Here is a 72,089-nt window from a genome sequence, read left to right on the forward strand (position 1 = left end):
TTAGTCTGTGGGTATCTGTGTGATGAGTCTGTGTGTCTCTACGTGATGAGTATATGAGTATCTATGTTATGAGTCTATGAATCTGTGGGTCTTCGAGTGATTATGTGATTCTCCGAGTGAGTCAATGGGTCTCTGTGTGAGTCTCATGTTCTTTGTGTGAGTCTCTGGTTACACGAGTCTATGAGGCTCTGTTTGAGTCTATGGATCTCTATGTAAGGCTATTGGTCTGTGTGAGTATATGTGTGAGTCTATGGGTCTATGTGCGAGTCTCTGGTTTTCTGTGCGAGTCTGTGGCTCTCCGAGTGAGGCTGTGGGTCTCTTTGTGAGTCATACGTTATCATTTCTGTCGGCAGACGAAGTCTGCATTGGCGAGATAAGGAATTATTTCCTGCCCAGAGTTTCCACACTCGGAGGTCATAGGGGCTGAACACCATTGGGACCTGGGTTCGAGCCCTCGGTCAGGGTGTTTCTCTTTCTCTCTGTGGGTTGGTTCAAAATGGCCATGTCGGAGACACTGAACTGACTCACTAACACAGAGACCCATAGACTCACTCACACAGAGGCCCATAGACTCACTCACACAAAGACCCATAGACTGACTCACACAGAGACCCAGTTAATCACTCACACAGAGAACCATAGACTCACTCCCACAGAGACCCACAGCCTCATCACACAGAGACCCATAGACTCATCACATAGAAACCCATAGACTCACTCACACAGAGACCCATAAACACACTCACACAGAGACCCATAAACTCACTAAGACAAAGAACCATAGACTCACTCACACAGAGACCCATAGACTCACTAACACAGAGACCCATAGACTGACTCACATAGAGACCCATAAACTCACTCACACAGAGACCCATAGACTCATCACATAAAAACCATAGACTCAATCCCACAGAGACCCACAGCCTCATCACACAGAGACACATAGACTCATCAAACAGAGACCCATAGACAAACTCACACAGAGACCCATAGCATCATCACATAGAAACCCATAGACTCACTCACACAGAGACCCATAAACACACACAGAGACCCATAGACTCACTAACGCAGAGACCCATAGAATCACTCACACAGAAACCCATAGACTCACTCACACAGAGACCCATAGACTCACTCATATAGAGACCCATAGACTCACTCACATAGAGACCCATAGAATCAGTTACACAGAGCCCCATAAACTCACTCATACAGATCCCCATAGACTCACTTACACAGAGATTCATAGACTCACTCACACAGAGACCCATAGAGTGCCCGTAAACTCATCACACAGAAACCCATGATGGTGGGCAGGCCCAGGTAAAACTACGTGGCCGGTAGTTGGAGCCATTCCCTGTTCACCTTGGAGTGCGTCAGGGATATCCTTTGGCTCCTTCATTATTTAACATCTATTTCAAGCGAGTAGTTTGTGAAGCCTTCGATGGCTGTATCGGAGGAATTTTCAACTGGTACAGATACAGTGCCGGGCTGATAAATGCCTGGGTGCTGTCGAGGGATGGCTCCCTATTGGTCAACCAGGTTATGTATGGCGATGATCTGGTGATTGTGCTCACTCAGAGGAGTTGGAGGCGCTGCTACTGAACCTGGAGCCTGCCACTAAGAGGTGGGGCCTTATCATTAGCCCCACCATAACAAAGCATCTGCCTGGGTAATTTGTGCCATCTCTCAATTCGTGATGTGGCCAGCTGTGGACAGAGTGGAGAGTTTTCTATACTTGGGCAGTGTGCTCATGGCCTGCTCTGGTTTGACAGCAGAGGTTTCACTCCGAATTAGTTGGGCGATATCTTTTCATCGGCTGTATTATGCCACAGAAAGCTTTAGGTCTTCTAGGCCACGGTCATGCCCTCCCGTATTTGTGCTTGCTAAACATGGAACCCCCTAATGGAACATCTTCAGTGGTTAGAAAACATTTAGGCTGGCCTGCCTACGATCCCTCCTGGGTTTAACCAGGCTGGATTGTGTTAGGAGCTCACAAACCCTGGAAAGATCTGGACAAAGTCCCATCGGAGAGCTCCTCCGGCAGGCAAGGCTGCGTGACCCCCATGTACAGCCACCGCGTGCCTAAACAGTGTGGCATGGGCTAGAGAAGAGATGGAGTGACGTGATATAGGAGGACGTGGAGCTGAGTGGACTTGTCGATGACTGGTACCAGCGGTGTCAAGATCGGCCTCTGTGGAGGAGGCTCGTAAAGGACGCTGCTGGGTAGTTGGAGGCAGTCGCCCATCCAGTCACAACGAAAGGCGGAGGAGCGACACTCACAACAACGAGTGGCGTTTCGGGTAGCTAAAACACAGCAAGTTGGCAAAGTAGAGGGCACGGGTGGTACATCGGCCAGTCATCTCAGTCAACTCATGGCACCTGGGTCTGTCCCATGACCTCTTGTCAGCGGGCGTGCGACACTTCAGGTGGCCTTAACGTGCATTGGTATGTATGTAGTGAGTCCAACTGAGTCGTAGACGTTCTTCTTCAGAGGCAACACATTTATTGCACAACACGTATATACACAAGAGGTAGCTGCCCCTTTACCAGATACAACCTAGGGTGGTGACCACCCAGCTAACTACACTACCACACAGGAGTTATGGCTATGATGGACCAGAAATGTACTCGGGTCCCGGGCCACGTGTTGGTCCAGATGTAGGACGTGGAGCTTCCAGTTTGCAGAACGTAGCAACTCCGGTCCCTCCCAGGGACCCACCTTGTATCCTCCCGGGACAGGGCCGGCTCCGCGATTGGCCCCGCCCACCTTCGCGAACGTTCCAGCTCTCTCTCGATCCCTCTCGAGAGCTCTCCCCGGTCACGTGATCACCCCCTAGCCCCCCCCCCCCCCCACCTGGGGGCCTCCCTATGGACACTCCGGATCACGTGTCTACGGGGTCAACCAGCGTGCCATGGCCCGGGGCAACCCTGTCCCTGGGCGGACACTCTCCCACTCCCTCTAGTGGGAGCCTCCACCACACGCTCTGCGTGGTGCCCGCGCTATCCCAGTGCCCACCAAGCCCCGCTAGGGCTGGTACTACACCCACCTACGGGGTGTACGCGATGACGGTGCATCACACGCCGCGCTCTGCTAGAGCCGACATCACTCTGCAACACACACGATGCTGTCCGCGATGCAAGTACACTGCACGCCATGGCCCTCTAGGGCCGGCACCACACAGTGACATCCCCAATGTCACTCCATGTACATTGCACTTCCAGACTGTTGATTTCGGTTTCAGACCGGTGGCGACACATTCATCCATTCTTTGCTTGTTCACTCGGTACAGAGGGGAAGAGCACTTCGTTGTTGGTGACTACAACCCCGGGGTTTACTTGCGCAGACAACTGCAGGCTCTGGACCCGCACGGGCACCACGCTTCTCCTGGTGCCGGTGCTGCCGGTGATGGTGCTGCCAGGCCCACTAGCGCTGCCGCTTCCACTCCTGCTGCTGTTGCTGGTACCGGCACTGCCGGTGCTGCCGGCGCTGTCAATGCTGCTGCTGCTGCTTGTGCTGATCGTGCCCTTCGCCGGGTGCCTAAAACAGAGCAAGTTGGCACGGTAGGGGGGCACAGGTGGTGGTGCGTCGGCCAGCAGTCATCTCAGTGAGTCGCCTGGGTCTGCCCCGTGACCTCCTCCTGCCGGCGGGGCGTTCCACACTACCACGTGATAGCCTCAACGTGCACCTAGCCTGGCACAAGCGCCGTGGTAACGTTACCGCCACTTTGTGGCAAATGGCGGTTGTTGTTGTTTGTTGTTGTTGCACGCGCTGCTTCTGTGTAGTCACTTTAAGATGTTTCTTGTTCATGTTTTTGTTTGTTGCGGGTGCATCCGAGTCAAGAGCCCCATGGCTCACAGGGTTATTTAAATATATAAAAGAGAAATTTGTGAATATGCGTGTCTGTTCAGAATGTTTAGCATACTTCTCGACATGCAACAAACTTGAAATTTGGCATGTGGGTAGCTTACAGACTGTACACCATGCACAAAGTATAAAAATAGACTTTTGTATGTTTTTTGGGGTGGGGGGCGCAATAATGGATATATTTTGCACGGCAAGTGAGCGGTGACGTCACATCTGTGATGTCACCCGCATGCGGCAGCGTCACGCAGTGTGCCTGCTGACGTCACGCACCCTCCCCACCCTCCGCGTAGGCCGTGTGTTAATCCAAGACAATAATCCAAGTCCCAGACGAAGCCGGGTAATCAAGCTCGTAACCTAATCAATTAAACTGGAACTGCTCCTCCTGCCGCGCCCCGAGGCGTTCACCTGAGCTGCCTCAATAGGGGGCGGCCTTTGTCGTGGCCAGGATCGGTCTCAACACCCGAATCTCTGCCCGTGAAGGCTCTTGAGCAGAGTGAACCCCCCCGCCCACACCTACAGACTTTACCGGACTGTCGCACACCAATTCAAAAAGGCGCATGGAGCACTAATGATCACAATCCATTATGCTAAATATACCCAGTATACATGCAGACTGAGTATATGTATATATGTATGTAGACTGTGCATACGTGTGTGCATATATACATAGACATGCATAGATATACATACACACAGTATATGTGTCCTGTATATATACACACACATCCTCTTTGGTTCTTTCGGTAAAGTCACCTACGTGATTTTCTGCAGTCACGAAAGCTTCAAATCAAGATTACACACATACAGTAAACACACAGGAAATACACACACACATAGTATAGAAACTGTGTGTGTTTATATATACAGGACATATATACACTGTGTGTATATACACACTGTGTATGTGTATACAGAGCATGTGTGTGTACACTGTGTGTATGTGTATACATAGTGTGTGTGTACAGTGTGTATGTGTAAGTATATAAACACACAGTATGTGTGTGTGTTTATAGAAATACACACAGTATGTGTATGTTTATATATACACATTGTGTGTGTGTGTGTACCCTGTGTATATATATACTAGCAGGAAGTACCCAGCTTTGCCTGGGAGAAAAATATATTTAAAAAGTTGTCTTCTCTTGAAAAAAACGTGTAGCCATTTATACCTACAACACCGTACATGCAATAGAGTCAGTAGTATCTAGTAACTATAGTGGTACCTACTGACTCTATTATAATATCGAGTGACTCTACAGTAGTATCTACTGACTCTACAGTAGTATCTGGCTCTACAGTAGTATCCACTGACTCTACAGTAGTATCCACTGACTCTACAGTAGTATCTACTGACTCTACAGTAATATATACTGACTCTACAGTAGTATCTACTGAATGCAGTAGTAGTATGAACTGACTGAAGTAGCATTTACTGACTGTAGTAGTGTTCACTGACTCTATAGTACTATCTACTGACTACAGTAGTATCTACTGACTCTACAGTAGTATCTACTGCCTCCGTAGTATTATCTGGCTCTACAGAGTTAGCTACTTATTAAAGTAGTATCTGCTGACTGTAATAGTATCTACTGACTCTATAGTAGTATCTACCGACTCTATAGTAATATCTACCGACTCTATAGTAGTATCTACCGACTCTATAGTAGTATCTACTGCCTCGGCCTCGCTGTGCGCTGCGTTGCACCGCTAGCTGAGTAGTTAGCCTTGCGTCCAATAAACCCTCAGAGCCAGGATGAACGTCCGACTCCAAACGTCATTTATTGATTTTAACGAGCACAATGAATGAACACCACAGCATCATAACATTGTCTTAGATAACGTGTCTCTAAACAATAGATCCTGGATGGACCAGGCCCCTACATTGCCACTGAATAACTATACAAGAGCATAAGCTACTGTGTTACATAAAGGCACATCGTGTATTCATCACACTGCACCCCAAATGTACAGTATTACACATAACACTAAATTGTGGATGAGATATTTCGTCATCCTTCCTCTCAGGATCGCAATATAGTTACTTGGGTACAAGTTCGACTCGACTTATTAAATTACAAGTAACATTAACAATAAGAAAAGTAGCAGGCTTCGTTGTTAACTAGGCCTCGTATTTATCATAACAATTTAACAGCATTATAAAGACATTTGCATCATTATAACGGTCATTCTAACATTATAACAGCATTGTCAATATTATAAAAACATAAACGAATTTACAGACAATGCTTCTTAAAGTCCCACAATGGACAGTTGCGGCTGGCTTCACTGGGACGCGATGTGTGCCGCCATCTTGAATTATGTGTGTAATGGCCGATGCCCGCGTGGTTGAGCGGGAATCTTAAATCGCAACATCCTGGTCACGTGACCAAAATTTGCATCAAAAACAGGAAATTCCTGTGTACATACGCCCCCCCATCTGCCGTGAGGCAAAACCCCTGCCGTGAGGCAGAACATCTACTGACTACAGTAGTATATCCTGACTCTACAGTAGGATCTAGGTAAAGTCTTAACTGACTGTGATGTTTACATCCTACCTGCCTATGTCAGCTGTTATTTCCGACTCTCTGTGTCTCTCTCTATGCCTCTCTCTTAGATGTATCATGCTCACATGCCCTTTGGATTGCACTCTCATGCTCACATGCCCTTTGGATTGCACCCGTTGGGTTGCACTCATGCCTTTGGATTGCACCACTCTTCGATTTTACATTAACATGCTAATCTGTCACATTAACATAGCCATTTCCGTGCCCTCGTCGAGGAGACGGCTCTCCTCTTATCTTACAGTTACAGTAGATGCTAATTTCTCACATTAACATCACTAGCCCCGGCCACTTCTTTATGACCCTTTTCAAACCTTTTAAAACAGTCTGCCTCAGCAGCAGGCCACGCTTTCCCACCTGACTGCGGACGCTTGTGTTGCGCCCGAAACGTCGTGATTTATTTTATTTTCTACCTACCTGACTTTATCGAAAGAACTAAAGAGTATGGCTTCCTACAATCACGAAAGCTTCATAGATATATACACTGTGTGTATATTTGTTTATATATATACACAGTGTGTGTATGTATGTATATACACATTGTGTGTGTGTGTATATAGTGTGTGTATGCATGTATATACACAGTGTGTGTATGTATATATAGTGTGTGTATGTGTAATATAGTAATTACGGCGGGAGACCACTTGACGGGTAGCACACTTTTATTAACATTCACTTAGCCACAACGACACGTGTAGCCAACTACAGCCTACGCTACGCATTCCACTCGGCTACACACACACGGGCTCTCCAGCCCCGTAGCTTCCAGGGGAACTCCCAGACCCACCCCGGCTGGGGTATGGGTCCCGACCACTGGGTCCCACGGCCGGCCCTCACACGGACGTCCGGCCCCGGGTCCCACGGTCCCGCCTCTGAACCACACAGGTTCCCGGCCCTTACAAGGACGTCGGGGCTAGGGGTCTCAGGGCCCTATCTCTTCCTCCTCCGTCTTCTGTCTTCACTGGTTATCAACTCCCCGAGTGCTGCTGTGCATCGCCCTAAATAGACCTCCGCTCCAGGGGGCGGGGCCTATGCGGACCTCGGTGTGGACATCTGCCTGCGGACCGCGATGTAGCCACATCCGACCCGCTCTCACACGATCCCCCCCCTTGTCAGCACGTACCGCCACTACATATGCATGTATATACACATTGTGTGTGTGTATATGTAGTGGGTTCGAATTAGGTGCACACACACGCTGCTTGGAGGCAACACTATTTATTAACGGTAAGTAATATAACACTGTACATGAGGTGGTGACCACCTTCCTCAACTCACTAACACTCTGGAACACGACACAGACTGGACCAGGCAGGCAACGGCCTGCCTGGCCCAGGACGACGACTCGGGACTTGACGACCAATGATGTCTTCACTTTGGAGTACAGTACAACAGCCTCGCTCTGCGTTCACACCACGCTTATATCTGCTTTGGCGTGGCCGGCTCTGCCCAGGCCAAGCCTCCCTTCCCTCCACCACGTGACCCCCCAGGCACCCTCTTGGGGCCCCCAGCCCTCGTACGGGCCGACACAGTAGTGACGTCTTATGTCACTACATATATATAAACTTGATTTGGAGCTTTCGTGACTGCAGGAATTACTCTTTGGTTATTTCGGTAAAGTCACGTAGGAAGAGAAAATAATAAATTAAATACTAGCATACGACGTTTTGATTGCAACACAAGCAATCATTATCAGGTACAAATTAAAGAGAAAACAAAACCTAGTAAACTTAGAAATAAAATGCAATACAACAACAGATAGTCGGCGAACATAGCAGTCAACACCCGACCTGGTTGATTACGTTCTTCCAAAGATTGCTAAATTTAAGAGAGAGATTAAAACACAGAACAGGAGACACATAGACAGACACGTAAGCAGAGAGAGATGTGTGTGTATATAGACAGTGTGTGTATGTATTACAGTGTGTATGTATGTGTAGTGCTTGAGACACGCGTCACGTGCTGGGTTGGTATGCGTGCACGTGGCGGACAGTGAGGGCAAACAAGGACACAGGGTGCTCATTGGCTAACCATTGTTGTTGTACAAATTAAGGTGGCGTGATAGTTAAGGGGGCTGCAGGTGGCTGGGGTTAATTGAGGATGCAGGGTGTTGATTGGACGAAAGGGGCTGTTGTCTGAGATTGGCGCCGGCGTGTCTGGAATAACAACGCCACGTGGCACCGGGGGCTGGGGTGAGTGGCGTCGTGGGGGATGACCTAATTAATTAGGGGTAATTGGTTCAGGGATAAAGTGTGAGATGGTGGAGTGAAACGGGAGTTGGTGCCTGGGACGAGAGACGAACGGATAGAGACGGAGCAGTGGATATAGTGAGTGCAGCATAGGGTAGCAGTGGGTATAGTGAGTACAGTGTAGAGTAGCAGTGGGTAGAGTGAGTACAGTATAGGGTAGCAGTGGGTATAGTGAGTACAGCTTAGAGTAGCAGCGGAGTAATGGAAGCATCAGTGGAGAGAGAGAGAGACGACTGAGTGGGACGACAGAGTTGATAAAGAGCAGCCGAGCTGGAGCGAGAGAGCAGAGAGGAGAGTCGCCGGGGGAGCAGAGGGGAGCGAGCGAGGCAGGCGCAGAGAGCGGAGGGACATTGAGTGACGTTGACGGGGAGTTGTGGGTTGGAGTGTACGGATGGACATTGAGTGATGTTTCTAGATTTGAAGCTTTCGTGACTGTAAGGATTCATATTCTCATGGTTTTCGGTAAAGTCACGTAGGTAAAAAATTAACATTAATAAAAGTAAAATAAAAATATAAAAATTCAATTTTATTTTACTTTTATTAATTTTATTTTTTTACCTACGTGACTTTACCGAAAAAAAACCTAAGAATACTGAGTGATGTTGACGGAGAGTTGTGGGTTGTAGTGTACGGGGGAACATTGAGCGGTGTTGACGGGAGAAATGTGGAACTATATGATTGAATAAAATAACCGAGGAAAGACAAGAAGCTGTCGTGTCGGGACGAGCACTACATATGTACAGTATAAGTATATCTGACCAGGTTGGGTCATGGGCAGAGCAAGCGGCTCGCAAGGAGAAGGTCGCAAGTTCAACCCCAGGTTTTAGGGGTTGCGTTGACTCAGCCAATCATCCTCCCATCACTTAATCCGGGGATCGATAAAAATCACTACCGCTTTGTGGGGGAAAAGCCACTAAGTCACTCACCCACTCATTCAATCACCCGCAACTACTCACCAACTCACCTACTCACTCAGCCACCGACTCGCCTACTTACTCAGCCACCCACTCACTCAGCCACCCACTCACCTACTCAATCAACTACTAACCAAGTCCCTCACCACCGACTCACCCCTCACTCATCCTCCTACTCACCAACTCAGCCACCCACTGACTCGGCAACCCACCCACCTACTCACCCAGCCACCCACTCACTCAGCCACCCATTCGCCTACCCACCGAATCAACAACTCACCCACCCACTCACTCACCTACTCACCACACTGCAAGTCACAAAACACACACACCAAGTCGCTCAGCTACCCACTAACCTACCCATGAATCCACTCGCCCACAAACTCACCCACTCACCACACACACACACACCACACACTTTACATACCTACACACATGTTACATAGTACACACGTTATACATGCAGACACACGCACACATTACATATATACACACACGTACACACACACCTACACAGACAAAGATCCCCCGTATAGACATAACAGGTTGCTGGGGCAAGTGCTATTAGCGAGCAGCACCTATGAAGGCCGGCACTTGGACACACGGGGGGGGTTGTGGCCAGCACCATTCACGGCCGCCTTTGTCTCCCCAGTGGCGATGTTTACTACACACCGACACCAGATACTCGTTTGAGTTTGAGTCGACCTAGGGGAGGCCCACGACAAGTTCAGATACTCATCACTGGGTGTGGGCCGTGAGTGGGAATCGAACTTGGGTCGCCGGATTCATAGCACGCCGCTGCACGACCGCTCCCCGCACACACACAAGACTGTTGGGGCAAGTGCTGTTAGCGAGCACACACAGACACACGCACACCACACTGTGTACAACAACCACCACCACCACACTGTGATCAACAACCACCACCACCACACTGTATACAACAACCACCACCACACTGTGTACAACAACCACCACCACACTGATCAACATCAACCACCACACTGATCAACAACAACCACCACCACACTGATCAACAACCACCACCACACTGATCATCAACAACCACCACCACACTGTGATCAACAACAACCACCACCACACTGTGTACAACAACCACCACCACTGTAATCAACAACCACCACCACACTGTGTACAACAACCACCACCACACTGTGTACAACAACCACCACCACACTGTGTTCAGTTTAGCACCGAGGCTTTCGCGACCAATATCATCCATAATGCTTTTTGGGTTAGATCGCGTGGATCTAAATGTGTCAATCTTGATTTGAAGCTTTCGTGACTGCAGGAATCCATACTCTTTGGTTCTTTCGGTAACGTCACGTAGTTAGAAACTAATTTATTTTATTTCTAAATTTGTCGTTAAACCCGCCACCACCCGACACAGCCAATTCGTGAAGTTTCTCACGTAAACAGAAGCCAATTCATTACTAGTGTAGTGATGTAGACTGGATCACTACGGCGCGTCGCGCTAAATGCAGTAGAATGAGGAACTATGGGTTTAGAGGCAGGACCCACACGGTGCGTGTGACTGGGAGCTCGCAGAGAGCGGCTGACGAGCCCTACCGGCAGAGTCGGGGGTAGCAGCCAGTCCGCCAGCACGGCGAGTGAATGCCACGTGGTTGGTCACGAGGGAGCGTGGTGCGGGCTGCTGGCGGAAGGGGGCATACAGTGAGGGAAACAAGTAAACCCGTAAAAACAAAGTTTTTCACTATAAATCCTTTATATGCGCGGCGGCTAGAGTCCTCTCGTCCTCTGGCTTGAGATGGCTGCCACCTATGGGTCAGATGATTGCCTGCCACCATTAAGCAATTGGTAATTAAATATTTTTAAAAAATCCTAAAAAGTGGAAAATTCTGGAAAAAAATGTTCACGAAAATAAATTGTCACGCACAACGAGTCTGTGTGCAAAATGTCAGCTCGATTGGATCACGGGAAGTGGGTTAAAAAACGACCGAAAGATTTGCACGGTCGTAAGCGCGCAAGCAAGCAAGTGAACTTAATATAAAGGATTTAAAAAGTATTTGATCCCCTGCTAATTTTGTACGTTTGCCCACTGACAAAGAAATGATCAGTCTATAATTTTAATGGTGGGTTTGTTTGAACAGTGAGAGACAGAATAACAACAAAAAATTCAGAAAAACGCATGTCAAAAATGTTATCAATTGATTTGCATTTTAATGAGGGAAATAAGTATTTGACCCCCTCTCAATCAGAAAGATTTCTGGCTCCCATGTGTCTTTTATACAGGTAACGAGCTGAGTTTAGGAGCACACTCTTAAAGGGAGTGCTCCTAATCTCAGCTTGTCACCTGTGTAGTAGGTTCCAGGAGACTTGGACGACGTAGTTGGAGGCACACTTATTTATTACTCATAACGTACATAACAGGCCGAGATGTACAACACTCGAAGGGGTATCGGCCCCTTCACCCGTCTAACTGGGAGATCACACGATCTATGTCCCGGCTAGCCTACTCCTAGGTCCTCCAGTACAGGGCTAGGGGAGGCTAGCTAACCCAGCCCTGGTTAAGCTGGGATTACGGCATCTTGAGTCCCCAGACCGGCTCTTACAAGAGCATCGGCTCTGGGCTCTTGGGGGCACGCCACTGGCTTGCCCTGGTCGGTCCTGAGAAGGACAGCGATCCAGGGGAGTCCCAGGGCCTATCTAGCCGGTCTTCTTGCTTCACTGGTTAAGGCTGAACACTGAACCCCGAGCCCTCCGGCTCACCGCCTTATATAGCAACTCCCCCACTGAGGGGTGGGACCGTGGGGGGATCCCAGCGCCGTGTTAGCCCCCCAGGCTGAACGGTGCGGACGTGGATGTAAGCACCTCTCGGCGTACGGGCATAACCACGCCCGGTGTGTTTGTTTGCCCTCCGTAACACCTCTACACCTGTATAAAAGACACCTGTTCACGAGCCGTGGCCGAGGGCGGAGCTAAGGTGCGCCGAGAGAGATCAAAGGGAAGCCCCGATCTGTGTCTGCAGGTGAAGTGAACCCGAGGTGCTTCGTCTACGACATCATGGGTCAGACAGCACGTTGGCTGATCTGACCCGTTTATAGTTATCCCGTGTGTAACGGTGTCTAAGAGACAGACATATTGTAGTGACGTGTGTAACGGTGTGTAAGAGACAGACATATTGTAGTGACGTGTGTAACGGTGTGTAAGAGACAGACATATTGTAGTGACGTGTGTAACGGTGTCTAAGAGACAGACATATTGTAGTGACGTGTGTAACGGTGTGTAAGAGACAGACAAATTGTAGTGACGTGTGTAACGGTGTGTAAGAGACAGGCATATTGTAGTGACGTGTGTAACGGTGTGTAAGAGACAGGCATATTGTAGTGACGTGTGTAACGGTGTGTAAGAGACAGACAAATTGTAGTGACGTGTGTAACGGTGTGTAAGAGACAGACATATTGTAGTGACGTGTGTAACGGTGTGTAAGAGACAGACATATTGTAGTGACGTGTGTAACGGTGTGTAAGAGACAGACATATTGTAGTGACGTGTGTAACGGTGTGTAAGAGACAGACAAATTGTAGTGACGTGTGTAACGGTGTGTAAGAGACAGACATATTGTAGTGACGTGTGTAACGGTGTGTAAGAGACAGACATATTGTAGTGACGTGTGTAACGGTGTGTAAGAGACAGACATATTGTAGTGACGTGTGTAACGGTGTGCAAGAGACAGACATATTGTAGTGACGTGTGTAACGGTGTGTAAGAGACAGACATATTGTAGTGACGTGTGTAACGGTGTGTAAGAGACAGACATATTGTAGTGACGTGTGTAACGGTGTGTAAGAGACAGGCATATTGTAGTGACGTGTGTAACGGTGTGTAAGAGACAGACATATTGTAGTGACGTGTGTAACGGTGTGTAAGAGACAGACATATTGTAGTGACGTGTGTAACGGTGTGTAAGAGACAGACATATTGTAGTGACGTGTGTAACGGTGTGTAAGAGACAGACATATTGTAGTGACGTGTGTAACGGTGTGTAAGAGACAGGCATATTGTAGTGACGTGTGTAACGGTGTGTAAGAGACAGACATATTGTAGTCTGTGTGTAACGGTGTGTAAGAGACAGACATATTGTAGTGACGTGTGTAACGGTGTGTAAGTGACAGACATATTGTAGTGTCGTGTGTAACGGTGTGTAAGTGACAGACATATTGTAGTGACGTGTGTAACGGTGTGTAAGAGACAGACATATTGTAGTGACGTGTGTAACGGTGTGTAAGTGACAGACATATTGTAGTGTCGTGTGTAACGGTGTGTAAGTGACAGACATATTGTAGTGTCGTGTGTAACGGTGTGTAAGTGACAGACATATTGTAGTGACGTGTGTAACGGCGTGTAAGAGACAGACATATTGCAGTGACGTGTGTAACGGTGTGTAAGAGACAGACATATTGTAGTGACGTGTGTAACGGTGTGTAAGGGACAGACATATTGTAGTGACGTGTGTAACGGTGTGTAAGAGACAGACATATTGTAGTGACGTGTGTAACGGTGTGTAAGAGACAGACATATTGTAGTGACGTGTGTAACGGTGTGTTAGAGACAGACATATTGTAGTCTGTGTGTAACGGTGTGTAAGAGACAGACATATTGTAGTGACGTGTCTAACGGTGTGTAAGAGACAGGCATATTGTAGTCTGTGTGTAACGGTGTGTAAGAGACAGACATATTGTAGTGACGTGTGTAACGGTGTGTAAGAGACAGGCATATTGTAGTGTCGTGTGTAATGGTGTGTAAGAGACAGGCATATTGTAGTGACTTGTGTAATGGTGTGTAAGTGACAGACATATTGTAGTGACGTGTGTAATGGTGTGTAAGAGACAGGCATATTGTAGTGACGTGTGTAACGGTGTGTAAGTGACAGACATATTGCAGTGACTTGTGTAATGGTGTGTAAGAGATAGGCATATTGTAGTGACGTGTGTAACGGTGTGTAAGTGACAGACATATTGCAGTGACTTGTGTAATGGTGTGTAAGAGACAGGCATATTGTAGTGACGTGTGTAACGGTGTGTAAGAGACAGGCATATTGTAGTGACGTGTGTAATGGTGTGTAAGAGACAGGCATATTGTAGTGACGTGTGTAACGGTGTGTAAGTGACAGACATATTGTAGTGTCGTGTGTAACGGTGTGTAAGTGACAGACATATTGTAGTGACGTGTGTAACGGTGTGTAAGAGACAGACATATTGTAGTGACGTGTGTGACGGTGTGTAAGAGACAGGCATATTGTAGTGACGTGTGTAATGGTGTGTAAGAGACAGGCATATTGTAGTGACGTGTGTAACGGTGTGTAAGTGACAGACATATTGTAGTGTCGTGTGTAACGGTGTGTAAGTGACAGACATATTGTAGTGACGTGTGTAACGGTGTGTAAGAGACAGACATATTGTAGTGACGTGTGTGACGGTGTGTAAGAGACAGACATATTGTAGTGACGTGTGTAACGGTGTGTAAGAGACAGACATATTGTAGTGACGTGTGTAACGGTGTGTTAGAGACAGACATATTGTAGTCTGTGTGTAACGGTGTGTAAGAGACAGACATATTGTAGTGACTTGTGTAATGGTGTGTAAGAGACAGACATATTGTAGTGACGTGTGTAATGGTGTGTAAGAGACAGGCATATTGTAGTGACGTGTGTAACGGTGTGTAAGAGACAGGCATATTGTAGTTTGTGTGTAACGGTGTGTAAGAGACAGACATATTGTAGTGACGTGTGTAATGGTGTGTAAGAGACAGGCATATTGTAGTGACGTGTGTAATGGTGTGTAAGAGACAGGCATATTGTAGTGACGTGTGTAACGGTGTGTAAGAGACAGGCATATTGTAGTTTGTGTGTAACGGTGTGTAAGAGACAGACATATTGTAGTGACGTGTGTAACGGTGTGTAAGAGACAGACATATTGTAGTGACGTGTGTAACGGTGTGTAAGAGACAGACATATTGTAGTGACGTGTGTAACGGTGTGTAAGAGACAGACATATTGTAGTGACGTGTGTAACGGTGTGTAAGAGACAGACATATTGTAGTGTCGGGTGTAACGGTGTGTAAGAGACAGACATTCTGTAGTGACGTGTGTAACGGTGTGTAAGAGACAGACATATTGTAGTGACGTGTGTAACGGTGTGTAAGAGACAGACATATTGTAGTGACGTGTGTAACGGTGTGTAAGAGACAGACATATTGTAGTGACGTGTGTAACGGTGTGTAAGAGACAGACATATTGTAGTGATGTGTGTGACGGTGTGTAAGAGACAGACATATTGTAGTGACGTGTGTAACGGTGTGTAAGAGACAGACATATTGTAGTGATGTGTGTGACGGTGTGTAAGAGACAGACATATTGTAGTGACGTGTGTAACGGTGTGTAAGAGACAGACATATTGTAGTGACGTGTGTAACGGTGTGTAAGAGACAGACATATTGTAGTGACGTGTGTAACGGTGTGTAAGAGACAGACATATTGTAGTGACGTGTGTAACGGTGTGTAAGAGACAGACATATTGTAGTGATGTGTGTGACGGTGTGTAAGAGACAGACATATTGTAGTGACGTGTGTGACGGTGTGTAAGAGACAGACATATTGTAGTGACGTGTGTAACGGTGTGTAAGAGACAGACATATTGTAGTGACGTGTGTAACGGTGTGTAAGAGACAGACATATTGTAGTGATGTGTGTGACGGTGTGTAAGAGACAGACATATTGTAGTGACGTGTGTAACGGTGTGTAAGAGACAGACATATTGTAGTGACGTGTGTGACGGTGTGTAAGAGACAGGCATATTGTAGTGACGTGTGTAACGGTGTGTAAGACACAGACATATTGTAGTGATGTGTGTGACGGTGTGTAAGAGACAGACATATTGTAGTGACGTGTGTAACGGTGTGTAAGAGACAGACATATTGTTGTGACGTGTGTAACGGTGTGTAAGAGACAGACATATTGTAGTGACGTGTGTAACGGTGTGTAAGAGACAGACATATTGTAGTGACGTGTGTAACGGTGTGTAAGAGACAGGCATATTGTTGTGACGTGTGTAACGGTGTGTAAGAGACAGGCATATTGTTGTGACGTGTGTAACGGTGTGTAAGAGACAGACATATTGTTGTGACGTGTGTAACGGTGTGTAAGAGACAGGCATATTGTAGTGACGTGTGTAACGGTGTGTAAGAGACAGACATATTGTAGTGACGTGTGTAACGGTGTGTAAGAGACAGACATATTGTAGTGACGTGTGTAACGGTGTGTAAGAGACAGGCATATTGTAGTGACGTGTGTAACGGTGTGTAAGAGACAGACATATTGTAGTGACGTGTGTAACGGTGTGTAAGAGACAGACATATTGTAGTGACGTGTGTAACGGTGTGTAAGAGACAGGCATATTGTAGTGACGTGTGTAACGGTGTGTAAGAGACAGACATATTGTAGTGACGTGTGTAACGGTGTGTAAGAGACAGGCATATTGTAGTGACGTGTGTAACGGTGTGTAAGAGACAGACATATTGTAGTGACGTGTGTAACGGTGTGTAAGAGACAGACATATTGTAGTGACGTGTGTCACGGTGTGTAAGAGACAGACTTATTGTAGTGACGTGTGTAACGGTGTGTAAGAGACAGGCATATTGTAGTGACGTGTGTAACGGTGTGTAAGAGACAGACATATTGTAGTGACGTGTGTAACGGTGTGTAAGAGACAGACATATTGTAGTGACGTGTGTAACGGTGTGTAAGAGACAGACATATTGTTGTGACGTGTGTAACGGTGTGTAAGAGACAGGCATATTGTAGTGACGTGTGTAACGGTGTGTAAGAGACAGACATATTGTAGTGACGTGTGTAACGGTGTGTAAGAGACAGACATATTGTAGTGACGTGTGTAACGGTGTGTAAGAGACAGGCATATTGTAGTGACGTGTGTAACGGTGTGTAAGAGACAGACATATTGTAGTGACGTGTGTAACGGTGTGTAAGAGACAGACATATTGTAGTGACGTGTGTCACGGTGTGTAAGAGACATACTTATTGTAGTGACGTGTGTAACGGTGTGTAAGAGACAGGCATATTGTAGTGACGTGTGTAACGGTGTGTAAGAGACAGACATATTGTAGTGACGTGTGTAACGGTGTGTAAGAGACAGGCATATTGTAGTGACGTGTGTAACGGTGTGTAAGAGACAGACTTATTGTTGTGACGTGTGTAACGGTGTGTAAGAGTCAGACATATTGTAGTGACGTGTGTAACGGTGTGTAAGAGACAGACATATTGTAGGGACGTGTGTAACGGTGTGTAAGAGACAGACATATTGTAGTGACGTGTGTAACGGTGTGTAAGAGACAGACATATTGTAGTCTGTGTGTAACGGTGTGTAAGAGACAGACATATTGTAGTGACGTGTGTAACGGTGTGTAAGAGACAGGCATATTGTAGTGACGTGTGTAACGGTGTGTAAGAGACAGGCATATTGTAGTGACGTGTGTAACGGTGTGTAAGAGACAGACATATTGTAGTGACGTGTGTAACGGTGTGTAAGAGACAGGCATATTGTAGTGACGTGTGTAACGGTGTGTAAGAGACAGACATATTGTAGTGATGTGTGTAACGGTGTGTAAGAGACAGACATATTGTAGTGATGTGTGTAACGGTGTGTAAGAGACAGACATATTGTAGTGACGTGTGTAACGGTGTGTAAGAGACAGACATATTGTAGTGACGTGTGTAACGGTGTGTAAGAGACAGACATATTGTAGTGACGTGTGTAACGGTGTGTAAGAGACAGGCATATTGTAGTGATGTGTGTAACGGTGTGTAAGAGACAGGCATATTGTAGTGACGTGTGTAACGGTGTGTAAGAGACAGACATATTGTAGTGACGTGTGTAACGGTGTGTAAGAGACAGACATATTGTAGTGACGTGTGTAACGGTGTGTAAGAGACAGACATATTGTAGTGACGTGTGTAACGGTGTGTAAGAGACAGACATATTGTAGTGACGTGTGTAACGGTGTGTAAGAGACAGGCATATTGTAGTGATGTGTGTAACGGTGTGTAAGAGACAGACATATTGTAGTGACGTGTGTAACGGTGTGTAAGAGACAGACATATTGTAGTGACGTGTGTAACGGTGTGTAAGAGACAGGCATATTGTAGTGACGTGTGTAACGGTGTGTAAGAGACAGACTTATTGTAGTGACGTGTGTAACGGTGTGTAAGAGACAGACATATTGTAGTGTCGTGTGTGACGGTGTGTAAGAGACAGGCATATTGTAGTGACGTGTGTAACGGTGTGTAAGAGACAGACTTATTGTAGTGACGTGTGTAACGGTGTGTAAGAGACAGACATATTGTAGTGACGTGTGTAACGGTGTGTAAGAGACAGACATATTGTAGTGACGTGTGTAACGGTGTGTAAGAGACAGACATATTGTAGTGACGTGTGTAACGGTGTGTAAGAGACAGACAAATTGTAGTGACGTGTGTAACGGTGTGTAAGAGACAGACAAATTGTAGTGACGTGTGTAACGGTGTATAAGTGACAGACATATTGTAGTGATGTGTGTAACGGTGTGTAAGAGACAGACATATTGTAGTGATGTGTGTAACGGTGTGTAAGTGACAGACATATTGTAGTGACGTGTGTAACGGTGTGTAAGAGACAGACATAATGTAGTGACGTGTGTAACGGTGTGTAAGAGACAGACATATTGTAGTGACGTGTGTAACGGTGTCTAAGTGACAGACATATTGTAGTGACGTGTGTGACGGTGTGTAAGAGACAGACATATTGTAGTGACGTGTGTAACGGTGTGTAAGAGACAGACATATTGTAGTGACGTGTGTAACGGTGTGTAAGAGACAGGCATATTGTAGTGACGTGTGTAACGGTGTGTAAGAGACAGACATATTGTAGTGACGTGTGTAACGGTGTGTAAGAGACAGACATATTGTAGTGACGTGTGTAACGGTGTGTAAGAGACAGGCATATCGTAGTGGCGTGTGTAACGGTGTGTAAGAGACAGACATATTGTAGTGACGTGTGTAACGGTGTGTAAGAGACAGACATATTGTAGTGACGTGTGTAACGGTGTGTAAGAGACAGACATATTGTAGTGACGTGTGTAACGGTGTGTAAGAGACAGACATATTGTAGTGACGTGTGTAACGGCGTGTAAGAGACAGACATATTGTAGTGACGTGTGTAACGGTGTGTAAGAGACAGACATATTGTAGTGACGTGTGTAACGGTGTGCAAGAGACAGACATATTGTAGTGACGTGTGTAACGGTGTGTAAGAGGCAGACATATTGTAGTGACGTGTGTAACGGTGTGTAAGAGACAGACATATTGTAGTGACGTGTGTAACGGTGTGTAAGAGACAGACATATTGTAGTGACGTGTGTAACGGTGTGTAAGAGACAGACATATTGTAGTGACGTGTGTAACGGTGTGTAAGAGACAGACATATTGCAGTGACGTGTGTAACGGTGTCTAAGAGACAGACATATTGTAGTGACGTGTGTAACGGTGTCTAAGAGACAGACATATTGTAGTGACGTGTGTAACGGTGTGTAAGAGACAGACATATTGCAGTGACGTGTGTAACGGTGTCTAAGAGACAGGCATATTGTAGTGACGTGTGTAACGGTGTGTAAGAGACAGGCATATTGTAGTGACGTGTGTAACGGTGTGTAAGAGACAGACATATTGCAGTGACGTGTGTAACGGTGTCTAAGAGACAGACATATTGTAGTGACGTGTGTAACGGTGTTATGTTGTGTATAGAATAAACGTCTCCTAACTCGTGTCTCCGAGTGACTCACTGCACTAGTACAGCACACACGTGTGTTGGAGCAAATCCACAACATTTACAATCATAGTCCGACGTTTCGCCAGTAATGACAACTGCCATCATCAGGGGAAGAGCCAGATTTGTGGAGAAATCCTCCTGTTTCGTTCCTGAAATAGAAGCGTAGATGTGATGACGTCAGCTGTGAGCCCGTCACGTGTGAAGGAGGGGGCGTTAATCTTCTTGGTTTTTTCGGTAAAGTCACGTAGAAGGGAAGTAATAAAATAATAAAAATAAAACATAATAAAATAATATAATATTTTATTATGTTTTATTTTATATTATTTTATTATGTTTTATTTTTATTATTTTATTACTTCCCTTCTACGTGACTTTACCGAAAAAACCAAGAAGATGAATCCCTGCAGTCACGAAAGCTTTAAATCGAAATTTGAGGGGGCGTTAGTGAATGCATATAAATCACAATGGATTGTATGCGCACAGGTAAGGGGACGTGCACAAATGACGTCACGTGATTTTGGACGATTTTTGCCCCCCCCTCCTTGTCACATGGCGTCACAAAAAGTCAGACCCTCCCCCCTCAAATATGACGTCACAAAGCTCTGCCCCCCCCCCCAAAAAAACATGCTTCAAATCGCTTTAAACTATTGTCATTGTAGTGCTTATTGAATGTGGCGCTGCACTCTGATGTAGGAGAAAACATTTATTAAAAAGTCTATTTAATTAAGTAGAACGTGTTGTCTATATTCATTTAAAGTTGCGCATTTTGATGTGACGTCACATTTCTCAACCCCCACCCCCTTGTCATACATCGTCACAAATGTCTCACCCCCCCCCCCCCCAGGTGCGTGACGTCATTTATTGACGGCCCCTAATCTCCAGTGATGCATGGTGACCTGTATCGGTATGCGTTTAGACGATGTTTTACTTGACGATTAACTTCCAAGCAGCACTTTACCCGTGGCCATCCGAACGGTTAAAGATTATTAAATCCTTTATATTAAGTTCACTTGCTTGCTTGCTTGCGTGCTTACGACCGTGCAAAATCTTTCGGTCGTTGTTTAACCCTCTTCCCGTGATCCAATCGAGCTAACATTTTGCACACAGACTCCTTGTACGTGACTATTTATTTTCGTGAAAATTTTTTTCCAAAATTTTCCACTTTTTAGGAAAAAAAAAATTTCATATTTACTTTAAAATACCAATGTGATAAAAATGAAACTCTTACTCAAGAAAAAACAGAAATGAATAATAAAATAAAACCGATGCCACGCATATAAAGGATTTATAGTGAAAAACTTTGTTTTTACGGGTTAATTTTGTTTTATTTCTCTCAATTTCCGATAGATTCTCTGATTAGCCTTGGCCACTAGTTTTGCACAGAACTTCAGGGTTATCAAAATCAATTGAGTGTCCTGGTTGGCCCGGGTGTTCTGCCTTTGCCGACAGTTGTATTTAGGGAGTATTTCATATTTATTTGCTGTTCTTTTCGTCTCGTGCTGAGCATTCGTCCTGTTTGCCCAACACAGCGCTTGCCACAAGAACAAATGGATCCGGTAACACACCTTCTTCTGATAGCTTTGATAATAATACATCTTTCGTACCCGATATTAGTTTCTGTATTTTATGTACCGTGCCAAATCTGACTCGGATGTTTAGATTTCCCCAAGAATCTGGCAAGATTGTCGGTTACTCCTGCAACGTATGATATTCTAATAGCTACATTTACTTGTCTTCTTGGTTCTTTCGGTAAAGTCACGTAGAAGGGAAGTAATAAAATTATAAAAATAAAACACAATAAAATAATTCTCACGACGTTTCGGCTACAACGCAAGCAGCCGTCTGCAGGTGAAGACGGCTGCTTGCCGAAACGTCGTGATTATTATTTTATTGTGTTTTATTTGTATTATTTTATTACTTCCCTTCTACGTGACTTTACCGAAAGAACCAAGAAGATGAATCCCTGCAGTCACGAAAGCTTTAAATCGATACATTTACTTGGTCAGTTTCAACGCTCGTGTTATTTGATTTGGTTTTGGCATTCAATGTTCTGTTGATTTGTGCATCATTGTAACCAATCAATTGCAGCACTTCTTTAACATGTTTAATTTCACTTCTCAAACGATCACCATCTGACACTTTCTTAACCCGATTTATGAGAGAGGATGTCTGTGCAGGGTGATGGTAGTGTGACTGCATTCAGAGTAGGCGTCAGTTGTGCATTTTACTTTGGTAAAGTTAATTCACCATTTTGGCCACCATGATGAACTGGATGGATGGGTTTTATGAGTTGAGACGATTTATAGATGTGTTAAGTGTATCTTTGCCGTGTGGCCAGACCACCAATGTGTCATCCACATATCTAAACCAAGCAGAGGGGGTTAGTGTGCTTGAAGCTTTTGCTTCAAAATCTTCCATGGACAAATTCGCAATCACAGGAGACAAAGGAGAGCCCATTGCTGCTGCTATCAAGTAATTTCATTGACTAGTTGACCAGAACCCTTGTGAACAGAGAAGTCACAACACAACGGTGTTCAACAACCACCACAACCACCTCCACACTGTTCAACCACCACAGCCACCACCACCACAGGCAGGCACACACGCACAGGCACGCACAGGCACACACACACACACATGCAGGCACGCACAGGCATACACACAGGCACACACACACAGGCACACACAAACACGTACACACAGGCACACGCACGTTAAGGGAAGCGATGTAGGTTTTTATTATTATTGGGCGTTACAAATACACAGAAGCGAGTTGGTGTAAAAACACACGCAGACGACGCCAACTCGGTGATAGGAACATCATCATAGTCGTCGTCGTCAACATCGCAACCCGATCAGTTGCGTGCAACTAAATCCGGTTGCGTGCAAGTAAAATCGGTTGCGTCCAACCAAAATCGGCTCGCGTGGAAAACTAAATCAGTTGCTTGCAACTCAGTCGCCCGCAACCAAATTGGTTGACTCTCGTTGCGCGCAAAAAACGATCCGTTGCGTGCAACTAAATCGGTCGCCTGCAACCGAAGCGGTTATTTGTCTCTGTTGGGCGCAAGAAGATCGGTTGCGTGCAACCAAATCAGTTGCGTGCAACCAAATCGGTTGCAGAACCCGGTCGCCTGCAACCGCATAATCGTCGTTGCAATGGCAGCATGGAGGCACGGGGCTGGGGAAGGACAACAAACTATGCAACAACAAGAAGCAGTTCTAGAGAACTTAGTTTGTCAATCTGGATGATAATTTAAAAGTGCATTGCAGCTCCCAGTAGCTTCCTAATATCAGAAGGAAGAGACCCACAGAGACCCAGAGAGACCCACAGACTCACACATAACCTTAGAAACCCACAGAGACCCAGAGAGACCCATACTCATATGTATGTTGAACTTTTTTGCACAGTGAGTAGCCAGCCGTTGCTAATCGAAGGTGCGTGGGGAGGGGGGGGATAACAAACCAAACACAAACAGCAGCTCTAAAAGAAAGTAGTTTTTAATCTAAATGACAATTTAAAAAGTGCATTGTAGCTCCCAGTGGGCTGCCTCATATAGGAAGAGAGCGTTCCAGACGGCCGCAGAAGCGCCTTCGAAAGCGCCGCGCGATGCCGATCCGCCGACCACCACCTTCGTTCGACGCTTTATCCAAAAGCCGCCGCCGCTGCTGCTGCTGCTGCTGCCGTACAGCGGCGCAGAGAGACCATGGTGATGATTGCACTGAGAGGCAGTTGGGGGGGGGATGTGGGATACACCGTGGGATAGAGACATCGTCATCATAAAGGTGATCATCAGTGTGGTGATGTCCCTGCCACGTGGTGATGACGATGTCCCTGCCACCTGATGATGATGGTGATGTTTCTACCACGTGGTGATGATGTTTCTACCACGTGGTGATGATATTGATGATGATGTTTCTACCACGTGGTGATGATGTTGGTGATGATGTTCCTACCCAACATACCCCAACATGTTCCTCTCTCCGTCTCTCGGCGTGAACCATCACCATCACCATCACCACGGGGTACACACGCCACACACCGCGGGGGTAGACACAGCAGGGGTACACGGGGGGTGGCTACGTCACCATCACCACGGGGTAGACACAGCGGTGGTACACGAGGGGTGAAGAGGCGATGAGGGTGGTGGATGGCGGTGATGGAGCGACGAGGGAAGGGCAGCAGGTCGCGACCTCTTGACCACGGTGACCTTCAGGTGGCAGAGGTCACCTGGGGGAGCTCGCTGGTGGAAAAACTGCGGACAGAAAAAGTGAGTGAGTTAGTGGGTGTGTGTGAGTGAGTGTGTGAGTGAGTGAGTGTGTGTTAATGTGTGTATAAGTGAGTGTGTATGTTAATGTGTGTATGAGAGTGTGTGTGAATGTGTGTATGAGTGAGTGTGTGTGTGTGTGAATGTGTGTATGAGTGAGTGTGTGTGTATGAGAGAGTGTGTATATGAGTGAGTGTGTGTGTATGAGTGTGTGTGTGTGTATGAGTGAGTGTGTGAGTGTGTGTGTATGAGAGAGTGTGTATATGAGAGTGTGTATATGAGTGTGTGTGTATGAGTGAGTGTGTGAGTGTGTGTGTATGAGTGAGTGTATGAGAAAGTGTGTATATGAATGAGTGTGTGTGAGTGTGTGTGTATGAGTGTGTGTGTGAGTGTGAGTGTGTGTGTATGAGAGAGTGTGTATATGAGTGAGTGTGTGAGTGTGTGTGTATGAGAGAGTGTGTATATGAGTGAGTGTGTGAGTAAGTGTGTGAGTGAGTGTGTGTGTATGAGGGAGTGTGTGTGTATGAGTGAGTGTATGAGAGAGTGTGTATATGAGTGAGTGTGTATGTATGAGTGAGTGTGTGTGTGTGTGTATGAGAGTGTGTGTGAGTGTGTGTGTGTATATGAGTGAGTGTGTATGTATGAGTGAGTGTGTGTGTGTGTATGAGAGTGTGTGTGAGTGTGTGTGTGTATGAGTGCGTGTGTATGTATGAGTGAGTGAGTGTGTGTGTATGAGAGTGTGTGTGAGTGTGTGTGTGTGTATATGAGTGAGTGTGTGTGTATGAGTGAGTGTGTATGTATGAGTGAGTGAGTGTGTGTGTATGAGAGTGTGTGTGAGTGTGTGTGTGTGTATATGAGTGAGTGTGTGTGTATGAGTGAGTGAGTGTGTGTGTATGAGAGTGTGTGTGAATGTGTGTGTGTGTATATGAGTGAGTGTGTGTGTGTATGAGTGAGTGTGTATGTATGAGTGAGTGAGTGTGTGTGTATGAGAGTGTGTGTGAGTGTGTGTGTGTGTATATGAGTGAGTGTGTGTGTGTATGAGTGTGTGTGTATGTATGAGTGAGTGAGTGTGTGTATATGAGTGAGTGTGTGAGTGAGTGTGTGAGTGAGTGTGTGTGTATGAGGGAGTGTGTGTGTATGAGTGAGTGTATGAGAGAGTGTGTATGTATGAGTGAGTGAGTGTGTGTATATGAGTGAGTGTGTGAGTGTGTATGAGTGAGTGTGTGTGTGAGTGTGTGTGTGTATATGAGAGAGTGAGTGTGTGTCGACTCAGCCTCAAATGAGTAGCTGGTGTAGCGGTGTGTAGTAAACATGGCCACTGGGGAGACAAAGGTGGCCGGGCGTGGTGCTGGCCACCCACCCCCTCGTGTACCGTGCCGGCCTTCATAGGTGCTCGCTAACAGCACTTGCCCCTACAGTCTGTTAAGGCTACACGGGGGATCTTTGTCTTTTATCTTTGTGTATGAGTGTGTGTGTGAGTGAGTGTGTGTATGAGTGTGTGTGTGTATGGCCTGGCACAAGCGTCGTGGTGACGTCACCGCCACATAGTGGCGAATGGCGGTTGTTGTGTGTATGAGTGAGTGTATGTGTGTGAGTGTGTGTATGAGTGAGTGTGTGTATGAGTGTGTGTGTATGAGTGTGTGTGTATGAGTGTGTGTGTGTATGTGTGTGAGAGTGCTCGCTAACATAACTTGTTGTGTGTGTAGGAGTGAGTGTGCCTACACACACACACACCTACAAAGACAAAGATCCCCCGTATAGCCTGTAGGGGCAAGTGCTGTTAGCGAGTAGCACCTATGAAGGCCGGCACGGCACACGAGGGGGTGGGTGGCCAGCACCACGCCCGGCCACCTTTGTCTCCCCAGTGGCGATGTTTACTACACACCGCATCAGGTACTAATGTGAGGCTGAGTCGACCTAGAGGAAGCCCAGGACCGGTTCAGATAATCGTCAGTGGTGTTGGCGATGAGTGGGAATCGAACCGAGGTCGCCAGGTTCATAGCGCAGCGTGGTGCTAACCACTACACTACCACTCCACTCACACAACAACCGCCATCCCTCTCTCAGGGGCGGTAACATCACCACGGCGCTTGTGCCAGGCTAGGTGCACATTAAGGCCACGTGAAGTGTCGAACGCCCGCTGGCAGGAGGTCACGGGGCAGACCCAGCAGGTGCCACGGGTCGACTGACTGAGATGACTGACTGATGCACCACCTGTGCCCCCTACTGTGCCAACACACACATACATGTGTACACGCGTGCGTGTGTACGTGCGTTTGTCCGTGCGTACGTGTGCACGTGTACATGTGTATGTGTACATGCGTGCGTCCATGCATATGTGTACGTATATGTGTGTGCACGTATATTGGTGTGTGTTTACGTGTGTCCCTGCATGCGTGTGTGCGTGTACACTTGGACGTGTGTACGTGCATATGTGTATATCCGTGCGTGTGTACGTGTGTCTGTGCGTGTGTGTCTGTGCGTGCGTGTCTGTGCGTGCGTGTACATGTGAACGTGTGTGTCCGTGTGTGTGTGTACCTGTGTGTGTGTGTACCTGTGTGTGTGTGTGTATCTGTGTGTGTACCTGTGTGTGTGTACCTGTGTGTGTGTGTGTACCTGTGTGTGTGTGTGTGTGTACCTGTGTGTGTGTGTGTACCTGTGTGTGTACCTGTGTGTGTGTACCTGTGTGTGTGTGTACCTGTGTGTGTGTGTGTACCTGTGTGTGTGTGTGTGTGTACCTGTGTGTGTGTGTGTGTGTACCTGTGTGTGTGTACCTGTGTGTGTGTACCTGTGTGTGTGTACCTGTGTGTGTGTGTGTACCTGTGTGTGTGTGTGTGTACCTGTGTGTGTGTGTACCTGTGTGTGTGTACCTGTGTGTGTGTACCTGTGTGTGTGTGTACGTGTGTGTGTGTGTACGTGTGTGTGTGTGTACGTGTGTACGTGTGTGTGTGTACCTGTGTGTGTGTGTGTGTACGTGTGTGTGTGTGTACGTGTGTGTGTGTACGTGTGTTTGTGTGTGTACGTGTGTGTGTGTGTACCTGTGTGTGTGTGTGTACGTGTGTGTGTGTACCTGTGTGTGTGTGTGCCTGTGTGTGTGTGTACCTGTGTGTGTGTGTATGTGTGTGTAGTGTACGTGTGTGTGTGTACCTGTGTGTGTGTGTGTACGTGTGTGTGTGTGTACGTGTGTGTGTACCTGTGTGTGTGTGTGTACGTGTGTGTGTGTGTACGTGTGTGTGTACCTGTGTGTGTGTACCTGTGCACGCGGGACACGATGGCCGACACGAGGCGGTCGGCGATCCCGGGGGACGCCTCCTCGGCGAGGGAGAACGCCACGAGGAGCTCCTCCAGGGCCCCCACAGCCTCGCCCGTGCGCGCCCTCCGGTCTCTCAGCTACACACACACACCACACAGACATTACACACACACCACACACACATTAAACACACGCACACACGCACCAGACACACTACACACATTACACACACACACGCACCAGACACACATTAAACACACACACCAGACACACATTACACACACACACGCACCAGACACACTACACACATTACACACACACACATCACACACACATTAAACACACGCACACACGCACCACACACACTACACACACACACATTAAACACACGCACACACGCACCACACACACTACACACATTACACACACACGCCACACATTACACACACGCACACACACACACGTTACACACACACACCACACACACACATTACATACGTACACATGCACCACACACACGTTCCACATACGCACACACACACACACCACACACACATTACGCACTTACACACGCACGCACACACACACGCACCACACACGCACACACACGCACCACACACACGCACACACGCACCTACAAAAACAAATATCCCCCATATAGCCTTATTAACAGACTGTAGAGGCAAGTGCTGTTAGCGAGCACCTATGAAGGCCGGCACGGCACACGAGGGAGTAGGTGGCCAGCACCACGCCCGGCCGCCTTTGTCTCCCCAGGGGCGATGTTTACTGCACATCGCTACACCAGCTACTCATTTGAGTCGACCTAGGGGAGGCCCAGAACCGGTTCAGATAATCCTCGCTGATGTTGGTCATGAGCGGGTATCGAACTCGGGTGGCTGCGTTCGTAGCGCAGCGTATCACTAACCACTACACTACCGCTCCTACACGTACACACACACACTGACACGCACGCACACACACACACACACACGTGCACATGTTGGTGGGTTCACAGTGACCGTGTTGGTCAGTTCACAGTGGCCGTGTTGGTGGGGTCACAGTGGCCGTGTTGGTGGGGTCACAGTGGCCATGTTGGGGGGTCACAGTGGCCGTGTTGGTGGGGTCACAGTGGCCGTGTTGGGGGGTCACAGTGGCCATGTTGGGGGGTCACAGTGGCCGTGTTGGTGGGGTCACAGTGGCCATGTTGGTGAGTTCACAGTGGCCGTGTAGGTGGGGTCACAGTGGCCGTGTTGGTGAGGTCACAGTGGCCATGTTGGGGGGTCACAGTGGCCGTGTTGGTGGGGTCACAGTGGCCGTGTTGGTGGGGTCACAGTGGCCGTGTTGGTGAGTTCACAGTGGCCGTGTTGGTGGGGTCACAGTGGTCATGTTGGTGAGGTCACAGTGTCCATGTTGGTGGGGTTCACAGTGGCCGTGTTGGTGAGTTCACAGTGGCCATGTTGGTCAGTTCACAGTGGCCATGTTGGTCAGTTCACAGTGGCCGTGTCGGTGGGGTCACAGTGGCCATGTTGGTGGGGTCACAGTGGCCGTGTTCGTGGGGTCACGGTGGCCGTGTCGGTGAGGTCACAGTGGCCATGTTGGTGGAGTCACAGTGGCCGTGTTGGTGGGGTCACAGTGGCCGTGTTGGTGAGTTCACAGTGGCCGTGTTGGTGGGGTCACAGTGGCCGTGTTGGTGGGGTCACGGTGGCCGTGTTGGTGAGTTCACAGTGGCCATGTTGGTGGGGTCACGGTGGCCGTGTTGGTGAGGTCACAGTGGCCGTGTCGGTGGGGTCACAGTGGCCATGTTGGTGGGGTCACGGTGGCCGTGTTGGTGAGGTCAGAGTGGCCATGTTGGTGAGTTCACAGTGGCCATGTTGGTGGGGTCACAGTGGCCGTGTTGGTGGGTTCACGGTGGCCATGTTGGTGAGTTCACAGTGGCCATGTTGGTGGGGTCACAGTGGCCGTGTTGGTGGGGTCACGGTGGCCGTGTTGGTGAGTTCACAGTGGCCATGTTGGTGGGGTCACAGTGGCCGTGTTGGTGGGGTCACAGTGGCCATGTTGGTGAGTTCACAGTGGCCGTGTAGGTGGGGTCACAGTGGCCGTGTTGGTGAGGTCACAGTGGCCATGTTGGGGGGTCACAGTGGCCGTGTTGGTGGGGTCACAGTGGCCGTGTTGGTGGGGTCACGGTGGCCGTGTCTCACCTGTGTGAATAGCGGGGTGAGCAGGCTGTACAAACTCTCAGACTTTGGTTGCCGTACCACCGGTTTCTCTTCAGGCTGAATTATCACGCAGAGAAGACAAAGGTCAACCGTGGAGCTTTAACAGACTGTTAGGGCGAGCACGTCACACACAACAACAACAACAACAACCGCCATTCGCCACTACGTGGCGGTGATGTCGCCACGTCACCTGTGCCAGGCTATGTGCACTTTAAGGCCACGTGAAGTGTCGAACGCCCGCTGGCAGGAGGTCACAGGACAGACCCCAGGCAGGTGCCATGGGTCGACTGACTGAGATAACTGGCCGATGCACCACCTGTGCCCCCTACTGTGCCAACTTGCTGTGCTTTAGCCACCCGGCGCTCCGCTCGTTGTTGTGAGCGTCGATCCTCCGCCCTCCGTTGTTGTTGGAGAGTGACTGCCTCCAACTGCCCAGTAGCGTCCTTCACGAGCCTCCTCCACAGAGGCCGATCTTGACACCGCTGGTACCGGTCATCGGCAAGTCCACTCAGCTCCACGTCCTCCTGTACCACATCACTCCATCTCTCTTCTATAGTCCCTGCCATGCCCGTTTAGCCCCCTCTATGCAGCCAAACCGAAGCTGTTTAGGCATGCGGTGGCTGGTCGTGCGGGCGACATGACCCAGCCAGCCGGAGGAGCTCAACGATGGGACTTTGTCCAGATCTTTCAAGGATTTGTGAGCTCCTCACACAATCCAGCCTGCAGGTTAAACCCCGGATGGATCATAGGCAGGCCAGCCTAAATGTTTCTAACCGGCGAAGATGCGTCATTAGGGGGGTCCACGTTTCGCAAGCGTAGAGAAGGGAGGGAATGACCGTGGCCGAGAAGACCTGAAGCTTCGTGCGGAGCGACAGACCAGGTAGCTTCCACACAGCGTCACGCAGCCGATGTAAAGATAATGCCGCTCGACTTAAAGCTTTTATATAACTGCAGGAATTTATATTCTTTGGGTCTTTTGGCAAAGTCACGTAGATAGGACCGCTTGTGTTGCGATCGAAACGTCGTAGTTTTTTGTTATTTTCTTTGAACCTATCTACGTGACTTTACCAAAAGACCCAAAGAATAAAAACCTGAAGCTTCGTGCGGAGCGATAGACCAGGTAGCTTCCACACAGCGTTACGCAGCCGATGAAAAGATAATGCCGCTCGACTGATTCGGAGTGAGACCTCTGCTGTCAAACCAGAACCGGTCATGAGCACACTGCCCAGGTATGGGAAACTCTCCACTCTCCCCACAACTGCCCTATTGCCAATTGGGAATTGTGGGGGTGGAGTGTCTGATGGTACAAAATACCCAGGCAGGTGCTTAGTTTTGGTGGAACTGATGGTAAGGCCCCACCTCTTAGTGGCATGCTCCAGGTTCAGCAGCAGCGCCTCCAACTCCTCCTCTGAGTGAGCAGCAATCACCAGATCATCGGCATACATAACATGGTTGACCAATAGGGAGCCATCCCTTGACCACACCTGGGCATCGATCAACCTCCCATTGTATCTGTACCAGATGGTTATTCCTCCAGTACAGCCATCGAAGGCTTCACGAACTATGTGGTCGAAATAGATGTTAAATAATGTGGGAGCCAGAGGACATCCTTGTCGCACGCCAAGGTGAACAGGGAATGGCTCCGACTCCCGGCCACGTAGTTTTACCCAGGCCCGCTCACCATCATGAGCAGAGGGTCAGGGACTCCGAAAGCACGAAGAACAACTCAGAGCCCAGGCCTACTGATGGTATCACAGGCCTTGACCAGGTCAATAAAGCAGAGATGTAGGTAAGAGTATAGAGATGTAGGTCTTGTCGGAATTCCCTACTCCTCTGCTGTAGCAGACGTACGGAAATATGGCATCTGTGCAGGACCGCCCTTTCCTGAAACCGCATTGGGCTCCGCAAGCCTCTCCTCAGGTGATGTTGAATAATCCTTGCCAGGACCTTTCCCGGCACACTGAGGAGTGAGATGCCCCTGTAATTGTTACAGTCTGTGCGGTCCCCCTTCTTAAAGCGGGGGCCCCACCAGGGCATCCTTCAAATCTTGCAGAACCTGTCCAGTGGCCCAGACTGTTGTTATGATGTCATGTAGGGCAGTCTGTGCACAATGGTAATAGGTGTGGCGCTGCAGGTTACTTTTTTTATGGAATTAAAGAGCAATTTGTGATCGCAGGCCACTGAGACAGATTTCATCTCTTCAGCAACGCACGACCACCAACCATCCTTGCAGCGCCTCACGGCTCTCCGAACCTCCGAGCGAAGGCTGCGGTAAGCCTCCTCATACTCTGACGTGGGATGCTGTAGCCGATGAGAATGGGCCTGTCGCTTTTTCTCAGCCAGCCTGAACACCTCCTCTGTCAGCCAGGGTCTCTGGGGAGGTTTGGACCGCGTACCCTAAGCAGTCATTGCAGCTACATGAGCCACAGTCCTAAACCTCACCCATTTCCCTTCGGCATCAGGAGTGGGGGACGATGTCAACCCCAGCTGCAAGCGATGATTAAATTCTCGCTTGCAACTTTAATCAGCTAGCCGAGACCAGGCCACTGTGGGTTTGAATGGGGTCCTGGGTGTCCACCCACCACCAGAGTGGAAGAATGGCAGGCGCATCTTACAGATGACAAGTCGATGGTCAGTGGGCAGATCAGCTCCACGGTAGGTCCTGGTGTCAAGGACATGGGTCAGCATCCGCTGTTCCGTCACTATGTAGTCCAGCAGATGTTCTTGCTTGGATGTGCCGATGCTGGAACAGCGTGTTGGTAATTACAAGCCCATGGGCTGCACAAGAGTCTAGCAGCCTCTGACCGTTGTTATTGAGCTGATCTCACACTCTCTCTCACACACAACCACCCTCTCTCTCACTCTCTCACACACACGAATTCACACACACACTAATTCACACACACACTAATTCACACACACACCAATTCACACACACACCAATTCACACACACACTAATTCACACACACACTAATACACACACTAATTCACACACACACTAATTCACACACTAATTCACACACACAATAATTCACACACACACTAATACACACACTAATACACACACACACTAATTCACACACACACTAATACACACACACTAATACACACACTAATTCACACACACACTAATTCACACACACACGTGCGTGTTTCAGGCTGAGCGGACCTGCGCGTCTTCCGCCGGCAGGATCTTCTCGGTGCCGCTGCCGTCCGTGTCGTCCCAGTGGGGAGGCTCCGCCTTGTCGGCCTCACAGCCGTCGGCCTGATCCTCATCATCCCTACAACCACCACCACCACCATCATTACAATCATCATTACAATCATCATTACAATCATCATTACAAGCATCCCTACCACCACCATCATCATTACAATCATCATTACAATCATCATTACAAGGATCCCTACCACCACCATCATCATTACAATCATCATTACAATCATCCTGCCACCACCACCATCATCATTACAATCATCTCTGCCACCACCACCACCATCATTACAATCATCTCTGCCACCACCACCACCATCATCATTACAATCATCCTACCACCACCACCACCACCATCACCACCACCATCATCATCATTACAATCATCCTGCCACCACCATCATCATTACAATCATCCCTACCACCACCACCACCATCATCATTACAAGCATCCCTACCACCACCACCACCACCATCATCATTACAATCATCCTACCACCACCACCACCATCATCATTACAAGCATCCCTACCACCACCACCACCACCATCATCATTACAAGCATCCCTACCACCACCACCACCATCATCATCATTACAATCATCCTGCCACCACCATCATCATTACAATCATCCCTACCACCACCACCACCATCATCATTACAAGCATCCCTACCATCACCACCACCATCACCACCACCACCATCATCATTACAATCATCCTACCACCACCACCACCATCATCATTACAAGCATCCCTACCACCACCACCACCATCATCATCATTACAAGCATCCCTACCACCACCATCATCATCATTACAAGCATCCCTACCACCACCACCACCATCACCACCACCATCATCATTACAATCATCCTACCACCACCACCACCATCATCATTACAAGCATCCCTACCACCACCACCACCATCATCATCATTACAAGCATCCCTACCACCACCACCATCACCATCATTACAAGCATCCCTACCACCACCACCATCATCATCATTACAAGCATCCCTACCACCACCACCATCATCATCATTACAAGCATCCCTACCACCACCACCATCATCATCATTACAAGCATCCCTACCACCACCACCATCATCATCATTACAAGCATCCCTACCACCACCACCATCATCATCACCACCACCACCATCATCATTACAAGCATCCCTGCTACTATCACCCCATTGTCCCCGCGTGTCTCCGCGTCTTCACACGTCTCCCCCTCCACGTCCCCGCGTGTCTCCGCACATCTCCCCCCCCGCGTCTCCCCCCCCGCGTTTCCCCCCCCGCGTCTCTCCCCCCGCGTCTCCCCCCCCGCGTCTCCCCCCCCGCGTTTCCCCCCCCGCGTCTCTCCCCCCGCGTCTCTCCCCCCGCGTCTCCCTCCCCGCGTCTCTCCCCCCGCGTCTCCCCCCCCGCGTCTCTCCCCCCGCGTCTCCCCCCCCGCGTCTCTCCCCCCGCGTCTCTCCCCCCGCGTCTCCCTCCCCGCGTCTCTCCCCCCCGCGTCTCTCCCCCCGCGTCTCTCCCCCCGCGTCTCCCTCCCCGCGTCTCCCCCCCCGCGCCGCGTCTCCCCCCCCCGCGTCTCTCCCCCCGCGTCTCCCCCCCCCGCGTCTCCCCCCCCGCGTCTCCCCCCCCGCGTCTCTCCCCCCGCGTCTCTCCCCCCGCGTCTCCCTCCCCGCGTCTCTCCCCCCGCGTCTCTCCCCCCGCGTCTCTCCCCCCGCGTCTCTCCCCCCGCGTCTCCCCCCCCGCGTCTCCCCCCCCGCGTCTCTCCCCCCGCGTCTCCCCCCCCGCGTCTCCCCCCCCGCGTCTCTCCCCCCGCGTCTCTCCCCCCCGCGTCTCCCCCCCCGCGTCTCCCCCCCCGCGTCTCTCCCCCCGCGTGACCCCCGCGTGACCACCGCGTGACCCCCGCGTGACCCCCGCGTGACCCCTCACTCAGAATCGGAGCTGTCGTCGGGTTTCTCGAGTCTCCAGCGGCGGTAGCGGTCGATGAGCTCCGTGAGGCACGACGTGCGCTTCGCCTTCTGTGCCAGGAAGCGGTGACGCAGGAGCTCCTTCGCAGACGGCCGCTGAGACGGGGACACGGACAGGTGGAGGCACAGAGACGGTGGGAGAAGAACAGAGAGACAAACGCAAGAGGTCGCAACCGGGTACCCGATACCCGTACCCTACCCGATACCCGGCTACCCGTACCCGGCCGGGTACGGGTAGCCGTTTGCGACCCTGATGCGACCGGGTACGGGTAGACCGTGAGTCACTGGTGAGTCACCTTCTTAGGTTTTTTTGGTAAAGTCACGTAGAAAGTAAAATAAAATAAAAACAAAAATCACGACGTTTCGGAGGCAACACAAGTCTCCGTCATCAGGTGGGACCGTCACAGCCAGATTAGCTGTATCAAGATGGTGAGTCACCGTTTGTCACTCATTTCCCAACGTCTTGTCTCTTCTCACAATTCAAGTTCCTAGAATCAACCCACCCGCGCCTGCAACGTGGCTTCATCCCAGAGGTCGCAATCGGGTACCCGATACCCGTACCCTACCCAATACCCGGCCAGGTACGGGTACGGCCGGGTACGGGTACCCGTTTGCGACCCTGGTGCGGCCGGGTACGGGTAAGGAATCAAAACCCGTTTGTGACCTCTGACAGACGCACAGAGATAGACACATGCAGCACTTTCTCCATCAGTACATTAAGGCTATACGGGGGATCTTTTTCATTGTATCTATACGTATCTGCATGGGGATTTTGCGCCATCAAACACTCCACCCCCTCACCTCCCCATTGGTGATGGGGCAGTTGTGGAGAGAGTGGAGAGTTTCCCATACCTGGGCAGTGTGCTTCATGACCGGCTCCGGTTCAACAGCAGAGGTCTCACTCAGAATCAGTCGAGCGGCATTATCTTTACATCGGTTGCGTAACGCTGTGTGGAATCTACCTGGTCTGTCGCTCCGCACGAAGCTTCGAGTCTTCTCGGCCACGGTCATTCCCTCCCTTCTCTACGCTTGCGAAACGTGGACCCCCCTAATGGAGCATCTTCGCCGGTGAGAAACATTTAGGCTGGCCTGCCTACGATCCATCCTGGGTTTAACCTGCAGGCTGGATTGTGTGAGGAGCTCACAAATCCTTGAAAGATCTGGACAAAGTCCCATCGGTGAGCTCCTCCGGCAGGCGAGGCTGCGTTGGCTGGTGCTGGCCCACCCACCCCCTCGTGTGCCGTTCCGCCTGTCGCAGGCGCTCGCTAACAGCACTTGCCCCAACAGTCTGTTCAGGCCACGCGGGGGACCTTTGTCTTTGTCTGTGTGTAAGCGTGCGTGCGTGTGCGCGTACGTATTGCGGGTCCTTGTTGAGACAGGTCTGCGTGAAGTCCTTGAACACGCGGCTGTAGCCGCCTTGCAGGGTGGGCGGCTCGCACGTGGGGATCACGAAGAGCACCTTCATGGGGTGCTGGTCCGCGTGCGGGGGCTCCCCCTGCGCCAGCTCGATCGCCGTGATGCCCAGGGACCAGATGTCCGCCTGGGGGGCACGGGGGGGGGGGGGGGGGCACGGGGGGGGGGGGGCACGGGGGGGGGGGAGGCGATGGCAGACGTGGATGAGGATGTGGTATGGGGGGGGTGATGGGTGGGACGTGGGGAGGCATACGGGGGAGGGTTGGGGGGAGACACAGGGGAGACAAGGCGTGACATGTGGAGACACAGGGGAAGACACGGGGGAGACACGGGGGAGACACGGGGGAGAGACATGGGGGAGAGACACGGGGGAGACACGGGGGAGACACGGGGGAGACACAGAGAGACACGGGGGAGACACGGAGGAGACACGGGGGAGACACGGGGGAGACACGGGGGAGAGACACGGGGGAGAGACACGGGGGAGAGACACGGGGGAGACACAGTGAGACACGGGGGAGACACGGGGGAGACACGGGGGAGACACAGTGAGACACGGGGGAGACACGGGGGAGACACGGGGGAGACACAGTGAGACACAGTGAGACACGGGGGAGACACGGGGGAGACACGGGAGAGACACGGGGGAGACACGGGGGAGACACGGGGGAGACACGGGGGAGACACGGGGGAGACACGGGAGAGACACGGGGGAGACACGGGGGAGAGACACGGGGGAGAGACACGGGGGAGACACGGGAGAGACACGGGGGAGACACGGGGGAGAGACACGGGGGAGAGACACGGGGGAGAGACACGGGGGAGAGACACGGGGGAGACACGGGGGAGACACGGGGGAGACACGGGGGAGACACGGGGGAGAGACACGGGGGAGAGACACGGGGGAGAGACACGGGGGAGACACGAGGGAGACACGGGGGAGACACGGGGGAGAGACACGGGGGAGACAGGGGCGACACGGAGAGACACACAAGTGACACGGGCGAGACACGGGGAGGAGGCACACGGTGTGTCACACACACGTGGGGTGACATGCAGAATAACATGCAGAATGACACGTGGTGCCACGCACAGGGTGACACATGAACAGGGGTGCCACACACACACGAGGGGCGACACGAGAAGCGACACGCGGAACGGGGCGGTGGCCACGTGAGCGAGTGGGCGGTGGGGAGGGTGAGCACCTTGGCGTCGTAGGCCGCCTGCTTGATGACCTCGGGGGCCATCCAGAAGGGCGTGCCCACGAACGTGTGCTTGGCCTGCGTCTCCGTGAGCTGCCCGGCCACCCCAAAGTCGGCCAGCTTCACGTCGCCCTGCTCCGACAGCAGCACGTTGGCAGCTGCGGCACGGAGACACGGGGCGGGGAGACTGTGGGTCTCTGTGTGAGTGAGTCTATGGGTCTCTGTGTGAGTGAGTCTATGGGTCTCTCCGTGAGTGAGTCTGTGGGTTTCTGTGTCAGTGAGTCTATGGGTCTCTGTGCGAGTGAGTCTGTGGGTCTCTGTGTGAGTCTGTGGGTCTCTATGTGAGTGAGTCTATGGGTCTCTCCGTGAGTGAGTCTGTGGGTCTCTATGAGTGAGTCTATGGGTCTCTGTGTCAGTGAGTCTGTGGGTCTCTGTGTGAGTGAGTCTATGGCTCTCTGTGTGAGTGAGTCTATGGGTCTGTGTGAGTGAGTCTGTGGGTCTCTATGTGAGTGAGTCTACGGGTCTCTGTGTGAGTGAGTCTATGGGTCTCTGTGTGAGTCTACGGGTCTCTGTGAGTGAGTCTATGGGTCTGTGTGAGTGAGTCTATGGGTCTCTGCGTGAGTGAGTCTATGGGTCTCTGCGTGAGTGAGTCTATGGGTCTCTGCGTGAGTGAGTCTATGGGTCTCTGTGTGAGTGAGTCTATGGCTCTCTGTGTGAGTGAGTCTATGGCTCTCTGTGTGAGTGAGTCTATGGCTCTCTGTGTGAGTGAGTCTATGGCTCTCTGTGTGAGTGAGTCTGTGGGTCTCTGTGTGAGTGAGTCTATGGCTCTCTGTGTGAGTGAGTCTATGGCTCTCTGTGTGAGTGAGTCTATGGCTCTCTGTGTGAGTGAGTCTATGGCTCTCTGTGTGAGTGAGTCTATGGCTCTCTGTGTGAGTGAGTCTATGGCTCTCTGTGTGAGTCTATGGGTCTCTGTGTGAGTGAGTCTATGGGTCTCTGTGTGAGTGAGTCTCAGTGTGAGTGAGTCTATGGGTCTCTGTGTGAGTGAGTCTATGGGTCTCTGTGTGATTGAGTCTATGGCTCTCTGCGTGATTGAGTCTATGGCTCTCTGTGTGAGTGAGTCTACGGGTCTCTCTGTGAGCAAGTCTATGGGTCTCTGTGAGTGAGTATATGGGTCTGTGTGAGTGAGTCTATGGGTCTCTGCGTGAGTGAGTCTATGGGTCTCTGCGTGAGTGAGTCTATGGGTCTCTGCGTGAGTGAGTCTATGGGTCTCTGTGTGAGTGAGTCTATGGCTCTCTGTGTGAGTGAGTCTATGGGTCTCTGTGTGAGTGAGTCTATGGCTCTCTGTGTGAGTGAGTCTATGGCTCTCTGTGTGAGTGAGTCTATGGCTCTCTGTGTGAGTGAGTCTATGGGTCTCTGTGTGAGTGAGTCTATGGGTCTCTGTGTGAGTGAGTCTCAGTGTGAGTGAGTCTATGGGTCTCTGTGTGAGTGAGTCTATGGGTCTCTGTGTGATTGAGTCTATGGCTCTCTGCGTGATTGAGTCTATGGATCTCTGCGTGAGTGAGTCTACGGGTCTCTGTGAGTGAGTCTATGGGTCTGTGTGAGTGAGTCTATGGGTCTCTGCGTGAGTGAGTCTATGGGTCTCTGCGTGAGTGAGTCTATGGGTCTCTGTGTGAGTCTATGGCTCTCTGTGTGAGTGAGTCTATGGCTCTCTGTGTGAGTGAGTCTATGGCTCTCTGTGTGAGTGAGTCTATGGCTCTCTGTGTGAGTGAGTCTATGGGTCTCTGTGTGAGTGAGTCTATGGGTCTCTGTGTGAGTGAGTCTCAGTGTGAGTGAGTCTATGGGTCTCTGTGTGAGTGAGTCTATGGGTCTCTGTGTGATTGAGTCTATGGCTCTCTGCGTGATTGAGTCTATGGCTCTCTGCGTGATTGAGTCTATGGATCTCTGCGTGAGTGAGTCTACGGGTCTCTGTGTGAGTGAGTCTACGGGTCTGTGTGAGTGAGTCTACGGGTCTCTGTGTGAGTGAGTCTACGGGTCTCTCTGTGAGCAAGTCTATGGGTCTCTGTGAGTGAGTCTATGGGTCTGTGTGAGTGAGTCTATGGGTCTCTGCGTGAGTGAGTCTATGGGTCTCTGCGTGAGTGAGTCTATGGGTCTCTGCGTGAGTGAGTCTATGGGTCTCTGTGTGAGTGAGTCTATGGCTCTCTGTGTGAGTGAGTCTATGGGTCTCTGTGTGAGTGAGTCTATGGCTCTCTGTGTGAGTGAGTCTATGGCTCTCTGTGTGAGTGAGTCTATGGCTCTCTGTGTGAGTGAGTCTATGGCTCTCTGTGTGAGTGAGTCTATGGCTCTCTGTGTGAGTGAGTCGATGGCTCTCTGTGTGAGTGAGTCTATGGCTCTCTGTGTGAGTGAGTCGATGGCTCTCTGTGTGAGTGAGTCTATGGGTCTCTGTGTGAGTGAGTCTATGGGTCTCTGTGTGAGTGAGTCTCAGTGTGAGTGAGTCTATGGGTCTCTGTGTGAGTGAGTCTATGGGTCTCTGTGTGATTGAGTCTATGGCTCTCTGCGTGATTGAGTCTATGGATCTCTGCGTGAGTGAGTCTATGGGTCTCTGTGTGAGTGAGTCTATGGGTCTCTGTGTGAGTGAGTCTATGGGTCTCTGTGTGAGTGAGTCTATGGATCTCTGCGTGAGTGAGTCTATGGGTCTCTGCGTGAGTGAGTCTATGGCTCTCTGTGTGAGTGAGTCAATGGCTCTCTGTGTGAGTGAGTCTATGGCTCTCTGTGTGAGTGAGTCTATGGCTCTCTGTGTGAGTGAGTCTATGGCTCTCTGTGTGAGTGAGTCTATGGCTCTCTGTGTGAGTGAGTCTGGCTCTCTGTGTGAGTGAGTCTATGGCTCTCTGTGTGAGTGAGTCTATGGGTCTCTGTGTGAGTGAGTCTATGGGTCTCTGTGTGAGTGAGTCTATGGATCTCTGTGTGAGTGGGTCTCTGTGTGAGTGAGTCTATGGATCTCTGTGTGAGTGGGTCTCTGTGTGAGTTAGTCTATGGCTCTCTTTGTGAGTGAGTCTATGGCTCTCTGTGTGAGTGAGTCTATGGCTCTCTGTGTGAGTGAGTCTATGGCTCTCTGTGTGAGTGAGTCTATGGCTCTCTGTGTGAGTGAGTCTATGGCTCTCTGTGTGAGTGAGTCTATGGCTCTCTGTGTGAGTGAGTCTATGGCTCTCTGTGTGAGTGAGTCTATGGCTCTCTGTGTGAGTGAGTCTATGGCTCTCTGTGTGAGTGAGTCTATGGCTCTCTGTGTGAGTGAGTCTATGGCTCTCTGTGTGAGTGAGTCTATGGCTCTCTGTGTGAGTGAGTCTATGGCTCTCTGTGTGAGTCTATGGCTCTCTGTGTGAGTGAGTCTATGGCTCTCTGTGTGAGTGAGTCTATGGCTTTCTGTGTGAGTGAGTCTATGGGTCTCCGAGTGAAGCTGTGGTTCCCCCGTCTGCCACGGGGTACCTTTGATGTCCCTGTGAATCTTCCTCTCCGAGTGAAGGTACTCGAGCCCTTTGAGTATCTCGCGGAGGATCGTGGCGATGTGGTACTCCTCCAGCGAGCCGGCCTGCAGCTACGCACGTCACAAAAATAAAGATGCCCCGTGTAGCCTTTACAGATTGCTGGGGCAAGCGCGGTTAGCGAGTAGCACCGATGAAGGCCGTCACGGCACACGAGGGGGTGGGGGTTGCCAGGACCACGCCTGGCCGCCTTTGTCTCCCCAGTGGCGATGTGTTTACACACGGCACCGGGTACTCATTTGAGGCCGAGTCGGCCTAGGGGAGGCCCAGGACCGGTTCAGGCAATCGTCACCGGTGTTGGCCGCGAGCAGGAATCGAACTCGGGTCGTCGGGTTCACAGCGCAGCGCACCAAGCACTGCACTACCGCTACCCAGCGCGCTCACCGCTGACACACGCACGCACACACACACGCACACTCAACACGCAAACACGCACACTCAACACGCAAACACACACACACAGCACACAAACCACGCAAACACATACACACAGCAAAAATGCACGCCTAAACACAAAGATGCACGCACACACAGGAACACGCACGCACACAGACACACGTACAAAGACGCACGCACGCACACAGACACACGCACGCAGACACACGCACGCAGACACACGCACGCAGACACACACACACACGCACAGGAACACGCGAACTTACCAGGTCAAGGGCAGAGCCACCGCCCAAGTACTCCATGATGATCCACAGCTTGCTGTCCTGCACACAGACACACACCAACACACATGCATCGTCAACATCGTCAACATCATCGTCATCGTCAACATCGTCGTCATCAACATCGTCAGCATCGTCAACATTGTCTTCATCATCGTCGTCAACGTCGTCGTCATCATCAACGTCATCAACAACATCGTCATCGACAACGTCATCAACGACATCGTCATCAACGTCATCATCAATATCGTCAGCATCGTCAACCTTGTCTTCATCATCGTCGTCAACAACATCGTCATCATCAACGTCATCAACGACATCGTCATCATTGTCATCGTCGTCATCGTCACCATCGTCACCATCGTCACCATCGTCGTCATCATCAACATCGTCATCATCAACATCGTCATCATCAACATCGTCATCAACATCGTCATCATCAACATCGTCATCGTCATCAACAACATCGTGATCGTCATCAACAACATCGTGATCGTCAACATCGTCATCATCATTGGCCGGGGTCCAAATTTAAGAGAAAGAACGGTGATCCGATGTCCGACCCCCCGGGAACTGTCCTGCAGGTTTGCTGAGCGTTGTATTTGAGGCCTGGGGGGTGTGTAGGGGAATCTCTCATCATCATCATCGTCGTCGCGGTGGCCAAGAGGCGCTAACCATCTTGCCTGATGTACAGGAAGTCGTGGGGTCAATCTCTGCGGGTCGTTAAGAAGGGTTCTACTGTACACTACACTCTACACTACCCTATACACTACACTACTATACACTGCACTACTATATACCAATATACTCTACACTACTATACACTACACACTACTATACACTACACTAAACTACTATACACTGCCCTAAAATACACTACATTACTATACACTACAGTACTATGCACTGCACTACTATACACCAATATATACACTACGCTACTATACACTACAGTACTATACACTACACTATACACTACAGTACTATGCACTGCACTACTATACACTACACTACTATACACTATACACAGCACTTCTATACACTGCACAACAATAAACTGCACTACGATACACTATACACTACACTACTATACACTACACTACTTTACACTACACACTGCACACTACACTATACACTACGCTACTATACACTACACTACTAGACACTACGCTACTTTACACTACACTATACACTACACATTGGGCTATATGGACGCCCGTCGTTAAGCGAGGGGTGCTCGTTCAGAGGGGCTCCACTGTACACTGCACTACTACACACGACTACACACTACTACACACTACACCACACTACACCACACTACACCACACTACACCACACTACTACACACTACACACTACTACACAACGATACACTACACTGTGCTCGTTCAGAGGGGTTCCACTCTGCTCTACGTGATATTCAACACTGAAACCAAGTGGAGCTAAATTGTGATTCAAAGCTTTCGTTGACTGCAGGGATTCATATTATTGGTTCTTTCGGTAAAGTCACGTAGAGGGGAAATAATAAAATAATACAAATATAAAACAATAACATTCTCACAAGTTGAAACGTCGTGAGAATTTTATTGTTCTGTATGTTTATTATTTTATTATTTCCCTTCTACGTGACTTTACCGAAAGAACCAAGAATACAAGTGGACCTACTTTGTGGTGTCGATCGCCGGATCTGGTTACAATCTTTGGAGCGGTTTTGCCGGATCAGACCCAGGAAGGCAGCCGGATAAGTGTTGGAAGCAGCCGGAACACAAGGGGCGCGCTGATCATCTTCAGTTTTACAGGTCAACTAGTGGAGGAGTGGCCGGCTGATACGCAGTCTGCTGAGGACGCACGAAGCGGCGACTCTGAGTCCGGGATCAGTTGAAAGCGCCGGGCAGAGAGATGACGTTCATCGATTGTGTGCAAGGCTGCCCAGTGTGTGACACAGTCTGGAACCGCAGGAGGAGCTCCGGCAAGGCTGCCCTGTGTGTGACACAGTCTGGAACTGCAGGAGGGAGCTCCGGTGGAAAGAATTCCCGGTTCGCAGCTCAACTTCGGGGCATCTCCCTCCCCGATGGTGTGAGACTGCGAAAGGTCGTGGGCTGACGACGCCGGCGGCTTCCGGGAACGGCATCGTAACGTCGCACAATCGGGGACCGCCCGGATGTGCGTGTACGTGCGTGCGCGTGCGTGCGCGTGCGTGCGCGTGCGTACGTGCGTGTAGGTACGTGCGTGTAGGTGCGTGCGTGTGCGTGCGTGCGTGTGCATACGTGCGTGTAGGTGCCTGTGTTTGCGTGTGTATATATGAGTGTGTGTGGCGAGCGGTAGTGTAGTGATTAGCGCTACGCTGCGCTACGAACCTGGCGACCCAAGTTCGATTCCCGCTCACGGCCAACACCACCGGTGACGATTATCTGAACCGGTCCTGGGCCTCCCGTAGGTCGACTCGGCCTCAAATGAGTACCTGGTGTAGTGGTGTGTAGTAAACATCGCCACTGGGGAGACAAAGGCGGCCAGGCGTGGTGCTGGCCACCCACCCCCTCGTGTGCCCTTCCGGCCTTCATAGGTGCTCGCTAACAGCACTTGCCCGTACAGTTTGTTAAGGCTACACGGGGGATCTTTGTCTTTGTGTCTGTGTGTCTGTGTGTGTGTATCTGTGAATCTGTGTGTGCGTGTCTGTTTGTGTCTGTGTGTGTGTCTATTTCGATCGCGTAGTTCGTGAAGCCTTCGATGGCTGTACTGGAGGAATTTCCTTCTGGTACAGATACAACGGGAGGCTGATCGATACCTGAGTGCAGTCAAGGGATGGCTCCTTATTGGTCAACCACGTTATGTTTGCTGATGATCTGGTAATTGCTGCTCACTCAGAGGAGGATTTGGAGGCGTTTCTGCTGAACCTGGAGCATGCCAATAAGAGGTGGGGCCTTACCATCAGCCCCACCAAAACTAAGCACCTGCCTGGGTATTACTAGTAGGAACCTCCTGGTTACACCAGCCCACAGGGGATTATTATGCCCGTCGTGCAGGGAGGGGCTGGGTGGGGAGGGAGGGGCTGGGTGGGGAGGAGAGGGTGGGGAGCGGCTGGGTGGGGAGGGGCTGGGTGGGGAGGGTGGGGCTGGGTGGAGAGGGGCTGGTCACCCCGTGGTGCCCTTATAAAACTCAATGTTTAACCTACTCACGCCGGCTTGTGCCCGCCCTCACAGTCGGGCATATTTGCGGAATACACCACGCCGCCGTTGACCCTGGCCATTGACCGAGCAACCCAACGTTCCTACCAGCTCCCTCCGCAGGAATGTGTTTTGTACCATAAAACACTGCACCCCCACAACTCCGAATCGGTGATGGGGCAGTTGTGGGGAGAGTGGCGAGTTCCTCATACCTGGGCAGTGTGCTCAAGACCGGCTCGGGTTTGACAGCAGAGATCTCACTCCGATAGTCGAGCGGCATTATCTTTCGTCGGTTGCGTAACGCTGTGTGGAAGCTACCTGGTCTGTCGCTCCACACGAAGCTTCAGGTCTTCTCGGCCACAGTCACTCTACGCTTGCAAAACGTGGACCCCTCTAATGGAGCATCTTCGCCGGTTAGAAACATTTAGGCTGGCCTGCCTATGATCCATCATGGGTTTAACCAGGCTGGATTGTGTGAGATCTGAACAAAGTCCCATCGGTGAGCTCCTCCGGCAGGCAAGGCTGTGTTGCCTGGGTCATGTAGCCCGCATGCCCAGCCACCGCATGCCTAAACAGCTTTTGTTTGGCCGGATAGAGGGGGCTAAATGTGCGCGGCACGGGCTAGAGAAGAGATGGAGTGATGTGGTACAGGAGAATGTGGAGCTGAGTGGACTTGCCGATGACTGGTACCAGCGGTGTCAAGATCGGCCTCTGTGGAGGAGGCTCGTGAAGGACGCTACTGGGCAGTTGGAGGCAGTCTCCCTCCAACAATATCGGAGGGCAGAGGAGCGACGCTCACAACAACGAGCGGAGCGCCGGGTGGTTGCGTGTGTACGTGCGTGCACCTTGAGGTAGGAGCCGTGGTAGCGCGTGACGAAGGGAGAGTCGCACTGACTCAGCACCGTGATCTCCTGCTGGATGTCCTCGATCTCATCCTCAGCCGCCTCCAGGTCGATCATCTTGATGGCCACCACCTGGCGGGGCGGGGGGGGGTCACAAAGACAGACGCCCCCTTATAGCCTCACACTCAAAGCAAGTACCACACACACACACCCTGTACCACACATACACACAACAACAACAACAACCGCCATTCGCCACTAAGTGGCGGTGACGTCACCACGACGCTTGTGCCAGGCCAAGTGCACCTGGCAGGAGGTCACGGGGCAGACCCAGGTGCCACGGGTCGACTGACCGAGATGACCGAGATGACTGGCTGATGCACCACCTGTGCCCCCTCCTGTACCAACTTGCTGTGCTTTAGCCACCCGGCGCTCCGCTCGTTGTTGTGAGCGTCGCTCCTCTGCCCTCCGATATTGTTGGAGGGAGACTGCCTCCAACTGCCCAGTAGCGTCCTTCACGAGCCTCCTCCACAGAGGCCGATCTTGACACCGCTGGTACCAGTCATCGGCAAGTCCACTCAGCTCCACATTCTCCTGTACCACATCACTCCATCTCTTCTCTAGCCCGTGCCGCGCACATTTAGCCCCCTCTATCCGGCCAAACAAAAGCTGTTTAGGCATGCGGTGGCTGGGCATGCGGGCTACATGACCCAGGCAACACAGCCTTGCCTGCCGGAGGAGCTCACCGATGGGACTTTGTTCAGATCTCACACAATCCAGCCTGGTTAAACCCATGATGGATCATAGGCAGGCCAGCCTAAATGTTTCTAACCGGCGAAGATGCTCCATTAGAGGGGTCCACGTTTTGCAAGCGTAGAGTGACTGTGGCCGAGAAGACCTGAAGCTTCGTGTGGAGCGACAGACCAGGTAGCTTCCACACAGCGTTACGCAACCAATGAAAAGATATTGCCGCTCGATTGATTCAGAGTGAGACCTCTGCTGTTAAACTGGAGCCGGTCATAAGCACACTGCCCAGGTATGGGAAACTCTCCACTCTCTCCACTACTGCCCCATCACCGATTGGGAGTTGTGGGGGTGGAGTGTCCGATGGTACAAAATACCCAGGCAGGTGCTTAGTTTTGGTGGGGCTGATGATAAGGCCCCACCTCTTAGTGGCACGCTCCAGTCTCAGCAGCAGCGTCTCCAACTCCTCTTCTGATTGAGCTGCTATTACCAAATCATCGGCATACATAACGTGGTTGACCAATAGGGAGCCATCCCTTGATCGCACCCGGGCGTCGATCAGCCTCCCATTATATCTGTACCAAATGTAAATTCCCCCGGTACAGCTATTGAAGGCTTCACGAACTACGTGGTCAAAATAGATGTTAAATAATGTGGGAGCCAGCGGACATCCCTGTCGCACCCCAAGGTGTACAGGGAAAGGCTCCGACTTCCGGCCACGTAGTTTTACCCGGGCCCGCTCACCATCATGAAGGTCCTTAATGATCGTGAGCAGAGGGTCAGGAACTCCGAAAGCACGAAGAACAGCCCAGAGCCCAGGCCTACTGATGGTATCATAGGCCTTGACCAGGTCAATAAAGCAGAGATGTAGGTCTTGTTGGAATTCCCTACACCTCTGCTGTAGCAGACGGACAGAAAATATGGCATCTGTGCAGGACCGCCCTTTCCTGAAACCGCATTGGGGCTCCGCAAGCCTCTCCTCAGCGTGCCTGGCAAAGCGACCTTTCCCGGCACACTGAGGAGTGAGATGCCCCTGTAGTTGTTACAGTCTGTGCGGTCCCCCTTCTTAAAGAGGGGGACCACCAGGGCATCCTTCCAATCCTGCGGAACCCGTCCAGTGGTCCAGACTGTTGTTATCATGTCATATAGGGCAGTCTGTGCACAAACGCCACCCTCCCTCAGCATTTCGCTTGGGAGATCATCTCTGCCCGGTGCCTTTCCTTGTCTCAGACTCCGGATCGCCTTCAGTACTTCCTCAACAGATGGCATCTCAGCCAGCCACTCACAGGGGGTGACCTCTTCCAATATTTGAGGCACCGCAGCCTCAGCAGGGTTATCCCCACTTTGTGCCATGATGTTTTCCTGGCTGAGAGATTTCCCCTCCCCCAGGACCTCACACCCTGTACCACACACACACAAACACCCTGTACCACACACACACACACCCTGTAGCACACACTCACACAGCCTGTACCACACACACACACAGCCTGTACCACACACACACACACACCCTGTACCACACACACACACACACCCTGTACCACACACACACACACACCCTGTACCACACACACTCACACTGTATCACACACACAGAACAAAGACAAAGCTCCCCCATACAGTCTTAATAAACTGTTGGGGTAAGTGCTTTTAGCGAGCACCTCTGAAGGCCGGCACGGCACACGAGGGGGTGGGTGGCCAGCACCACGCCCGACCGCCTTTGTCTCCCCAGTGGCCATGTTTACATACCGCACCAGGTACTCATTTCAGGCTGAGTCGACCTAGGGAAGGCCCAGGACCGGTTCAGATAATCGTCACTGGTGTTGGCCGTGAGCGGGAATCTAACCCGGGTCGCCAGGTTCATAGCGCAGCGCGCTAACCGCTACACCACCGCTCCCCACACACACGCGTACACACACACGTACGTACACACAGACGCATGTACACACAGACGCATGTACACACATACATGCACACGCATACACACACAGACACACAAACATGCTCGTATACACACGAACCACACACTCACACGGCCTGTACCAGCTTATGACGCTGTGTGTGACGATGACAATGACACTGTGTGTGATGATGACACCGTGTGTGACGATGACAATGACACTGTGTGCGATGATGACACTGTGTGTGACGATGACAATGACACTGTGTGTGATGATGACAATGACACTGTGTGTGTGATGACAATGACACTGTGTGTGATGATGACACCGTGTGTGACGATGACAATGACACTGTGTGTGTGATGACAATGACACTGTGTGTGACAATGACACCGTGTGTGACGATGACAATGACACTGTGTGTGTGATGACAATGACACTGTGTGTGATGATGACACCGTGTGTGATGATGACAATGACACTGTGTGTGTGATGACAATGACACTGTGTGTGATGATGACACCGTGTGTGACGATGACAATGACACTGTGTGCGACGATGACACCGTGTGTGACAATGACAATGACACTGTGTGTGATGATGACACCGTGTGTGATGATGACAATGACACCGTGTGTGACAATGACAATGACACTGTGTGTGATGATGACAATGACACCGTGTGTGACAATGACAATGACACTGTGTGTGATGATGACACCGTGTGTGACAATGACAATGACACTGTGTGTGATGATGACAATGACACCGTGTGTGATGATGACAATGACACTGTGTGTGATGATGACAATGACACTGTGTGTGATGATGACAATGACACTGTGTGTGATGATGACAATGACACTGTGTGTGATGATGACACCGTGTGTGACGATGACAATGACACTGTGTGTGATGATGACACCGTGTGTGACAATGACAATGACACTGTGTGTGATGATGACACCGTGTGTGATGATGACAATGACACTGTGTGTGACAATGACAATGACACTGTGTGTGACGATGACAATGACACTGTGTGTGACAATGACAATGACACCGTGTGTGACGATGACAATGACACTGTGTGTGATGATGACAATGACACTGTGTGTGACAATGACAATGACACTGTGTGTGATGATGACAATGACACCGTGTGTGACGATGACAATGACACTGTGTGTGACGATGACAATGACACTGTGTGTGACAATGACAATGACACCGTGTGTGTGATGATGACACCGTGTGTGACGATGACAATGACACCGTGTGTGACGATGACAATGACACTGTGTGTGATGATGACAATGACACCGTGTGTGACGATGACAATGACACTGTGTGTGACAATGACAATGACACTGTGTGTGATGATGACACCGTGTGTGACAATGACAATGACACTGTGTGTGACGATGACAATGACACTGTGTGTGATGATGACAATGACACTGTGTGTGATGATGACAATGACACTGTGTGTGATGATGACAATGACACCGTGTGTGACGATGACAATGACACTGTGTGTGATGATGACAATGACACTGTGTGTGATGATGACAATGACACCGTGTGCGACGATGACAATGACACTGTGTGTGACGATGACAATGACACTGTGTGTGATGATGACACCGTGTGTGACGATGACATTGACACTGTGTGTGATGATGACAATGACACCGTGTGTGACGATGACAATGACACTGTGTGTGACGATGACAATGACACCGTGTGTGACAATGACAATGACACTGTGTGTGATGATGACAATGACACCGTGTGCGACGATGACAATGACACTGTGTGTGACGATGACAATGACACTGTGTGTGATGATGACACCGTGTGTGACGATGACATTGACACTGTGTGTGATGATGACACTGACACTGTGTGTGATGATGACACCGTGTGTGACGATGACATTGACACCGTGTGTGACGATGACACCGTGTGTGACGATGACAATGACACTGTGTGTGATGATGACACCGTGTGTGACGATGACAATGACACTGTCCGTGACGATGGCGTCGTGCGTGACCACAAGCACAATGATGGTGATGACGACGCCTTGCCTCCTTGGTGTGATTGTTGATGCCCTTGAACACCTTCCCAAACGAGCCCTTGCCAATCCTCTCCTGCTTGGTGAACAACTCCTCTGGGTCTGCCTTGGTCCTCTGCGAATAAACAACAACAACACAACAACCACCACCACCACACTGTGTTCAACAACAACCACCACCACCACACTGTGTTCAACAACCACCACCACCACCACACTGTGTTCAACAACCACCACCACACTGTGTTCAACAACCACCACCACACTGTGTTCAACCACCACCACCACACTGTTCAACAACCACCACCACACTGTTCAACAACCACCACCACCACACTGTGTTCAACAACCACCACCACACTGTTCAACAACCACCACCACACTGTGTTCAACCACCACCACCACACTGTGTACAACAACAACCACCACCACACTGTGTTCAACAACCACCACCACCACACTGTGTTCAACAACCACCACCACAGTGTTCAACCACCACCACCACACTGTGTTCAACAACCACCACCACCACACTGTGTTCAACAACCACCACCACCACACTGTGTTCAACAACCACCACCAACACACTGTGTTCAACAACCACCACCACCACCACACTGTGTTCAACCACCACCACCACACTGTGTTCAACAACCACCACCAAAGTGTGTTGAACAACCACTACCACCACTACCACCACCACCACACTGTGTTCAACAACAACAACCACCACCACCACACTGTGTTCAACAACAACAACCACCACACTGTGTTCAACAACCACCACCACCACACTGTGTTCAACAACAACCACCACCACACTGTTCAACAACAACCACCACCACCACCACACTGTGTTCAACAACAACAACCACCACACTGTGTTCAACAACAACAACCACCACAGTGTTCAACAACCACCACCACCACACTGTGTTCAACAACAACCACCACCACCACCACACTGTGTTCAACAACAACCACCACCACACTGTGTTCAACAACAACCACCACCACCACACTGTGATCAACAACAACCACCACCACCACACTGTGTTCAACAACCACCACCACCACCACACTGTGTTCAACAACCACCACCACCACACTGTGTTCAACAACAACCACCACCACCACACTGTGTTCAACAACCACCACCACCACACTGTGTTCAACCACCACCACCACACTGTTCAACAACCACCACCACCACACTGTGTTCAACAACCACCACCACCACACTGTGTTCAACAACCACCACCACCACACTGTGTTCAACCACCACCACCACACTGTGTTCAACCACCACCACCACACTGTGTTCAACCACCACCACCACACTGTGTTCAACAACAACCACCACCACACTGTGTTCAACAACCACCACCACCACACTGTGTTCAACCACCACCAGCACACTGTGTTCAACAACCACCACCACCACACTGTGTTCAACAACCACCACCACCACACTGTGTTCAACAACCACCACCACCACACTGTGTTCAACAACCACCACCACCACACTGTGTTCAACCACCACCACCACACTGTGTTCAACAACCACCACCAAAGTGTGTTGAACAACCACTACCACCACTACCACCACCACCACCACCACACTGTGTTCAACAACAACAACCACCACACTGTGTTCAACAACAACAACCACCACACTGTGTTCAACAACCACCACCACCACACTATGTTCAACAACAACCACCACCACTGTTCAACAACAACCACCACCACCACCACACTGTGTTCAACAACAACCACTACCACACTGTGTTCAACAACCACCACCACCACACTGTTCAACAACAACCACCACCACCACACTGTGTTCAACAACAACAACCACCACACTGTGTTCAACAACAACAACCACCACAGTGTTCAACAACCACCACCACACTGTGTTCAACAACAACCACCACCACCACCACACTGTGTTCAACAACAACCACCACCACACTGTGTTCAACAACAACCACCACCACCACACTGTGATCAACAACAACCACCACCACCACACTGTGTTCAACAACCACCACCACCACCACACTGTGTTCCACAACCACCACCACCACACTGTGTTCAACAACCACCACCACCACCACCACACTGTGTTCAACAACCACCACCACCACACTGTGTTCAACAACCACCACCACCACACTGTGTTCAACAACAACCACCACCACCACACTGTGTTCAACAACCACCACCACCACACTGTGTTCAACCACCACCACCACACTGTGTTCAACCATCACCACCACACTGTTCAACAACCACCACCACCACACTGTGTTCAACAACCACCACCACCACACTGTGTTCAACAACCACCACCACCACACTGTGTTCAACCACCACCACCACAGTGTTCAACCACCACCACACTGTTCAACCACCACCACACTGTGTTCAACCACCACCACCACCACAGTGTTCAAGAACAACCACCACCACCACAGTGTTCAACCACCACCACCACACTGTGTTCAACCACCACCACCACACTGCTCAACAACCACCACCACCACACTGTGTTCAACAACCACCACCACAGTGTTCAACCACCACCACCACACTGTGTTCAACAACCACCACCACCACACTGTGTTCAACAACCACCACCACCACACTGTGTTCAACAACAACCACCACCACCACACTGTGTTCAACAACCACCACCACCACACTGTGTTCAACCACCACCACCACACTGTGTTCAACCATCACCACCACACTGTTCAACAACCACCACCACCACACTGTGTTCAACAACCACCACCACCACACTGTGTTCAACAACCACCACCACCACACTGTGTTCAACCACCACCACCACAGTGTTCAACCACCACCACACTGTTCAACCACCACCACACTGTGTTCAACCACCACCACCACCACAGTGTTCAAGAACAACCACCACCACCACAGTGTTCAACCACCACCACCACACTGTGTTCAACCACCACCACCACACTGCTCAACAACCACCACCACCACACTGTGTTCAACAACCACCACCACAGTGTTCAACCACCACCACCACACTGTGTTCAACAACCACCACCACCACACTGTGTTCAACAACCACCACCACCACACTGTGTTCAACAACCACCACCACCACACTGTGTTCAACAACCACCACCACCACCACACTGTGTTCAACCACCACCACCACACTGTGTTCAACAACCACCACCAAAGTGTGTTGAACAACCACTACCACCACTACCACCACCACCACCACCACACTGTGTTCAACAACAACAACCACCACATTGTGTTCAACAACCACCACCACCACACTGTGTTCAACAACCACCACCACCACACTGTTCAACAACAACCACCACCACCACACTGTGTTCAACAACAACAACCACCACACTGTGTTCAACAACAACAACCACCACAGTGTTCAACAACCACCACCACACTGTGTTCAACAACAACCACCACCACCACCACACTGTGTTCAACAACAACCACCACCACACTGTGTTCAACAACAACCACCACCACCACACTGTGATCAACAACAACCACCACCACCACACTGTGTTCAACAACCACCACCACCACCACACTGTGTTCCACAACCACCACCACCACACTGTGTTCAACAACCACCACCACCACCACCACACTGTGTTCAACAACCACCACCACCACACTGTGTTCAACAACCACCACCACCACACTGTGTTCAACAACAACCACCACCACCACACTGTGTTCAACAACCACCACCACCACACTGTGTTCAACCACCACCACCACACTGTGTTCAACCATCACCACCACACTGTTCAACAACCACCACCACCACACTGTGTTCAACAACCACCACCACCACACTGTGTTCAACAACCACCACCACCACACTGTGTTCAACCACCACCACCACAGTGTTCAACCACCACCACACTGTTCAACCACCACCACACTGTGTTCAACCACCACCACCACCACAGTGTTCAAGAACAACCACCACCACCACAGTGTTCAACCACCACCACCACACTGTGTTCAACCACCACCACCACACTGCTCAACAACCACCACCACCACACTGTGTTCAACAACCACCACCACAGTGTTCAACCACCACCACCACACTGTTCAACAACCACCACCACCACACTGTGTTCAACAACCACCACCACCACACTGTGTTCAACAACAACCACCACCACCACACTGTGTTCAACAACCACCACCACCACACTGTGTTCAACCACCACCACCACACTGTGTTCAACCATCACCACCACACTGTTCAACAACCACCACCACCACACTGTGTTCAACAACCACCACCACCACACTGTGTTCAACAACCACCACCACCACACTGTGTTCAACCACCACCACCACAGTGTTCAACCACCACCACACTGTTCAACCACCACCACACTGTGTTCAACCACCACCACCACCACCACAGTGTTCAAGAACAACCACCACCACCACAGTGTTCAACCACCACCACCACACTGTGTTCAACCACCACCACCACACTGCTCAACAACCACCACCACCACACTGTGTTCAACAACCACCACCACAGTGTTCAACCACCACCACCACACTGTGTTCAACAACCACCACCACCACACTGTGTTCAACAACCACCACCACCACACTGTGTTCAACAACCACCACCACCACACTGTGTTCAACAACCACCACCACCACCACACTGTGTTCAACCACCACCACCACACTGTGTTCAACAACCACCACCAAAGTGTGTTGAACAACCACTACCACCACTACCGCCACCACCACCACCACACTGTGTTCAACAACAACAACCACCACCACCACACTGTGTTCAACAACAACAACCACCACACTGTGTTCAACAACAACTACCACCACACTGTTCAACAACAACCACCACCACCACCACACTGTGTTCAACAACCACCACCACCACACTGTGTTCAACAACAACTACCACCACACTGTTCAACAACAACCACCACCACCACCACACTGTGTTCAACAACAACAACCACCACACTGTGTTCAACAACAACAACCACCACAGTGTTCAACAACAACAACCACCACAGTGTTCAACAACCACCACCACCACACTGTGTTCAACAACAACCACCACCACCACCACCACACTGTGTTCAACAACAACCACCACCACACTGTGTTCAACAACAACCACCACCACCACACTGTGATCAACAACAACCACCACCACCACACTGTGTTCAACAACCACCACCACACTGTGTTCAACAACCACCACCACCACACTGTGTTCAACAACAACCACCACCACCACACTGTGTTCAACAACCACCACCACCACACTGTGTTCAACCACCACCACCACAGTGTTCAACCACCACCACACTGTTCAACCACCACCACACTGTTCAACCACCACCACCACCACAGTGTTCAAGAACAACCACCACCACAGTGTTCAACCACCACCACCACACTGTGTTCAACCACCACCACCACACTGTTCAACAACCACCACCACCACACTGTGTTCAACAACCACCACCACAGTGTTCAACCACCACCACACTGTGTTCAACAACCACCACCACCACACTGTGTTCAACCACCACCACCACAGTGTTCAAGAACAACCACCACCACCACAGTGTTCAACCACCACCACCACCACACTGTGTTCAACCACCACCACCACCACACTGTGTTCAACCATAACCACCACCATTAGCACCACACACTGTTCAACAACTACCACCACCACCACTACCACCACCACACTGTGTTCAACAACCACCACCACCACACTGTGTTCAACAACCACCACCACCACAGTGTTCAACCACCACCACCACAGTGTTCAACCACCACCACCACACTGTGTTCAACAACCACCACCACCACACTGTGTTCAACAACCACCACCACCACCACAGTGTTCAACCACCACCACCACATTGGTTCAATCTCAGCCTGACTGCTGCTGATGAGAAGTGTTTGTGTTAAACCAATGCTGGTGGAATGCTGATGCGATGTGTAAAAATGCACGTGTGTTCTTGAGAAGAGCCGGGAATCTCGCAAGGAGACACATTGGCGCCTGTTAAGTTCTCTGAGCACAATACTGCGGATAATACGAAACATAGAATTAAAATGTTGTCGAAGAATCCACTTCACGGGAATCCGTTCCGGGATTTGTACCGGGAGCCGCCAACTCCAACAAGCTCCGACTCCCGGAGCCGGAATCTCGCGGGGGTGGGGGGGAAAACCCGGAAGTCCGAAATCCAACGACCCGAACTCCACGACAATGTAAATTAAACTAAATTGTAACGGATTAAAACGACAGCGACTAAAGGCGCGCACAGCACTCACCTGCACGTTCAGTGCTTTCGCCAGCAGCGCCATATCCCCGTTCTTGTTGTTAACTTAATGTTTATTTTTTTTATGACGGGACCCCCACCCCGAAGGAAGATAACGGCCTCGCCTATTTTTCCCGTGGGGCTAGGCGCAGGCTTTCCCCGCCGGGTTAACTAGGCCGTAAGGGGGTTGGAGAGACGAGGGTGGTGATTAAAATAAATCCGCGAATATTTTAAAAAAGCAAATTAACGCGAGGCGACTGTCGATGCGGGAACGAAGCCGGCAACGGAATATTTTCGCGGTGTTTTTTTTGTTTAAAATCCGACAATTATCGACGGGAGGCCGTTCGCGAAACTTGACCGCGACTGCCCCGCGGTGTTTAGAACCTAAAAAGAAAATAGTTTCTGAAGTTGGGCGGAGCAGCGGGCGGTGATGCGTCCGCTGGCGAGCGCGCGCGCGCGCCCTCAAACCTTCCGCCACCACCGAGATGAAAGTAGTGCCGCCAATGCATTGCAATGGGTGGGTGGGGGTGGAATTGTGGAAAAACATCACAAATTGATTCTAGATTTGAAGCTTTCGTGACTGCAATGATTCATATTCTTAGGTTTTTTCGGTAAAGTCACGTAGGTAAAACATTAAAATTACTGAAAGTAAAATAAAACAAAAAGTAAAATAAAAAAAGTAAAATAAAACAAAATTTTATTTTTATTTTGTTTTATTTTACTTTCATTAATTTTAATGTTTTACCTACGTGACTTTACCGAAAAAACCTAAGAATATGCATCACAACTTGATGGGTAAACTGTTTTGTGACAAGTTAATCACTTCCGAAGGTTTAAACGCGTACTTGGGACGCGACTTTCCCTCACAGGTGCATAGCTGTCAACTATTTATTAGTGCCCTATCTTATTACAGAACAATTCCGAGCTTATTGATCACCCCGTGGCCCTGAAACATCTCAAAGTTCCATCCTACAAAGTCCCATCACAAGGAGAGAAACACAAACACGTAGACAAGAACTACATTTTGTTACATTGGAGTTTATGTCAGACTTTAACATTGGAGTCTATGGGAGACTTTAACATTGGAGTCTATGGGAGACTTTAACATTGGAGTCTATGGGAGACTTTAACATTGGAGTCTATGGGAGACTTTAACATTGGAGTCTATGGGAGACTTCAACATTGGAGTCTATGGGAGACTTTAACATTGGAGTCTATGGGTAGAGACTTTAACATTGGAGTCTATGGGATACTTCAACATTGGAGTCTATGGGTAGAGACTTTAACATTGGAGTCTATGGGAGACTTCAACATTGGAGTCTATGGGTAGAGACTTTAACATTGGAGTCTATGGGTAGAGACTTCAACATTGGAGTCTATGGGAGACTTTAACATTGGAGTCTATGGGTAGAGACTTCAACATTGGAGTCTATGGAAGACTTTAACATTGGAGTCTATGGGTAGAGACTTCAACATTGGAGTCTATGGGAGACTTTAACATTGGAGTCTATGGGTAGAGACTTCAACATTGGAGTGTATGGGAGACTTCAACATTGGAGTCTATGGGTAGAGACTTCAACATTGGAGTCTATAAGAGACTTTAACATTGGAGTCTATGGGAGACTTCAACATTGGAGTCTATGGGTAGAGACTTCAACATTGGAGTCTATAAGAGACTTTAACATTGGAGTCTATGGGAGACTTTAACATTGGAGTCTATGGGAGACTCTATGGGAGACTTTAACATTGGAGTCTATGGGTAGAGACTTCAACATTGGAGTCTATGGGAGACTTTAACATTGGAGTCTATGGGTAGAGACTTCAACATGGCTGTCAAACCCTTACCAGTGCCCTACTTTATTACAGACCAATTCCGAGCTCATTGGTCACTCCGTGCCCCGCATACATCTCAAAGTTCACCCGACAGAGTCCCATAATAAGTAGAGAAACACAAACAAATCGACAATTTATTTCATGCCGCCCGCATTGGAAGGTCTTGACCGCCGTACGGACATGAAAACTCAAACTTCCCTGATCAAGAAGAATACAGTTCAGTTTCATGTATTAGGTTCTTGAACAAACAAAACCATGAACCAGAGAAATCTTAAAGTGACTTCGCACAAACAGAAAAATCCAGGAAAACACAGCAAAGTCTTCCAGAGAAAGCGCCGCATCTCACCGCTGCGTTGCAAACATCCCAGTGGGATGCAAGTCAAGCAACTTGAACCCTACGGGGCTACGCCGTGTGGATTGCCACGATTCGGGGACAGTTTTTCGTGGCGAATTCATCACCTCGGAAGGTCTGGGACGTGCACTCAGGAGCCTGATCATCTCGTGGCTGCGATGGACAATTCACGTGAAAGTAAAACATCCCGCGGCCAGATGTCGGAGGTGCTGGATTATGATGGTCAGCCATGTCCTGTGTTCCAAAGTTCAAAGTTCCTATGCTTCTATTTACGACTCCCCAAAGTCTATAAATTCCCCAAAATACGCCAATAAAACGCACAATTGCTAGTTACACTATAACCTTTAAACAAAAATACCGCTCAGGGCATTCGACGTTTCAGGCAATGGTCCTTCTTCGTGTTGAATCAGTGGTGGTGGTGTTATTTGCAGAGCCGGAGTGCATCACCGTCACACTGATGTCCATCCAGCAGTGGACAGACCCTGGTGGTGGTGACACTGAGAGACGCGGTGGAGACATCACCATCGTGTCACCACCACCACCACCAGGGTCTATCCACTGCTGGTGGTGGTGACACTGAGAGACGCGGCAGAGACATCACCATCAAAATAAATATTAAATAATAAATATGTTTACTGTCCTCCGAGCGGGATTCGAACTCGCGTGCCGCTGCACAGGTCACGTGGCATGCGGCCCCGCGAGGCGCGAGCGTGAGGGAGGGTAGAGGAGGGGGGTGTGGGTTATATAGGGGGTCTAAATATAGCAGCGGCTCCCGTGATTGGCTGACACGTTATGCAAATTATCTTTATGCAAATTTTTGCACGCCCATTGTATAGTGGACCCCCTCCCCGCTCACACCCCTTCAGCCCCCACCCTCTCACGAGGAGCGGTGGTGCAGCGGTGAGCGCACTGCCGCTTTTGTGTCTGCGTAGCAGGAACCCGGAAAATAAGTGACATTTAAAAACACGTTTTTAAGAACACGCTTTTATGAAATGTACGAGTAATGGTGGAACTCCACGACTCCAGGAAGTGGCCACGAAGTTTGCCACAACGTCAGGGGCTGTGGGAAATTAGAGCCAAGCCGAAACAAATAACATTCTAGATTTGAAGCTTTCGTGACTGCAAGGATTCACATTCTTAGGTTTTTTAAAGTCACCGTGTAGGTAAAACATTAAAATTAATAAAAGCAAAATAAAATAAAAATCACGACGTTTCGCAGGCAACACAAGCTTCCGTCTTCAGGTGGAACCGTCACAGCCACGACAGCTGTATCAAGTACTTGATACAGCTTGTGTTGCCTCCGAAACGTCGTGATTTTTATTTTATTTTGCTTTTATTAATTTTAATGTTTTACCTACGTGACTTTACCGAAAAAACCTAAGAATACGAAACATAACATCTAAAAAAGAATGTTTGAAACAATATATTAATTTTTTATGATAGAATATAGTATTGCCATCGGTATGACATAAGTGTCTGGTGTCATCTGGCCCTACACCAATGGGGACTAGGCTCTAAAGAAAGCCGTCTCGGGTGTGGGCCAATCAACTTCAAGGACAGTGCATATTATTATCCTTATCAGAGTTGCTTCTTTTTGTTTGCTTTATTGACTACTTGTGTTGTGGTCATTGCAAACATGATGCCTTGAATAAAGGTGTCAGTTTTGTACCAGTTAAAAGGGTAAAAAACTTCCATTATAAGTGTACCAAGTTTGCAGTCGATACCACATTGGGAAGTGGGTTAGAATTGAGTTACAAGATTTGAGGATACAACAACAGCAGACAGAGTGAGTTAATCAAAAACGTGTAAAAAATATACCACGGCCACCACCACGAACCACGTGGAGCGATCATCATCTGAGGCCTCCTCCCCTAGGTCGACTCAGCCTCAAATTAGTAGCGGGTTGCCAGGAAGCTGGTTGAATTGCAAACCAGTCTCTGTGTGAGTCTGTGGGTCTCTGTGAGAGTCTGTGGGTCTCTGTGAGAGTCTGTGGGTCTCTGTGTGAGTCTGTGGGTCTCTGTGTCAGTCTATGGGTCTCTGTGTGAGTCTGTGGGTCTCTGTGTGAGTCTGTGGGTCTCTGTGAGAGTCTGTGGGTCTCTATGTGAGTCTGTGGGTCTCTGTGTGAGTCTATGGGTCTCTCTGTGTGAGTCTGTGGGTCACGGTGAGTCTATGGATCTCTGTGTGAGTCTGTGGGTCTCTGTGTGAGTCTATGGGTCTCTGTGTGAGTCTGTGGGTCACGGTGAGTCTATGGATCTCTGTGTGAGTCTGTGGGTCTCTGTGTGAGTCTATGGGTCTCTGTGTGAGTCTGTGGGTCTCTGTGTGGTGGGTCTCGGTGTGAGTTTGTCGGTCTCTGTGTGAGTCTGTGGGTCTCGGTGTGAGTCTGTGGGACTATGTGTGAATCTCTGGGTCTCTGTGTAAGTCTATGGGTCTCTATGTGAGTCAATGGGTCTCTGTGTGAGTCTGTGGGTCTCTGTGTGAGTCTCTGGGTCTCTGTGTGAGTCTGTGGGTCTCTGAGTGAGTCTCTGGGTCTCTGTGTGATTCTATTGATATCTGTATAAGTCTGTGGGTCTCTGTGTGAGTCTGTGCTCTGTGTGAGTCTGTGGGTCTCTGTGTGAGTCTGTGGGTATCTGTGTGAGTCTGTGGGTCTCTGTGTCAGTCTATGGGTCTCTGTTTGAGTCTGTGGGTCTCTGTGTGGTGGGTCTCGGTGTGAGTCTGTCGGTCTCTGTGTGAGTCTGTGGGTCTCGGTGTGAGTCTGTGGGACTATGTGTGAATCTCTGGGTCTCTGTGTGAGTCTATGGGTCTCTATGTGAGTCAATGGGTCTCTGTGTGAGTCTGTGGGTCTCTGTGTGAGTCTCTGGGTCTCTGTGTGAGTCTGTGGGTCTCTGAGTGAGTCTCTGGGTCTCTGTGTGATTCTATTGATATCTGTATAAGTCTGTGGGTCTCTGTGTGAGTCTGTGCTCTGTGTGAGTCTGTGGGTCTCTGTGTGAGTCTGTGGGTCTCTGTGTGAGTCTGTGGGTCTCTGTATCAGTCTATGGGTCTCTGTGTGAGTATGTGGGTCACTGTGTGAGTCTGTGGGTCTCTGTGTGATTCTATTGATATCTGTATAAGTCTGTGGGTCTCTGTGTGAGTCTGTGCTCTGTGTGAGTTTGTGGGTCTCTGTGTGAGTCTGTGGGTCTCTGTGTGAGTCTGTGGGTCTCTGTGTGAGTCTGTGGGTCTCTGTGTGATTCTATTGATATCTGTATAAGTCTGTGGGTCTCTGTGTGAGTCTGTGCTCTGTGTGCGTCTGTGGGTCTCTGTGTGAGTCTGTGGGTCTCTGTGTGAGTCTGTGGGTCTCTGTGTGAGTCTGTGGGTCTCTGTGTGATTCTATTGATATCTGTATAAGTCTGTGGGTCTCTGTGTGAGTCTGTGCTCTGTGTGAGTCTGTGGGTCTCTGTGTGAGTCTGTGGGTCTCTCTGTGAGTCTGTGGGTCTCTGTGTGAGTCTGTGGGTCTCTGTGTGATTCTATTGATATCTGTATAAGTCTGTGGGTCTCTGTGTGAGTCTGTGCTCTGTGTGAGTCTGTGGGTCTCTGTGTGAGTCTGTGCTCTGTGTGAGTCTGTGGGTCTCTGTGTGAGTCTGTGGGTCTCTGTGTGAGTTGGCCTGTGTTGTGCCCGTCTGTGAAATAAGGAAGAGTTCCCTCTCCACGACGTGTCGCGGAAGTCGCTCATGACATTGGTGCTGCTGGCGACTCGCGACGAACACCACGTGGCCCCACAGTCCGTGATGGGCTACTGCGAGGAACACCGGAGCATCAACAACAACCACCACCATGAACCGTCATGCCGTGGTTGATGGTCCATGAAAGAGGGGGGCAAGGGGGGGTTATTTTGGGTTACATCACGTGAGGCATAAATGTAGTGCCGGATGATCCTAGTAGCTACTACATATGTGCTACTACATATGTACTACTACATATATGTACTCCTACATATGTAGTAGTACATATATGTACTCCTACATATGTAGTAGTACATATATGTAGTAGCTACTACAAATATGTACTACTACATATGTAGCTACTACATATATGTACTACTACATATGTAGTAGTACATATTTGTAGTAGCTACTACATATGTACTACTACATATGTAGCTACTACATATATGTACTGCTACATATGTAGTAGTACATATTTGTAGTAGCTACTACATATGTACTACTATGTAGTACATATTTAGTGGCACATATGTACTACTACATATGTAGTAGTACATATGTAAGATGTACTACTACATATGTACTACTACATATGTAGTAGTACATATGTAAGATGTACTACTACATATGTACTACTACATATGTAGTAGTACATATGTAATATGTACTGTAAGATGTACTACTACATATGTACTACTACATATGTAGTAGTACATATGTAATATGTACTGTAAGATGTACTACTACATATGTACTACTACATATGTAGTAGTACATATGTAATATGTACTACTACATATGTAGTAGTAGCTACGGGCCCCGAACTTTCAAAGGCCCCGTGCTTAACGCTTTCAAGCTATCAATTCCGGTATAGTGTTTCTGCACTTGCTCTAAAACCAGGGGCGGTTTCTTCATTAGGGCGATTGGGCGACGCACCACCAAAGTGTGAAAGGGACTTTTTCAATCACATTCACAATGTCATTCAACCACAGAGTCACGCTAGCCGTCACTGTGCCTCTGGATATAGTCCAATCAGCGTCATGTCACGTTCTGTGGAGTACCGCCTCTTTTTGGGCGATTTCCCTCCGGCTGAGAATCGCCCCGAGTGTTCCCATAGACTTACATTCAAAGAAGTTTTTTTTCGAACTGCAGGTGCTGCAATGCATTCTCTATGGCTTCCGGGAGGGCTCGCACTAACGTGCTTACGTCATCAAACGTGAGCACGTTTCAGTCAACAATATTATGTGTCGCCACCTAGTGGAATCTTTAATAAAAGAAACTATCCGAGTGGATTGAAAATGCATTTACTGGTCAAAAACCCTTGTCAAACTCCATTTGAGCTTGAATTTTGGTAAAATGTTAATTAACGTAAAAACACACACACACAAATCATCGCTGTCGGACGGAAGCCTTGTATGTGTAGGGGTGTTACGGAGGGGCTGTATACAATGGGATCAGATGGGAAAGAAACACAGTGGGCGTGGCTATGTCGGTGCACGGGCAGGTGCTCCCAGCGACGTCCGCATCGGGCAGCCTGGGGGGCTGACTCGGAGCTGGGATCCCCCGGGGCCCCACCCCTCAGCGGGGGTTTTGGGATAAAAGGGGATGAGCCGGAGGGCTCGGGGAGAGATGTTAAGCTAAACCAGTGAAGACGGAAGATCGTCATAGAGAGAGCCCTGGACTCCCCTGGATCGCCGCCCTTATCAGGGCCGCACAGGATCGAGCCAGTGGCGTGGTCCCGAGAGCCAGAGCTGGTGCTCTTGTCAGAGCTGGTCTGGGACTCCAAGTACCGTGAGCCCGACTTACCAGTGTCGGGCTAGCTAGCCTCCTCTAGCCCATTAGTGGAGGACCCAGAGGTAGGCTAGGTGTAGCTAGAGAGTGTATCCCCAGTTAGACGGGTGAGGGGGCCGATACCCCCTCCAGTGTTGTATGTCAGTGCTGTACTGTACCGACACGGAATAAATACGTGTGCCTCCAACCCCGGTGTCAAAGTCTCCTGGAACATTATTACATCTGGTGTTAGAAGTGATCATCTACGAACATCGACACGCGATGGACAGCTCGTGCCAGGGTACCGGGGGCAGAGGACAATGCTGCAGAAGCTGAGCCCGAGATGGCTGAAGGCGACGCCGAGCAGCCGGGGCCGGATACGTCCACACCGCAGCGTCTGGATGGAGGGGAGCCGTCAGCAGATGGACTGCGGCAGGCACACGCGAGACTGGCGGAGCTGCTCTACGCTGCTGCCGCCACGCTCGACCAAATTACGCGGCTGGGGGCTGGTGGACCGCCACGGAGCGACAACAGCCAACGACCAGCACGGGTTCCCGCCATTTCGACGGAGCCGGAGTTTGATTCTCCCGCCATCGCCGCAGCAGCTGCTGAGGGTGTGGCCGGGCTGAGTCTCGCGTCCGACGTCGGCCGTACAGTGGCTGCAACGTCATCAACAGCGGCCAGCGCGTCACCACTGGTGCGACCGGCGATGCCACTCGTCGTTCGCGCCGAAGCCGAAGCCGAGACGAGTGACGGGAGCAACGGGGGGCGACCTTCCACTGCGGCCGCTGCATTACACCAACGTCTACCTCCCCTCAAGGAGTTTGTGGGCGAGGATGGAGACTGGGGCGGCTTCCAGCGGCGCTTCCTCGCACACCAGGAGATGGCGCAGTGGACCGATGCCGAAGCTCTCCGCGCGCTGCCGGCGCTGCTCGACGGCGATGCCCTCGCCACTCTCACCTCGGCGCCGAAAGACAAGCGCGCCACGCTGCAGATGGCACTTCAGTTGCTGGCTGCAGTCTACGGTCCACCGTCTGACTGCAGACAGCTATTTTACGATCGTCAGCGGGGTGCAAAGGAGTCGCCCCTGGCGTATCGCACGAGTCTCCTGGCGCTTGCAAGAACGGCTTTCCCGCGAATGGACGACGAAGGAGTGGACGCCATGGTCACCGAAAAGATCCTGTTGCTGGCTGACAAATTGGACATCATCATCGTGGCGCAGGACGACGCTGAAATGTCTTCCCTCCGGGCCGCACAACACCTCCACGCCAACCTACTATCGCAGCGACGAAAGGCTAGAATGGCGGCGACCGGCCGTGCCGTGGCTGCAGCCACCCTCCCGGTGGAGGAAATCTGCGCCGTCGACCATCAGCTGGAGTGGAGAGCAGAAGTACGGCCGGCTCGGGACGAACCGAGCCGCCTCGACCAGCAATCGTCATCGGCAGCGCTCCCGCACTGCTACAAGTGCGGCCTCCGGGGTCATGTCGCCTCGGGATGCCGCTCTCCTCGGCAGCGCGGGGCGACGCATCGACAGGATGCCGCGCCTCCTCCCAAGCTCCAACATAACCCGGCGAGTCGCGGCACCCCTCATGTTTGGCCCACGCACACACCCGTCACACACTCACGCACCACAATGAACGGGGGGCCGAGATTGCACACCGTCACGTCAACACGTACCACTGTGGGGACTAATATCCAACCCAGCCAGTGGTCCGTGTTGGCCCATCGCGTTGTGGCCGCGTCGTCGGGGTCGTCAGCCGTTGTGGGGCACATTGATGGGGTTGAGGTGCGCATCCTAGTCGATACGGGAGCATCGGCGACCATTATTTCGGAATTGATTTACAACATTCTTCCCGTTCAAAGCCGTCCTTTGCTGCCCGTTGATGTTCCGTTCTATGCTGCTAACGGGGGCTCACTGGGCATCATTGGACAATTTCGAGCGCAAATTTGTATCGGAGATATCAAAATATCGGGCCCAATTTTTGTCTCCTCCTCGCTGGCGGTTCCGTGCCTGCTGGGGACGGACTTCCTGGGCAAAATGCCGATACGTATCCTAATCGACCAGGGCTGTATTGAGCTCCCGTCGGGCCGACGTATGGCATTTCTACCGTCTCCCTCTGCGGGTCGGACGGCGTTCGCAACGGTACCGGCGCTCGTTGACAGAACGGTACGCGTACCGCCGGGGGCCCAGATGCTGGTGCCTCTTAAATTACGTCGGCCTTTCGCTAAAGGGATCGGGGACCAGGGGGTTCTGCTGGGGCCATCTAGGGTCGGGGTTAGCGGACCTCATTTAATTCCGGCCCAGACCATCGTTAAAGGGGACGGGGACCCTTTCATCGCGGTCCTCAATGTGGGGCCGTGGACGGTGGTGGTTCCACAGGGGACCGTGCTTGCTCACGCAACGCCGGTGCCCTGTGAGGAGCCCGTCGTAAATCGCGTGAGCACTGCCCCTCTGCCGCGACCACATACGGACAGTGATGAGGGGTGGCTCGAGGCGCTTTGTGCGGGATCGACGGACCTGTCGGACTTAGAGCGTCAAAAGCTTAAGACATTGCTGCGTGAATTTTCCGACGTTTTCAGTCGGAACAAATACGATCTGGGCTGTACTCATCTGCTGCGTCACCATATTGATACGGGTGACAGCGCGCCAATTCGCCAGAATCCTTTTCGGTTAAGTCCCGCCGAAAAGGACCATGTCAAATCGGCCGTTGATGACATGTTAGCCGCCGACATCATTTCTCCTTCTACCAGCCCTTGGGGAGCGCCGATTGTCTTAGTTAAAAAACATGACGGCTCGTTGCGATTTTGCGTCGATTTTCGTCGCCTCAACAAAATTTCGGTTGCCGACGCATACCCGCTCCCACGGATGGACGAATCGCTTGATGCCTTGGCGGGGGCGCGATTCTTCTCCACATTGGATTTGCTTTCGGGATTCTGGCAGCTTCCTCTGGACGATGATTCGAAACCAAAAACTGCATTCCGTACACCGCACGGCCTGTTCCAATTCAACCGGTTGCCGATGGGACTCCACTCAGCGCCGGCAACTTTCCAGCGATTGATGGAATTGGTTTTGGCTGGGTTACAATGGGACTCGTGCTTGATTTATTTGGATGACGTTATCGTCTTTAACAAAACATTCGACGAACATCTCCAGAGGTTGCGGGCGGTTTTCCTCAAAATGCGGGCTGCAAATTTGAAATTTAAACCCCAAAAATGCATTTGTTACGCGAATCCGTGAGTTATTTGGGACATATCGTCGGGCGCTCAGGTATTGCTACCGATCCCGCCAAAACGCAGTGTGTCAGCTCCTGGCCGACTCCCACCTCTGTGGGAGAGGTCAGGAGTTTCGTTGGTTTCGCGTCGTATTACCAACGGTTTGTCGCGGATTTTGCAACGATCGCAAAGCACCTACACGCTTTGACATCAAAGGGGGTCCGGTTCCACTGGGGCCAGGAGGAGGAGGCTGCCTTCCGATCCCTCCGGGACGCGTTGGTTAAGGCTCCTCCCTTGGTTTACCCTGATTTTTCCACACCCTTTTTGCTCGACACGGACGCGAGCAACACGGGTATTGGGGGCGTGCTTTCGCAGGTGGTTGACGGCGTGGAATGGGTGGTTGCGTACGGTAGTCGGGTGTTGTCTCCAGCAGAGCAAAGATATTGTGTCACCCATCGGGAACTGTTGGCAATTGTTAACCTCATCCAACAGTATCGCCCATATCTGTACGGTCGGCATTTCACCGTCCACACAGATCATGCGGCACTACAGTACGCCCTGCGAGTTCAACAACCATCGGGACAATTGTCTCGATGGTTGGAGATTCTCCAGGACTTCGATTTCGAAACTACGTACCGTAAGGGCGTTCGCCACACAAATGCAGACGCTCTGTCACGGATGCCAACCACCTCCGAATGCGCATGCCTCCTGGGGTCGGGACGTTGCAGGCCTCCGAGTGAAATGTCCGTTCCGGTCTTGGCGGCCGCCGCTGACGCAACGTCGATGACGGATTCAATTGCACAAGAGAGAAAAGATTCCCTCTTGGGGTTGCCTGTTGCTGAATGGGGGCGCCTCCAGATGGAGGATACCTCCCTCCTCGCGTTGCGTCGTTGCGTCGGAAGTGCCGGGCGGGGGAGGGGTGATGTCGACTCATGGGAGATGGTCCAGGGACTGTTAATGCATTGGGATGGGAGATCCCATCGACACCGGCTGGTGGTCCCTTCTGGGTTGCGGGGTAAGGTGGTGTGGGCCGCTCATGAGCGCCTCCTCCACCTGGGGACTCAAAAAACCCTCGCCATGCTCCAGCTAGATTTTTTTTGGCCGGGCATGACAAGGGATGTCGGGGATCTGTTGGGATCATGTCCTCGGTGTGCGCAACGTAAACCACCAGCACGGGAGTCTAACCCGCCTTTGCAATCCATCAAGGTTTCCAGGGTCAACGAGCTTGTCGCGCTTGATATTCTGGGCCCATTCCCCGCTACCCCCAGGGGCAACAGATACCTATTGACCGGGGTGGAATATTTTACGCGCTGGCCTATGGCCTGGCCCCTTGCCAACCAGTCGGCAGCAGCCATCGCGGAGGCCTTTGTCCAGGGATACGTCCTGGACAAAGGTGCTCCGGAGCGGCTGCTGACCGACCAGGGCAAAACATTTTCTGGTAAACTTCTCCAAGAAGTCTGTGAGCTCCTGGGCACGAAAAAAATTCGTACCTCCCCATATCATCCGCAAACTGACGGGATGGTCGAGCGTCTGCATCGAACCATCACGTCGATGCTGTCCCAACAGGTCTCGGACTCACAGACCGATTGGGACCTTCAAATTCAAGGGGTCTTGGCAGCATATAGAATGGCTCCCCATGCGGCAACGGGATTTTCCCCCTTCTTCTTGATGTATGGCCGCGAACCTGACCCGCCTGTTCAGACCCAGCTGCAGATCTCCACGCCGCGGGGTAAAACTAAATTGGCCGACCACGTTAAATTCAATATTGCTAAATTAACAGAGGCACGGGAGGCTGCTATGCAAAATTCTGACCTCCGCCAGAAGGCTAACGAGAGGCTCAGGCTGGGTCGGGCGCACGTACTGCAGTGGAAATCGGGTGACAAGGCATGGTTACACTGTCCACAGGTACCGCTTGCAACCTCCTCTAAACTGGTGCGGCCGTGGCGGGGCCCTGTGGAGGTGGTTCAGGTTTTGCGGCCTCAGTGTGTACGCATCAAATGGGGGAAGCGGCGGTGGTTTGTGCACCCCTCCAGATTGAAACCCTTCATTGCGGTCCGAGTTCCCACTTCACACACGCATGGCCAGACATGTGGGGGGTCCGCCGACTCGCAGGGTCCGTCTCCGCTGCTCTCACCTAACGTGCTGCCGGCTGTCCCACCCCCAGGTGCACCGGGAGTGATGGGCTCACGCCCGACAACCCCTCCTGGGGATGCCAAGGGTCACGCGGCAACGGAAAGTGACTCACTCGGACACGGACGGTCGTCACCCAACAGTCCGCCATCCGGGGTTGCCCCGTGTGACGGGCCTGCTGCAAGAACGCGCGCAAAAATGCGCAGACTTTTGTGAGGCCCGGAGAAATGTACATATGTTGTGTTCATTGTGTGTTGTGTGGGTGGTGTGTTTCCTGCACATTGGATTGTACATATGTTGTGTTCATTGTGTGTTGTGTGTGTGGTGGGTTCTCCTACAAATTGTGTATAGGGTGCTCTTACGGTATTCGTATTTATTCAGGGGGGGTGCGCCGGGTTAATTCTCTTCTTGCTGTTGCGGTTCTTGTTGGTGTTCTTGTTGTTGTTATTGTTGAAAAAATTGTGAGGCACACGCGGGTTCAAGGGGTAAATACACTTTTATTGTTGTTTTTTTTGCAGCCGGGACGGCTGCGAGCTGTACAGGGGGGGGGGTGATATAGGGTTGTTACGGAGGGGCTGTATACAATGGGATCAGATGGGAAAGAAACACAGTGGGCGTGGCTATGTCGGTGCACGGGCAGGTGCTCCCAGCGACGTCCGCATCGGGCAGCCTGGGGGGCTGACTCGGAGCTGGGATCCCCCGGGGCTCCACCCCTCAGCGGGGGTTTTGAGATAAAAGGGGATGAGCCGGAGGGCTCGGGGAGAGATGTTAAGCTAAACCAGTGAAGACGGAAGATCGTCATAGAGAGAGCCCTGGACTCCCCTGGATCGCCGCCCTTATCAGGGCTGCACAGGATCGAGCCAGTGGCGTGGTCCCGAGAGCCAGAGCTGGTGCTCTTGTCAGAGCTGGTCTGGGACTCCAGGTACCGTGAGCCCGACTTACCAGTGTCGGGCTAGCTAGCCTCCTCTAGCCCATTAGTGGAGGACCCAGAGGTAGGCTAGGTGTAGCTAGAGAGTGTATCCCCTGTTAGACGGGTGAGGGGGCCGATACCCCCTCCAGTGTTGTATGTCAGTGCTGTACTGTACCGACACGGAATAAATACGTGTGCCTCCAACCCCGGTGTCAAAGTCTCCTGGAACATTATTACATATGTCCAAAACTGTTACTTTTCGGGAAACGAAAGAAAACCTGTTTTTTCCCCAAAATAATTTCCAAGCTCTTTTAATGCTTTTCATTGGTTAAATATTTGTAAAACACATTGACAGATGTAAAGGGTGAGCAAAAGCATTAATTTTTGAAAAAATATGGAGATATAAAATATGGATTCTGCCTGATACATTGTTACTGTCGGGATGGAAACCTTGTATCTCCATATTTATATTATAATAAACATTTTATTTTATAACTAAATGAAATGTATTTATTTTGTCAGGTCTGCGACACAATCTTGGTCCACACCAAAGCAAGGTTCTCCTTTACCGACCACCTTGTAAGTGCCACGCTGCTACAAGGAGAGATGTTTCAACAGCATGGCCATAAATTCCCTGTTGAGGCTCTGAACATCACTGTCAGGGCATACCCTATGTTAAATAAGGCGAAGCTGAAGACTGAACTGTCTGTCATTTATGAGAGTCCAGAATTCAAGGGCTGCTGTGGTGCATTGGCGCTGTACCAGGTTTTGCTGAAGTACAACCTCCAGGATACTTTTTCAGAGACTGTTGCTCTGTTGAACATCCTCATAACCACTCCCATGACAACTGCTGAAGC

General features: G+C 50.5%; 1 protein-coding gene across 1 annotated transcript; it reads right to left on the minus strand.

Annotated features, from left to right (window-relative positions):
- Positions 1–23,183: 23,183 nt before the first annotated feature.
- Positions 23,184–57,750, minus strand: LOC144952225 (serine/threonine-protein kinase 25-like). Its single transcript, XM_078882640.1, has 12 exons — positions 57,340–57,750; positions 50,966–51,067; positions 46,228–46,356; positions 42,205–42,261; positions 41,487–41,595; positions 38,010–38,164; positions 36,746–36,931; positions 35,354–35,487; positions 33,362–33,473; positions 30,174–30,248; positions 27,976–28,112; positions 23,184–24,710 (listed from the first exon to the last, which is right to left on the minus strand). Exons 1-12 carry the CDS (start codon positions 57,370–57,372, stop codon positions 24,668–24,670), a joined length of 1,272 nt encoding a protein of 423 aa, XP_078738766.1. The 5' UTR covers positions 57,373–57,750; the 3' UTR covers positions 23,184–24,667.
- Between the last annotated feature and the right edge of the window lie 14,339 nt (positions 57,751–72,089).

The sequence above is a fragment of the Lampetra fluviatilis genome, chromosome 66 (genome assembly GCF_964198595.1).
Source record: "Lampetra fluviatilis chromosome 66, kcLamFluv1.1, whole genome shotgun sequence".
Classification (NCBI taxonomy): Eukaryota; Metazoa; Chordata; class Hyperoartia; order Petromyzontiformes; family Petromyzontidae; genus Lampetra; species Lampetra fluviatilis.

Excerpts from the sequence above, each read along its gene's own strand:
- LOC144952225 (XM_078882640.1), bottom strand. The coding sequence starts at position 57,372 with ATGGCGCTGCTGGCGAAAGCACTGAACGTGCAG. Across the intron at positions 41,596-42,204 it reads GTGGCTCTGCCCTTGACCTG|CTGCAGGCCGGCTCGCTGGA; the intron begins GTAAGTTCGCGT and ends TGACGTGCGTAG. Across the intron at positions 28,113-30,173 it reads TCACCCCGCTATTCACACAG|CTGAGAGACCGGAGGGCGCG; the intron begins GTGAGACACGGC and ends GTGTGTGTGTAG.